The following is a 72,089-nucleotide window of genomic DNA, read 5'->3' as shown; positions in this document are numbered from 1 at the left end:
AAATAAGATTTTTGAAAAGAAAATAAAAGACTCAAATTTAGTGACTCTAAACCAAAAAGATAAATTTTTCCTAATCTAAGCAACAAAATAAACCGTCAGTTGTCCAAACTCGAACAATTCCCGGCAACGGCGCCAAAATCTTGGTGCACGAAATTGTGATTACACTTTTCACAACTCTGCACAACTAACCAGCAAGTGTACTGGGTCGTCCAAGTAATACCTTACGTGAGTAAGGGTCGATCCCACGGAGATTGTCGGCTTGAAGCAAGCTATGGTTATCTTGTAAATCTTAGTCAGGAGATTAGTGATCAATATGATTTTATTTATGAAAAGTAAATAGCATGAATTGAATGTTACTTGTGATTCAGTAATGAGGAACAGGTTGAGGTTCCGGAGATGCTCTGTCGTGTGAATCTCTGCTTTCCTACTGTCTTCTTCTCCAAACACACATGGCTCCCTTCAATGGTAAGCTGTATGTTGGCGGATCACCGTTGTCAATGGCTACCATCCGTCCTCTTGGATGAAAAATACCAGGTACGGTTTCTGCACGGCTAATCAACTGTCGGATCTCTCGTCTCGGATGAAAAATACCAGGTACAGCTACCGCATGACTAATCATTTGTCAGTTCTCACTAGTGTCGGAATAGGATCTCTCTATCCTTTTGCACACTGTCACTGCGCCCAACATTCGTGAGTTTGAAGCTCATCACAGTCATCCCCTCCCAGATCCTACTCCGAATACCACAGACAAGGTTTAGACTTTTCGGATCCCAGAAATTCTGCCAATTGGTTCTAGCCTCTACCACGAAGGTTCTAATATCACAGACTCAGTCTGTGGATCAGAGACCCAAGAGATACGCACTGAAGCTGTCGCCCAATGACTACGTTGAGCTCAGATAGAATGGGAGTGGTTGTCAGGCACGCGTTCATAGATTTAAGAATAATGATGAGTGTCATGGATCATCATATTCTCTATATTGAAGTATGAGTGAGTATCTTAGAATAGAATCAAGTGTGATTGAAAGAAAACAGTAGTAATTGCATTAATCCATTGAAACACAGCAGAGCTCCTCACTCCCACCTATGGGGTTTAGAGACTCATGCTGTAGAAGATACAATATGAAATGTAAAATGTCATGAGTTACTAAATGAATCTCTAAAAGTAGTTTTTATACTAAACTAGTAACTTAGGTTTACAGAAAATGAGTAACTAAGTGCAGATAGTGCAGAAATCCACTTCCAGGGCCCACTTGGTATGTGCTTGGGCTGAGCATTGAAGCTTTCACGTGCATAGGCCATTCTTGGTGTTAAACGCCAGCTTGGGTGCCAGTTTGGGCGTTTAACTCCAGTTCTTGTGCCAGTTCTGGCGTTTTACGCCAGAAAAAGGTCTCTGGCTGGCGTTTAATGCCAGTTTGGGCCATCAAATCTTAAGCAAAGTATGGACTATTATATATTTCTGGAAAGCCCAAGATGTCTACTTTCCAACGCAATCAAAAGCGCGCCAATTGGGCTTCTGTAGCTCTAGAAAATCAACTTGGAGTGCAGGAGAGTCAGAATCCAACAGCATCTGCAGTCCTTTCTCAGCCTCTGAATCAGATTTTTGCTCAGGTCCCTCAATTTCAGCCAGAAAATATCTGAAATTACAGAAAAACACTCAAACTCACAGTAAAGTCCAGAAATGTGATTTTTGCATAAAACTAATAAAAATATAATAAAAAGTAGCTAAAATATACTAAAAACTATGTAAAAATACTGCCAAAAAGGGTATAAATTATCCGCTCATCAAAGGTCAAGTGGATGAATCAATTCGATTTCTCAGGTCCTAGTCAACTCCTATGGAAATACTAGATTAATTGGAATTCAAATCAACAGCAACTTACAATTATCAATCAACAAAGGAGTTTGATAACTCAAGAGTCTCCAATTAATCAATTCAAGCGAAGAATGTAAGAAGCTAAATTAAAATCATAAATATGAAATACCTCAAATTATATTAAATAGGAAATCAAATCAAACATGAGAATTCATAAACCAATTAGCAACATAAAGTAATCAATAAGGGAAATAACTAAACTAGAAAGCTAGAACAAATAAAAGTAGAAGAGAAACTAAATTAAAGGAACATTGAATCTGGAATTGAGGAGAAATAAACCTAAAACTAAGAGAAATCCTAATACCTAGAGAGAGGCACCTAAAATTATGAATAATGAGAAGTGTGTCTATGAATGAATGGATTACCCTACTCTATATCTTCTAATCTGTGCTTTCTGGGCCAAAAACCGGGTCAAAAATAGCCCAGAAATCGCCCCTAGCGATTTCTGATACGTTCAGCACGTGGCTCTATCACGCGTATGTGTGGTCCACGCGTACGCGTGGATTGAACTTTCGTTAGGTCATACGTACGCGTAACCCACGCGTGCGAGTCGCCTAACAGCATGGCAACTATGGCAAATTATATATCATTTCGAAGCCCCGGATGTTAGCTTTCCAATGCAACTAAAACCGCCTCATTTGGACCCATGTAGCTCAAGTTATGATTGATTGAGTGCGAAGAGGTCAGGGTTGACAGAATTAGCAATTCCTTTAGTTTCTTGTATTCCTTCCACTTTTGCATGCTTCCTTTCCATCCTTTAAGCCATTCCTGCCCTATAAACCCTAAAATCACTTAACACACTGATGAGCGGATAATTTATACGCTTTTTGGCATTGTTTTTAGTATATTTTTAGTAGAATCTGGCTACTTTTAGGGATGTTTTCATTAGTTTTTATGTTAAATTCACATTTCTAGACTTTACTATGAGTTTGTGTGTTTTTCTGTGATTTCAGGTATTTTCTGGCTGAAATTGAGGGACTTGAGCAAAAATCAGATTCAGAGGTTGAAGAAGGACTGCTGATGCTGTTGGATTCTGACCTCCCTGCACTCAAAATGGATTTTCTGGAGCTACAGAATTCAAAATGGTGCACTTCCAATTGCGTTGGAAAGTAGACATCCAGGGATTTCCAGTAATATATAATAGTCCATACTTTGCCCAAGTTTAGACGATGCAAACTGGCATTCAACGCCAGCTTTCTGCCCAATTCTGGCGTCCAGCGCCAGAAACAAGTTGCAAAGTGGAGTTCAATGCCCAAATTGGCACAAAAGCTGGCGTTCAACTCCAAGAATGACCTCTACACGTGTAACATTCAAGCTCAGCCTAAGAACACACCAAGTGGGCCCCGGAAGTGGATTTATGCATCAATTACTTACTTCTGTAAACCCTAGTAGCTAGTTTATTATAAATAGGACTTTTTATTATTGTATTAGACATCTTTTGATAAGATCCTGGATTGTATTTTTGATCCTGTGTTCACGTTTTGGGGGCTGGCCATTCGGCCATGCCTGGACCTTTCAATTATGTATTTTCAAACGGTAGAGTTTCTACACTCCATAGATTAAGGTGTGGAGCTCTACTGTTCCTCAAAGATTAATGCAAAGTACTACTGTTTTTCTATTCAATTCATCTTATTTCGCTTCTAAGATATTTGTTCGCACTTCAACCTAAATATGATAAACGTAACAATCATCACCATTCCCTATGAACGCGTGCCTGACAACCACTTCCGTTCTACCTTAGATTGAATGAGTATCTCTTGGATCTCTTAATCAGAATCTTCGTGGTATAAGCTAGATTGATGGCGGCATTCATGAGAGTTCGGAAAGTCTAAACCTTGTCCGTGGTATTCCGAGTAGGACTCTGGGATTGAATGACTGTGACGAGCTTCAAACTCGCAAGTGCTGGGCGTAGTGACAGACGCAAAAGGATAGTAAATTCTATTCCAGTATGATCGAGAACCTCAAAGATGATTAGCCATGCAGTGACAGCGCATCGGACCATTTTCACAGAGAGGAATAGGATGCAACAATCGACAAGGATGATGCCTCCAGACGATTAGCCGTGTTGTGACAGAGCATTTGGACCATTTTCCCGAGAGGATTGAAAGTAGCCATTGGCACCGGTGACATCCTTACAAAATGCCAGCCATAGAAAGGAGTAATACTGATTGGATGAAGACAGCAGGAAAGCAGAGGTTCAGAGGAACGGAAGCATATCTATGCGCTTATCTGAAATTCTCACCAATGATTTACATAAGTATTTCTATCCTTATTTTATTATATTATTTTCAAAAACTTTATAACTATTTTATATCCGCCTGACTGAGATTTACAAGGTGACCATAGCTTGCTTCATACCAACAATCTCCGTGGGATCGACCCTTACTCACGTAAGGTTTATTACTTGGACGACCCAGTGCACTTGCTGGTTAGTTATATCGAAGTTGGGACAAATTATGAATTAAGATTAGAGCACCAAGCCTTTGGAGCCATTACCAGAGATCACAATTTTGTGCACCAAGTTTTTGGCACCGTTGCCGGGGATTGTTCGAGTTTGGACAACTGACGGTTCATCTTGTTGCTCAGATTAGGTAATTTTCTTTTCGTTTTGTTTTCAAAACTTTTTCAAAAATCTTTCAAAAATTTCTCCTTTGTTTTCGAAAAAAAAATGTTTTCAAAAATATATTTTTCTTCAGAATTTTTAAGAATGAATTCTAGTATTTCATGAAACATGTTGAATCCTATCTGGCTGTAAAGCCATACCCAAACTGCTTTGGGACTGGTCTTCAACTAATCACCTCAATGGATGTAATTTACATGCTAGAGCTTGGCTGGCTATTAAGCCGTGTCTAACCCTTTGATTGGAGCTTTAGACTAAAGAGCATAAGATTCCTGGAATTCATATTAAAAATTTTGGAATCCTTATTTTTCTTTTTCAAAATGATTTTCAAAAAAACTAAAAGAAAATATAAAAAATTCATAAAATCGTAAAAATCAAAAATATTTTTGTGTTTCTTGTTTGAGTCTTGAGTCATGATATAAGTTTGGTGTCAATTGCATACTCATCTTGCATTTTTCGAAAATTTTTATGCATTCATAGTGTTCTTCATGATCTTCAAGTTGTTCTTGGTAAGTCTTCTTGTTTGATCTTTGCATTTGCATGTTTTGTGTCTTTTCTTGTTTTTCATATGCATTCTTGAATTCTTATTGCATGAGCATTAAAGATTTCTAAGTTTGGTGTCTTGCATGTTTTCTTTGCATTAAAAATTTTTCAAAAATATGTTCTTGATGTTCATCATGATATTCATAGTGTTCTTGGTGTTCATCTTGACATTCAAAGCATTCTTGCATGCATTCATTGTTTTGATCTAAAAATTTTCATGCATTGCATCTTTTTCATGTTTCCCTCTCTCATCATAAAAATTCAAAAATCAAAAAAATATCTTTCCCTTTTTCTCTCTTAAAATTTCGAAAATTAGATTTGACTTTTTCAAAAATTTTTAAAAATCTAGTTGTTTTTATGAGTCAAATCAAATTTTCAATTTAAAAATCTTTTTCAAAATCTTTTTCAAAAATCAAATCTTTTTCATTTTTCTTAGTTATTTTCGAAAATTTTAAAAATATTTTTCAAAAATCTTTTTCTTATCTTTATATCATAATTTTCGAAAATAACATCATCAATTAATGTTTTGAATAAAATATTTCAAGTTTGTTACTTGCTTGTTAAGAAAGATTCAAACTTTAAGTTCTAGAATCATATCTTGTGATTTCTTGTGAATCAAGTCATTAATTGTGATTTTAAAAATCAAATATTTTTCAAAACTAATTTCAATCATATCTTTTCAAAAATATCTTCTTATCTCATCTTTTTCAAAATTTGATTTCAAAATATCTTTTCTAACTTCTTATCTTCTTATCTTTTCAAAATTGATTTTCAAAATTTGTTTCAACTAACTAACTAACTTTTTGTTTGTTTCTTACCTTTTTCAAAACTACCTAACTAACTCTCTCTCTCTAATTTTCGAAAATATCTTCCCTCTTTTTCAAAATTTCTTTTTAATTAACTAATTATTTTAATTTTTGATTTTAATTTTTGAAAACTACTAACCTTTTTCAAAAACTATTTTTGAAAATCACTAACTCTTTTTCAAAAATTATTTTTGAAAATTCACTTCCCTCTCTCATCTCCTTCTATTTATTTATTCATCTACTAACACTTCTCTTCATCTCACATCGCTGCTCCTACCATCACCTTTGTGTTTGGATTCTTCATTCCTCTTCACCCCTATTCCTTTTCTTCTTCTACTAACAATAAGGAACCTCTTTACTGTGACATAGAGGATTCCTCTTCTTTTCTTGTTCCCTTCTCTTTCTTATGAGCAGGAACAAAGACAAAGGCATTCTTGTTGAAGCTGATCCAGAACCCGAAAGGACTCTGAAGAGGAAACTAAGAGAAGCTAAATTACAACAATCCAGAGACAACCTTATTGAAAATTTCGAACAAGTAAAGGAGATGGCAGCCGAACCCAACAACAATAATGCAAGGAGAATGCTTGGTGACTTTACTGCACCTAATTCCAATTTACATGGAAGAAGCATCTCCATCCCTACCATTGGAGCAAACAATTTTGAGCTGAGACCTCAGCTAGTTTCTCTGATGCAACAAAACTGCAAGTTCCATGGACTTCCATCTGAAGATCCTTTTCAGTTCTTAACTAAATTCTTGCAGATCTGTGATACTGTTGAGACTAATGGAGTAGATCCTGAAGTCTATAGGCTCATGCTTTTCCCTTTTGCTGTAAGAGACAGAACTAGAATATGGTTGGACTCTCAACCCAAAGACAGCCTGAACTCTTGGGATAAGCTGGTCACGGCTTTCTTAGCCAAGTTATTTCCTCCTCAAAAGCTGAGCAAGCTTAGAGCGGATGTTCAAACCTTCAGACAGAAAGAAGGTGAATCCCTCTATGAAGCTTGGGAAAGATACAAGCAGCTGACCAAAAAGTGTCCTTTTGACATGCTTTCAGAATGGACCATCCTGGATATATTCTATGATGGTTTATCTGAGTTATCAAAGATGTCATTGGATACTTCTGCAGGTGGATCCATTCACCTAAAGAAAACACCTGCAGAAGCTTAAGAACTCATTGACATGGTTGCTAATAACCAGTTCATGTACACTTCTGAGAGGAATCCTGTGAGTAATGGGACGCCTATGAAGAAGGGAGTTCTTGAAATTGATGCTCTGAATGCCATACTGGCTCAGAATAAAATATTGACTCAGCAAGTCAATATGATTTCTCAGAGTCTGACTGGAATGCAAGCTACATCCAACAGTACTCAAGAGGCTTCTTATGAAGAAGAAGCTTATGATCCTGAGAACCCTGCAATAGCAGAGGTAAATTACATGGGTGAACCATATGGAAACACCTATAATCCCTCCTGGAGAAATCATCCAAATCTCTCATGGAAGGATCAAAAGCCTCAACAAGGCTTTAATAATGGTGGAAGAAACAGGTTTAACAATAATAAACCTTTTCCATCATCCACTCAGCAACAGACAGAGAACTCTGAACAAAATACCTCTAATTTAGCAAACTTAGTCTCTGATCTATCCAAGGCCACTGTAAGTTTCATGAATGAAACAAGGTCTTACATTAGAAATTTGGAAGCACAAGTGGGCTAGCTGAGTAAAAGGATCATTGAAATCCCTCCTAGTACTCTCCCAAGCAATACAGAAGAAAATCCAAAAGGAGAGTGCAAGGCCATTGAATTAATCACCATGGCCGAACCTGTAAGGGAAGGAGAGGACGTGAATCCCAAGGAGGAAGACCTCCTGGGATGTCCAGTGATCAATAAGGAGCTTCCTTCTGAGGAACCAAAGGACTCTGAGGTTCAATTAGAGACCATAGAGATTCCATTGAACCTCCTGATGCCATTCATGAGCTCTGATGAGTATTCCTCTTTTGAAGAGAATGAGGATGTCACTAAAGAGCAAGCTGCCAAGTTCCTTGGTGCAATCATGAAGCTGAATGCCAAATTATTTGGCATTGAAACTTGGGAAGATGAACCTCTCTTGTTCACCAATGAACTAAGTGATCTGGATCAACTGACATTGCCTCAGAAGAAACAGGATCCTGGAAAGTTCTTAATACCTTGTACCATAGGCACCATGATCTTTAAGGCTCTGTGTGACCTTGGTTCAGGGATAAACCTCATGCCTCTCTCTATAATAGAGAAACTGGGAATCTATGGGGTGCAAGCTGCTAAAATCTCATTAGAGATGGCAGACAACTCAAGAAAATAGGCTTATGGACAAGTAGAGGATGTGTTAGTAAAGGTAGAAGGCCTTTACATCCCTGCTGATTTCATAGTCCTAGATACTGGAAAGAAAGAGGATGAATCCATCATCCTAGGAAGACCTTTCCTAGCCACAGCAAGAGCTGTGATTGATGTGGACAGAGGAGAATTGATCCTTCAAATAAATGAGGACAACCTTGTGTTTACAACTCAAGGATCTCTCTCTGCATCCATGGAGAGGAAGCATAAAAAGCTTCTCTCAAAGCAGAGGCAAACAAAGCCCCCTCAGTCAAACTCTAAGTTTGGTGTTGGGAGGCCACAACCAAACTCTAAGTTTGGTGTCAAACCCCCATATCCAAACTCTAAGTTTGGTGTTGGGAGGTCTCAACAAAGCTCTGCACATCTGTGAGGCTCCATGAGAGCCCACTGTCAAGCTATTGACATTAAAGAAGCGCTTGTTGGGAGGCAACCCAATGTTTATTTATCTAATTTTCATTGTTTTTCATGTTTTATTAGGTTCATGATCATGTGAAGTCACAAAATAAATACAAAAATTTAGAAACAGAATCAAAAACAGCGGAAGAAAAATCACACCCTGGAGGAAGCAACTGTCTGGTGTTCAACCCCAGAACAGAGCATGGTTTTGGCGCTGAATGCCCAAAATGGGCAGTATCTGGGCACTGAACGCCCAAAATGGGCAGCATCTGGGCGCTGAACGCCAGAATTGCACCCTGGAGAAGAGCTGGCGCTGAACGCCCAGAACAAGCATGGTTCTGGCGCTCAACGCCAGAAATGGGCAACAAATGGGCGTTGAACGCCCAAAATGGGCACCAACCTGGCGCTAAACACCCAGAGTTGTGTGCAAGGGCATTTTACATGCCTAATTTGGTGCAAGGTTGTAAATCCTTAAACACCTCAGGATCTGTGGACCCCACAGGATCATCTCAGGATCTGTGGACCCCACAAGATCATCTCAGGATCTGTGGATCCCACAGGATCCCCACCTACCTCCACTCACTCTCTTCTCTCTTCTCAATCATCCTCTATTCCCAATAAACACTCTTCCCCAAAACCCTTCACCTGTCACCTCCATCCCTCTTCCCTATTAACCCTTCACCACTCACGTCCACCCACTCTTCCCCATAAACCTACCCAATAAACTCCACCTACCTTCAAAATTCAAAATCAATTTCCCACCCAAACCCACCCATATGGCCGAACCTTAACCCCCCTCCCTTCCCTATATAAAGCCTTCCATTCTTCTTCATTTTCACACAACACAACCCTCTCTTTCCCTTCTTGGCCGAAAAACACCTCCCCCCTCTTCTCCATATTTTCTTCTTCTTCTTCATCTAATTCTTTCTTTTCTTGCTCGAAGGCGAGCAATATTCTAAGTTTGGTGTGGTAAAAGCATAAGCTTTTTGTTTTTCCATTACCATTGATGGCATCTAAGACCGGAGAATTCTCTAGAAAAGGAAAAGGGAAGACAAAAGCTTCCACCTCGGAGTCATGGGAGATGGAAAGATTCATCTCCAAAGCTCATCAAGACCACTTCTATGATGTTGTGGCCAAGAAGAAGGTGATCCCTGAGGTCCCTTTCAAACTCAAGAGAAATGAGTATCCGGAGATCCGACATGAAATCCAAAGAAGAGGTTGGGAAGTTCTAACAAACCCCATCCAACAAGTCGGCATCCTAATGGTTCAAGAGTTTTATGCCAATGCATGGATCACTAGGAACCATGATCAAAGTAAGAACCCGAATCCAAAGAATTATGTTACAATGGTTCGGGGGAAATACTTAGATTTTAGCCCGGAGAATGTGAGGTTGGCGTTTAACTTGCCTATGATGCAAGGAGATGAACGCCCCTACACTAGAAGGGTCAACTTTAATCAAAGGTTGGACCAAGTCCTCATGGACATATGTGTGGAAGGAGCTCAATGGAAGATTGACTCCAAAGGCAAGCCGGTTCAACTAAGAAGACTGGACCTCAAACCTGTGGCTAGAGGATGGTTGGAGTTCATCCAACGCTCCATCATCCCCACCAGCAACCGATCTGAAGTTACTGTGGATCGGGCCATCATGATCCATAGCATCATGATTGGAGAGGAAGTAGAAGTTCATGAAGTCATCTCCCTTGAACTCTACAAAATAGCCGAAAAGCCCTCCCCTGGGGCAAGGCTAGCTTTTCCTCATCTTATTTGCCATCTATGTTACTCAGCTGGAGCTTTCATAGAAGGAGACATTCACATTGAGGAAGAGAAGCCCATCACTAAGAAAAAGATGGAGCAAGCAAGAGAGCCCATTCATGGAGCTCAAGAGGCGTACGAAGCTCATGACCATGAGATCCCGGAGATGCCTCAAATGCATCTTCCTCCACAAAACTATTGGGAGCAAATCAACACTTCCCTAGGAGAATTAAGTTCCAACATGGGACAATTAAGGGTGGAACATCAAGAGCACTCCATCATCTTTCATGAAATTAGAGAAGATCAAAAAGCAATGAGGGAGGAGCAACAAAGACAAGGAAGAGACATAGAAGAGCCCAAGGACATCATTGGTTCCTCAAGAAGGAAACGCCACCATCACTAAGGTGGATTCATTCCTTGTTCTTATTTCCTCTGTTTTTCATTTTCTATGTTAAGTGCTTATCTATGTTTGTGTCTTCATTACATGATCATTAGTAGTTAGTAACTTTGTCTTAAAGTTATGAATGTCCTATGAATCCATCACCTCTCTTAAAATGAAAAATGTTTTAATTCAAAAGAACAAGAAGTACATGAGTTTTGAATTTATCCTTGAACTTAGTTTAATTATATTGATGTGGAGACAATGCTTCTTGTTTTCTGAATGAATGCTTGAACAGTGCATATATGTTTTGAAGTTGTTGTTCATGAATGTTAAATATGTTGGCTCTTGAAAGAATTATGACAAGGAGACATGTTATTTGATAATCTGAAAAATCATAAAAATGATTCTTAAAGCAAGAAAAAGCAGCAAAGAACAAAGCTTGTAGAAAAAAATATAGGCGAAAAAAAAATAGAAAGAAAAAGCAAGCAGAAAAAGCCAAAAGCTCTTAAAACCAAGAGGCAAGAGCAAGAAAGCCAATAACCCTTAAAACCAAAAGGCAAGGGCAAATAAAAAGGATCCCAAGGCTTTGAGCATCAGTGGATAGGAGGGCCTAAAGGAATAAAATCCTGGCCTAAGCGGCTAAACCAAGCTGTCCCTAACCATGTGCTTGTGGCGTGTAGGTGTCAAGTGAAAACTTGAGACTGAGCGGTTAAAGTCAAGGTCCAAAGCGAAAAAAAAGAGTGTGCTTAAGAACCCTGGACACCTCTAATTGGTGACTCTAGCAAAGCTGAGTCACAATCTGAAAAGGTTCACCTAGTTATGTGTCTGTGGCATTTATGTATCCGGTGGTAATACTGGAAAACAAAGTTCTTAGGGCCACGGCCAAGACACATAAAATAGCTGTGTTCAAGAATCATCATACTAAACTAGGAGAATCAATAACACGATCTGAACTCTGAGTTCCTATAGATGCCAATCATTCTGAACCTCAATGGATAAAGTGAGATGCCAAAACTATTCAAGAGGAAAAAAGCTACAAGTCCCGCTCATCTGATTGGAGCTATGTTTCATTGATAGTTTGGAATTTGTAGTATATTCTCTTCTTTTTATCCTACTTGATTTTCAGTTGCTTGGGGACAAGCAACAATTTAAGTTTGGTGTTGTGATGAGCGGATAATTTATACGCTTTTTGGCATTGTTTTTAGTATGTTTTTAGTAGAATCTGGCTACTTTTAGGGATGTTTTCATTAGTTTTTATGTTAAATTCACATTTCTGGACTTTACTATGAGTTTGTGTGTTTTTCTATGATTTCAGGTATTTTCTGGCTGAAATTGAGGGACTTGAGCAAAAATCAGATTCAGAGGTTGAAGAAGGACTACTGATGCTGTTGGATTCTGACCTCCCTGCACTCAAAATGGATTTTCTGGAGCTACAGAACTCAAATTGGCACGCTTCTAATTGCGTTGGAAAGTGGACATCCAGGGCTTTCCAGCAATATATAATAGTCCATACTTTGCTCAATTTTAGATGACGCAAACTGGCGTTCAACGCCAGCTCTCTGCTCAATTCTGGCGTCCAGCGCCAGAAACAAGTTGCAAAGTGGAGTTCAACGCCCAAACTGGCACAAAAGCTGGCGTTCAACTCCAAGAATGACCTCTACACGTGTAAAATTCAAGCTCAGCCCAAGCACACACCAAGTGGGCCCCAGAAGTGGATTTATGCATCAATTACTTACTTCTGTAAACCCTAGTAGCTAGTTTATTATAAATAGGTCTTTTTACTATTGTATTAGACATCTTTTGATCAGATCCTGGATTGTATTTTTGATCCTGTGATCACGTTTTGGGGGCTGGCCATTCGGCCATGCCTGGACCTTTCAATTATGTATTTTCAAACGGTAGAGTTTTTACACTCCATAGATTAAGGTGTGGAGCTCTGCTGTTCCTCAAAGATTAATGCAAAGTACTACTGTTTTTCTATTCAATTCATTTTATTTCGCTTCTAAGATATTCATTCGCACTTCAACCTGAATATGATGAACGTGACAATCATCACCATTCCCTATGAACGCGTGCCTGACAACCACTTCCGTTCTACCTTAGATTGAATGAGTATCTCTTGGATCTCTTAATCAGAATCTTCGTGGTATAAGCTAGATTGATGGCGGCATTCATGAGAGTCCAGAAAGTCTAAACCTTGTCCGTGGTATTCTGAGTAGGACTCTGGGATTGAATGACTGTGACGAGCTTCAAACTCGCAAGTGCTGGGCGTAGTGACAGACGCAAAAGGATAGTAAATTCTATTCCAGTATGATCGAGAACCTCAAAGATGATTAGCCATGCAGTGACAGCGCATCGGACCATTTTCACAGAGAGGAATAGGATGCAACCATCGACAAGGGTGATGCCTCCAGACGATTAGCCGTGATGTGACAGAGCATTTGGACCATTTTTCCGAGAGGATTGAAAGTAGCCATTGGCACCGGTGACATCCTTACAAAAAGCTAGCCATAGAAAGGAGTAAGACTGATTGGATGAAGACAGCAGGAAAGCAGAGGTTCAGAGGAACGGAAGCATCTCTATGCGCTTATCTAAAATTCTCACCAATGATTTACATAAGTATTTCTATCCTTATTTTATTATATTATTTTCGAAAACTTCATAACTATTTTATATCCGCCTGACTGAGATTTACAAGGTGACCATAGCTTGCTTCATACCAACAATCTCTGTGGGATCGACCCTTACTCACGTAAGGTTTATTACTTGGACGACCCAGTGCACTTGCTGGTTAGTTGTATCGAAGTTGTGACAAATTATGAATTAAGATTAGAGCAGCAAGCCTTTGGAGCCATTACCAGAGATCACAATTTCGTGCACCACACACATATCGCAACATCGAATGGTAATAAGAGAGGATTAATAATTAGTAAATTTAAGGCCAAAGAATCATGTTTTCAATCATAAAACAAAACTAGGAAGGAATTTTAAAACCATACAATTTGTATGAATAAGTGTAAGTTTAGTGGATAAATTTCACTTAATTAAGTACAAAATGTACCAGGAAATAGTGGTGCATCATCCTCCGTGCCATCAGTAAGGAGCAAGGTAGGGCTGGAAGCATTGCCTCCGCTGGTTGGTTCGCCATGGCTCCCTGTGCTACTAGATGAAGGAGAATCCGGGGTGTCCTTCGGTTTCGGAGGTGGGTGAGTACCAACGATAAGTTCCTTTAGATAGTTGTATTGGTGCTTGTTACGCGCTCCATCTGCTCCATTCGCCGGTCTTGCCGGGTGAACCTCTCAAGGATCTGAAGGAAGATCTGACGGATGGATGGTGCTTGTGGTGTGGATGATGGTGGAGTAGAAGAAGGAGGAGTATCCAAAGATGGGCCTGCAGGCTGGCTTGTAGAAGGAACTGGTGGCCTGATGTACTTCCCATTCGGGACATACTGATCGGCCCTTGGGATCATGACCTTCGTGTCTCCTGCCCGATAGGATACACCTGCTGCAGAGACTAAATCTAAAACCAATGCGGGGAAAGGCAGGTTACCCACTATCTGCACGTGTCCCATGGCTTACCGAATGTGTCAGGGCAGGTTGAGAGGTTGCTCTGTCAGGATGCACCAGATGAGGATGGCCATGTCCGCTGTGAAGGTGGACTCGTGAGTGCTCAGAAAGAGATAGTGGGACATAATCTGTGCCCACACGCGAGCCTCCAAGGTAAGTGACTGGGCTGAGATGCTCTTGGATTTTGACCGATGCTGCCCATAGATCCAGGTGCTGCCAGGTTGGGCTATGACTCTAAGGACACTGGCCCAGTGGAACTGATATATCTGGCACTTAAGAGAGGGTTCTTGATATGCATCCAATCCCTCTGGACTAGGTGGAAGATCCAGTGCTCTCTGTATAGTACTCTCGGAGATAGGGACTTGCTACTGACGAACATAGACAGTCTGCAGAGTAGGCGAGTAGAAGTTGGAGTAGAATTCAACCACCCATGATAAGTTGGCCACCCGCGACTACCTCCTCAAAAATCCCCACTGTCTCCTCTCAATTCGGAGCTCCACAAAATCAACAAAGTGTGTTGGAACAATGAGTTGATGCTCATTGTTGTAGTTCCTCTCGGCTAGGATGGGGAACATCTGTGCGCAATAACGGTTAGTGAACCGTGTAGAATTCCGTGCGGAAAAGACTTTTTCTGCTTCATAAACTTTAATGATCCTCTTCACCTGCTTTGTTGGCGGCTTGACGGTGGTAGATGGTGGCGCCTTAGCTGGTGTTCTCTTGGTTTCTCTCCTTGTTGGTGTATTGTCAATGGCCTTCTCTTTTCCTTTCTTGGTACCCATGCCTAAAGAAGAAAGAAAGAGGAAGATTGTTAAATATATATAACTAAAGAACCAAAAGGAAGAAATTCCAAGTGATAATGAATGCCAAAGAGAAGATAATAGCTTAAATACATGGTAGCTACAATATTAGGTAAGACATCAGTTAAGAGAAACAAGGCAATTCATATTAAGTAGATGCAAGAGGGTAAAAGCATGCAAGTAATAGGCATGAGAAGCATAACTCAAGCATCAATAATTAAATGTACTAAATTAAGGAGCATTTATAGGATGACAATTGTGAATAATAATCTCAAATACATGTGGAGTACAAGTGTTGTGAAAAAGAGGTATTAAAGTGTAATAGTAAAATAGGATTCCATATGCCATAAGAGCTTTTTCACAAACACTTAGTGGGCAAGTTAAAATAAGAATGAAAATAATGAATCCAAATGTATAGGAGAGCCAAATTTAAATGTCAATTGTCAAATCACTCCTGATAAGATCCCCAAGCTCAATGATAATAAAGTATGACCCAAATAAAATTCCAACACCAACATAAAAATGCATGAGAAAAGAAAGAAAAAGAAACCATAAATAACTAAGCTAAAAGAAAAATTGAGAAGAAAGAAAAATTATTAATATGCAATAATGAAAGAAGAATGAAAGAGTAGAGGAGAGGAAGAAAAGAACCTGAGGTAGAAGATGATAAAGGGAGGAAGAAAGTAGTAGAGAGTAAGAAGGAAAAATGAAGAAAGAAGAAAGAAGGAAAAAGAAATAGGATTGAAAAAGGATTAGGATTGGGGGAGGGGATAAGTGAAATCTAGCGGTGAACTTGTTTAATTTTGCATCACATGCGACGCGTACGTGATAAACCATTACTTTATGGTTTATATTGTGTTTAATTGTGTGGTTTTATCGAATCTTTACCCTCTTATTCATTAATTTAGCATGTATTTACAATTCCTTCCCAAAATTACTCCATGATTAAAAACTTGCTTCTTAGGGACTTCTACTTTATGTATTTTAATTCTCCTTTATTCCGTTCGATGCTGTGATCTGTGTGTTAAGTGTTTCAGGCTTTATAGGGCATGAATGACTTGGAGATTGGAAAGGAGGCTTGAAAAAATGGAAGGAACACAAGAAATGGAGGAGATGACCAGCGAGAAGTGACGCGGATGCATAACTCACACGACCGCGCGAAATAGAGGAAATTGCAGTGATGCGCTCGCGTGCTTGATGCGAACGCATGGATTGGAAACTGCACAAGTGACGCGAATGCATGGACGACGCGCACGCATGGCAATGCAAAACGATGGATGACGCGAACGCCTGGGTGACGCGATCGCGTGACATGCGTGATCTGCAGAATCTGTAGAATTCGCGGGGGACAATTTTGGGCCCTGTTTTGACCCAGTTCTCGGCCCAGAAAAACAGATTAGAGCCAGGGAACATGCAGAGACCAAAAAACAACATTCATTCCGCATAATTTTAGTTTTAGATCTAATTTTTACTCCTCCTCTAGGTTTTCTCTCTACACATTCATAGTTCTTAGGATTTCATTTTTATTGCTTTTTGGATTGGGATATTGAGAAGAGTTATTACCTCCGTCAAGACTTCGTCATTCTAGTTTGTTTCCTTACTTGTCACTTACTCTTCCATATCCTTAATTTCTTCAGAGTTACTATTTTATTATTTTTAGATTTTATTAATATAAGAATTATTTTTATCTTTAATTGGTCTCTTTGATTATTATTATTTATCATGTTTCTCTTTATTTCTCTTCCTTATTTCGTGAAATTTACATTCATAATGAGCGAGTAGTTCCATAACTTGATTGGAAGATGATCAAAAAGGAGAACCTTGAGTTGGAACACTCAAGAGAAAAATTGTAATTGGGTTTAATGTTGGATCGCCATCTAGTCACTGACACTAGTCCTTCCCAAGGGAGAGGATTAGGACTTGTGAATAGAAATTGCCTTCCAACTTACTTGACTTTCCTCTACCTAGTAAAGGATAACTAAGCAAAACAACCTTCAATTATCACTTTTATCATGAGAGGACTCCATCAAGGATAAGGCTTCCAACTAATCTACTCCCGGTCAAGGTTTTTATTTAAATTACATAAATTCTCTGATTTAATTTCCTGTTTATCAATTCAAACCATTTTAGAAAATATCTGATTAATAAAATAGCACACCTTTCTGCAACTCGTTGGGATACGACCTGGGATTCATACCCCCAGTATTTTAATTCTAATTTTGTGACAACCCATTCTAAATTGATAAGCGGATTTTCGATTGGTTAAGAACTGTACTTGGAACATATCTCTTATAATAATTTCTTAACTTGCCAATTTCCGCCACGTCAATTTTTGGCGCCGTTGCTGGGGAGTTGCAATAGTGTGCTAAGTTATTGATTGGAATTTATTTATTTGCATTTTATTTTATTTTGCTATTATGTGCTGCATGTTTCTTTCCTTAAATGACGCGTTCACTTCCTGATCCAAGCTTGCCAGTATTTGATCCTGAGATCGAAAGAACTATTTCACGTATAAGGCAAGCTCGGCATCGGTTAGTCCTCTCCGAGGGCGAATCTGAAACGTCACGTAGGGAAGAAACAAGCTCCCTTTCAAGCGCATCACCCAGCAGTGGCTACAGACTTTGAAATAAAGACTACACTACTCAACTTGATGCCCAAGTTTCATGGCTTACCTGCTCAAGAGCCTATCAAGCACCTTAGGGATTTCTAGGCAGCCTGTTCTACTGTCAGGTGTGATGGTGCAGATGAAACTTCTATTTTATTAAAAGCCTTCCCATTCTCTCTTGAGGGAAAGGCGAGAGAGTGGTACTACACTCAACTTGTAACAATTGTTTCTGACTGGGACATGCTTAGAAGAGAATTTTTGGAAAAATTCTTTCCAGCTGAAGTTACTGATAAACTAAGGAATGACATTTCCATGATTATTCAGGACGAGTCTGAGACTCTCTACGAATACTGGGAGAACTTCAACAACCTTCTGGAAGCATGTCCCCACTATATGATTGACAAGATAGTGTTGCTCGGCTACGTCACACAGGGCATGAGGCCCCAAGATAAGACCACATTGGAGAGTGCTAGCAATGGGTCTATGAAAAAGTACAAGACCACTGATGAGGCATGGCAATTGATCAGCGACTTGGCTGAATCTACTAGAAATCACAAGTAAAAACAAGGCCGGTCAAAAGCTGTTGCAGAGGTATCTTCTAGCAAGGAAACTACTGCTCTGACTCAGAGTATATGTGAGATAACCAACTTACTAAAGCAGATGCAGTTGAATCAACAACAAGTGCAGCAAAGCCAACAGCTAGTCCCACAGAGAGTGTGCAGGATCTGTGCTGATTATAGCCATTATACTGATGAATGTCCGCAGATCCAGCAGGAAAACAACACTGTGGCAGCCACTCATAATTTCTATGACCGCCCCAACCAAGGATACAATCATGGATTGCAAGACAATTCCAACCAAGGTTGGAGAGATAATTCTAACCAGGGCTGGAGGGACAACAATAACAGAGGAGGCAGAGACAATCAGGGAAATCAGAGGTGGAATAATAACAACAACAGGCAGCAGAACCAAAACCAACCTTACAGAGCACCTCACCTGAGGCAATCCTAAGGACCACAGCACAATCAACAGCAGACCTCTCAGATCACTTATCCCTCTTCATCTTCTAATGATGAGTTACTACAATCTATCGATCGGAGACAGCAGGCCATGGAAAACAACCTTACTTCTACTCTAAATGGTCTGAACTCTACCCTGCAAGCTCTTATCTCACAGATTGGATCACTAAATAACTCCAACAACCAGCCTTTGAGCTCCAGTGGAATCCCCTCTTAACCATTGCCCAATCCAAAGGGTGGCATCAATGCCATCACCCTAAGGTCCGAAACCACACTGCAAGAGAGGAATCAGGAGGAGCCAATCCCATCAGAACACGCCTCAGCTGAAGAGGTAGTGGAAGTAGAGGATGCTGAAGAAGAAGAGGACATACAAGACATGATTAAAGAAGAAAAAGCTCAACCATAGAAGGAAGCACCCAAGGATGCAGACACTGCAAAAAACGTCCTTCCTATTCCATTTCCACAAATTGCAAGGAAGCCCAGGAAGTAGATGGAGCTTGATCCCAAAATTGTAGAAATATTCAAAAAGGTTAAGGTAACTGTTCCCCTTTTTGATGTTATTCAACAAGTACCTAAATATGCAAAGTTTCTAAAAGATTTATGCATACATAAGGACAAAATTAATGAATTAGAAACTATTCCTTTAGGTAGTTCTATATATGCTTTAATGGGAGGTATACCTGAGAAGTGTAGTGATCCAGGTCCATGTATGGTTAATTGTACTATTGGTGGTGTGATATTTTCTGACTGCATGTGTGATTTAGGAGCATGTGTTAGTATAATGCCTTTGTCTATATATGATACTTTGAGGCTCCCTCCCTTAAAAAGGTCGGCAGCTCATTTTGTGTTAGCAGATAAAAGCATTATTACAGTAGTTGGAGTTGCTGAAGATGTATTAATGAGCATTAAGGGACTCACATTTCCCATTGACTTCTATATCCTGGAAATGCCCCCTAATGACTCAGGAAGGCCATCATCAATCCTGCTTGGAAGACCATTCCTGAAGACTTCAAAGTTCAAGCTGGATGCATTCTCAGGAACTTATTCCTTTGAAATAGATGGCAGAACAGTGAAGTTCAGCTTAAATGAAGCAATGAGACATCCTCCGGAAGATCATTCTATCTTCTAGTGCGATATTATTGATAAAACTGTAGCCGAAGTTCACCAGGAGGAATTAGAAGAGAGGTACATAGGACAAGGTCCAAGTACGGGGACATTTTCAGAGGACAATGAGGGCACTTTGCTATTATCACCAGCTCCGGATGATCCAGAGCCTGGCCATGAGCATAAATTGGAATTAAAGCCCCTCCCTCCACACCTCAAGTATGCTTACCTTGAGGACAAGAAAAAGTTTCCAGTCATCATTGCAAGGGAACTCACTTCCCAACAAGAAGAACAGCTACTCAGTGTGCTGAGGAGACACAAGAAAGCAATTAGATGGAGCTTGGCAGACATAGAAGGCATCAACCCTCAAGTTTGTGAGCACAGAATATTTTTAGAAGAGGGAGCAAGACCTGTTCGTCAACCCCAGAGAAGACTGAACCCCACTATCTTAGAGGTTGTCAAAAAGGAAGTGACCAAACTACTTGAGGCAGATATTATCTACCCCATCTCAGACAGTGAATGGGTAAGCCCAGTACAAGTAGTGCCCAACAAGTCTGGAGTCACTACAGTGAAGAATGAGCATGGAGAGCTCATGGAAACCAGAGTACAGAATACCTGGAGGATCTGCATTGATTACAGACGTCTCAACCAAGCCACTCGTAAGGATCACTACCCCTTTCCATTCATTGATCAAATGCTAGATCATCTGTCAGGTAAATCACATTATTGCTTTTTAGATGGTTACACAGGCTATTTCCAGATTCATATAGCTCCTGAGGATCAGAAAAAGACTACTTTTACATGTCCTTTTGGGACTTATGCTTATAAGAGAATACCCTTTGGCTTGTGTAATGCACCAGCGACTTTCCAAAGGTGCATGATGAGTCTTTTCTCTGACCTTATTGAGGACTGTATGGAGGTTTTTATGGATGATTTTAGCATTTATGGTGATTCCTTTAGCCTTTGCTTAGATAGTTTATCTAGAGTATTAGATAGATGTGTCAGTACAAACCTTGTATTGAATTTTGAAAAATGTCACTTTATGGTAAAACAAGGGATTGTTATTTCTGTAGATCCAGCAAAGGTGGATGTTATTTCTAGTTTACCTTACCCCTCCTATGTGAGGGAAGTCCGTTCGTTCCTTGGCCATGCAGGTTTTTACCGGAGATTCATTAAGGACTTTAGTAAGGTAGCACTACCCTTATCCAGACTACTACAGAAAGATATTGAGTTCGAGTTCAGTGAGGATTGCAAACAAGCGTTTGATAAGCTGAAGACCGCCCTGACTCAAGCTCCAATTGTGAGAGGACCAGACTGGAGCCAGCCATTTGAAATCATGTGCGATGCTTCCAACCATGCAGTAGGAGCAGCGCTGACTCAGCGTGAAGGTAAGGACCCTTTTATAATTGCTTATGCGTCTAAGACTTTAGACGCTGCTCAGTCTAATTACACAACTACTGAGAAAGAGCTTCTTGCTATTGTTTTTGCTCTGGATAAATTCTGAGCCTATTTACTTGGTACTAAAGTAATAGTGTACTCAGACCATGCAGCTCTAAAGTATTTATTAGCTAAAAAGGAGTCCAAACCAAGGCTTATACGTTGGATACTGCTACTACAAGAATTTGATTTAGAAATTAAAGATAGGAGTGGTAACCAAAATCTAGTGGCAGACCACTTGAGTCGCCTTGAGCACATTAAGGATACCTCCACTCCTATAAATGATAATTTCCCATTTGATAACCTGCAAGCAGTATCTGAAGTAGTCCCTTGGTATGCACCCGTAGCTAATTATCTAGTTAGCCGCACCTTTCCTCCAAACTTTTCTAAGCATCAAAGAGACAAGCTGAAAGGCGAGTCTAAATATTATATATGGGATGACCCATATTTATGGAGATGTGGCACTGACCAGATAATTAGATGGTGCATGCCTCAATCAGAATTCCGGTCCATTTTAGAGGCCTGCCACTCATCTGAGAGTGGAGAACATTTTAGCCCTCAAAGAACAGCTAGAAAAATTTTAGACTGTGGATTCTGGTGGCCTACTCTTTTTAAAGACGCTGCTGAATTTTGTAAATCCTGTTCCCCATGCCAAAGGTTTGGCAATATATCCAAGAGGGATGAGATGCCTCAACAGATTATGCTTTTCTGTGAAATTTTTGATGTTTAGGGAATTGACTTCATGGGTCCATTTCCAAATTCTAATGGTTATTTTTATATATTGTTAGCTGTAGATTACGTTTCTAAATGGGTGAAAGCAATTTCTACCTGCACTGATGATGCTAACACTGTTGTTTCCTTTGTTAGAAACCATATTATTTGTCGCTTTGGATCACCACGAACAATCGTGAGCGATCAAGGCACCCATTTTTGTAACAGGAGACTCACAGGATTACTGAAGAAGCATGGGATAATTCATAAAGTAGTAGCAGCTTACCACCCTCAGACTAATGGGCAAGCAGAGGTGTCAAACAGAGAGATAAAGTGTATATTACAGAAGATAGTCAAACCTCATAGAAGAGATTGGAGCACCAGGCTACAAGATGCACTCTGGGCATACAGAACTACATACAAGACACCCATTGGGATGAGTCCCTTCTACTTAGTCTATGGAAAAGCCTGTCACCTCCCAGTTGAAGTAGAGCACAAAGCCTTTTGGGCAGTGAAGGAGTGCAACATGGAATTTGAGAAAGCCAGAGCTGAAAGGAAGTTGCAACTGCAAGAATTGGAAAGCCTTCACCTAGAAGCTTATGAGAACTCAAGGTTGTACAAGGAAAAGATGAAGGCTGTACATGATAAGCACATCAAGAGGAGAGAGTTCCAACCTGGGGACTTAGTCCTCCTTTGCAACTCTAGACTGAGACTCATGCCAGACAAGTTGAGATCCAAATGGGAAGGTCCATATAGAGTAGAGAAGGCTGAGCCATACGGAGTTTTCCACCTGAGTCATCCTTCAAGATCTGAATTCATCAAGGTTAATGGACATTGCTTAAAGCTATATCATGGTGAGAAGGTGACGAAAAACAAGGAGTTAGAAATCTTCCTCTTGGAGGATCCACCCACAGCAGAAGACTGAGCTAGTGGAGCGTCCAACTTAAAGACATTAAAGCAAAGTGCTAGGTGAGAGACAACCCACCATGGTATGATCGTTCCTTTCCTTATCTTAGTTTTAGTTTTCAATAACTCTTCTCATTATTAGCACATTTAGTTTACATCTTCATCTGCATATTGCATAAAAAAAAGGGGGAGCACGCGACGCGACAGTGTCGCCGACGTGTCTGCGTCGCAGGTGGCTCAGAAAGAAAAAAAAATCGAACAGAAAGTCATGCTGGAGCGTGGCTGGAGGCATGCCTTTGGCACAAATCACCCCACACGACCGCGTCGCTGACGCGTCCGCATCATATGGGAAAAATGCCTTCCACGCGTCTGCGTCACCCACGCGGTCGCGTGACCTGGAAATCAACGTAAGACAGGTTGCATGACCGAATGTTATGCTAGAGTGGTGCTGGACTGGTGCTAGGCACACAAGCTTTACCATGCGAATGCGTGCCCCACGCGTCCGCGTCATATCCCAATATTGTCCACCCACGTGACCGTGTCAACCACGCGACCGCGTCACCCTGGAATTTGGAAATAATGTGTTTTGAACAGAAAGTTGTGCGACCGCGAGGCGGCCCTCACGCCAGTAGCACAAAACGAGTCACGCATCTACGTGACCGATGCGACCGCGTCGATTCTTATGAGCGCAAGTCGCGTGAACGCGTACCCCACGCGTCCGCGTCACTAGCGCCTCACAGCTTATCCTAATTTGCCAAAATATCTTATCTTTCTCTTCCCCAAATCTTACTTTTTCTTTTCCCTCCCTATTTCTTTCTTCCCGTTTCTTCCTTCTTCCTTCTTTCTCACTTTCTACTTTATCTCTCTCTTACCACCATTATCAAGGTTTTTCTTTTCTTCATCCCTCCTTACTTTTCTATTCTTCTTTTTATTTTTATGTTTTCTTCTCCTTTTCTTTTTCTTTTTACTTGCATTATCCATGTTTTCCTTTTCTTTCTTTTTCTTTTCATTGGTGTTGGATATTTATTAGGGTCATTATTATTCCTTATGATATGCTTGTGGATTGTTAAGGACTTGTTTGGCAATTATATATTAATTTTTAAGGGTTGCTTGTATGTTCAATTTATTATTTTCTTTAGCTTATTTACCATGCATGCTATGTGTTTGTGAAAACGCCCGTATGGCATTGTGCACTATTTTTAGATTTCTTCTAATCTACTACTCTATATGCTTGCTTTTCACAAACCCTTTTTTATATTTTATTAGTTAAAAATAATTGTTAATACAAACAGATTGTTAGTATGACAGACTTGGTAATCTAACTTAGACATTGAATGCTTGATCTATGCTACTCATGCCTTTGCCTGCATGCCAATAAACAACTTGCATTTATTTGTCTTCATATGCACTTGCTATATTCCCATTGTTGTTTCTCACATGTAGTCATGACCATGTGTTAACATCATTCATCTTTTAATGTGCATTGATTACCACCTTTCCCGCCCTCTTCCTTGCTCCAACCCTTGACATTTTAACATACTTTTTCTTTTCTTTCTTTTAGGATGGCCACCAAGAAAGGCAAGGAGAAAGCTACTCCCAAACCTCCCGCAAGAAGAGAAACAAAAAGAGCATTAGTGGCAGAACCATCTTCAACTGCAGTTAAGCCCTCAACAAAAAGGATTAAGAGGATTATAAAGGTTGATGAAAAAGAGAGAGCCTTCCCAGCGAAGGACACTGCGCGATTTACCAATCACTACTGTGAGCAGATGTTCCCCATCCTGGCAGAAAGGAGTTACAACAATGAATACCTTCTTATCCTCCCGACCTATATTGCTGAGTTTGTTGAGCCGCAAATTGCACGAAGAAAATGGGGTTTCCTACAGAGACAGCCATGGCAGGTTAATCTTTCCTGGGTAGTCGAGTTCTACTCCAACTTCCACCTGCCGACCCTGCAGTCTGTCTATGTCCGTCAGAAGCAAATCCCCATACAGAAGAGGCCATTCAACGAACTTTAGATCTTTCCCCTACTTCAGAAGGACTGGATGCATTTCAAGAAGCCTCACTCAAGCGCCAGACGTACCAATTTGACTGGGACGCTGTTCTCAGAGTTATCGCACTACCTGGCAGCAGATGGATCTACGGATACCATCGTTCCCGTCCTAAGGGAATATCAGCTTCCGCACTTACCTTAGAGGCTCGCGTATGGGCACAGATTATGTCCCATTACGTCTTTTCAAACACCCACGAGTCCTCCTTCACTGCAGACATGGCCGTTCTACTATGGTGCATCCTTACAGACCAGCCTCTGAGCCTACCAAGACACATCTGGAATGCAATGGGACACGTACATATTACGGGTAACTTACCTTTTTCCGCCTTGGTTTCAGATCTCGTCTCAGCAGTCGGAGTATCCTACAGAGCTGGAGACACCAAAGCCATGCTCGCACGGGATGATCAGTACGTCCCTAATGGGAAATATATTAGACTTCCAGCAGCCACTACAAGCCAGCCTACTGAACCGGCTGTAGACATTCCTCCTTCAACACCACAAGCACCTACAACAAATCAACTGCTCCATCAGATACTTCAAAGGTTGGATCGGTGACAAACCCCAATTTGACGGTTTGTTTTGCATTGAATTTAGAGTATTTTGATAACCTTTTGTCACATTTAGCCTAGGAATTAGCATGATTTTGTTATCTCTCCCATATTTGTGCTTAAGTGTAAAAAACATGCTTTTTAAGCCTTATCTTGATGAATTCTAATTCTTCTTTGATTCCATAAAGATGCCTTGATGTGTTTGCTAGTAATTCCAGGATTGAAATAGGCTAGGCATGGATCAAAGGAAGCAAGGAAGGAAGCATACAAGTGGAGAGAAGCATAAAAAGTCAAAGAAGAAAAGTCAGCCATGCACGCGCACGCGCATAAGGCGCTCGCGCGCACATCGAAGAATTAGCCAGGGACGCGCACGCGTACCGTGCGCGCACGCGTCGATGAGGGCACATGACCTCACTAATGCAACATGTGCCTGGCGATTTGAGAGGGTTTCTGAACCCATTTTTGGCGCCAAATTGCTAAGGGAAAGGAATAAAAGGATGAAGGATTAAGGGGAAGGATCATCATCATTATCACCACCTTTTGACCAATAACCATTTTTAGTTTTAGAGTTTTAGAGAGAGAAGCTCTCTCTTCTCTCTAGAATTAGGATTAGGAATTAGGGTTAGATTAGGATCTCATAGTTCTAGGTTTAATTCAAGTCTCCTTCTACTTCTACCTTCAATTGATGATAGCTACACTTTGGTTCTTCTCTCTATCCCTATTCTCTTGTTGTAATTTCTCTTATCTTGTTTCTAGGTTTTGTAATTGAGATATTCTTGCTCCTTCTATTTTCTTTCAATAATGCAATTTGAGGTAATTCATGATAATTGTGATTTCCTTGGTTGTTGTTGTTGATCCTTTGTATTCAATTGTAGTTAGAATTCATTCTTGTTGTGATTGACTATACTTTTCTTTTGTGCCTTCCAAGTGTTTGATGAAATGCTAGGATGGATTTTCGTATAGATTTTGTCCCTCTTGGCCTAGGTAGAGTGATTAGTGACTTTTCAGTTATCTAATTCCTTTGTTGATTGATAATTAGAGATTGCTAATTGATTTGAATGCCTCTAAAGCTAGTCTCTCCTTTAGGAGTTAATTAGGACTTGAGGAATCAAATTGATTCATCCACTTGACTTTCCTCCATGGGTAGGGGTTAACTAAGTGGGAGCAATGAACAATTCTCATCACAATTGAGAAGGGTAACTAGGATAGGATTTCTAGTTCTCATATCTTGCCAAGAGCTTTTATAGTAGTTAGTTTATTTCCATTGCCATTTACTTTTCATGCTTCTTATCCAAAACCCCAAAATAACTCATAACCAATAACAAGACACTTTATTGTAATTCCTAGGGAGAACGACCCGAGGTCCAATACTTCGGTTTATAAATTTTAGGGGTTTGTACTAGTGACAAACAACTTTTTGTATGAAAGGATTAGTGATTGGTTTAGAAACTATACTTGCAACGAGAATTCATTTGTGAAATTCTAAACCGTCAATAATCCATTCGTCAAAATGGCGCCGTTGCCGGGGAATCGCAATGGTGTTATGTTATTGGTTATTGTATATATGTGAATAGTGTGAATATGTTTGCTTTTGTTAGCTCTTGCTAGTTTTAGGATTTAATTTTCTTGCTTCTTATTTGATTTTGTTTTCATTTTCTTCTTGCCATCATGAATTCTCACCTTGGCTATGAGTTTGGTTATCAACATGTTGTAGGAAATGAGGACTATAATGAAGATGTGTATCAAGAATGGGATGACCAAAGGTGGGAGGAGCCATATGCATATGATCAATCTTCATGGCAACAACCTCCACCAACGCACTATGAAGAAGAACCATTCTATGATGCATACCAATCCAATGGCTATGGTGAATCACCTTGTGACTTCCAAGCACCGCCACCATATGCCTATGACTCTCACCCTCAACATGAACCTCAACCAATCTCACAAGCCTTTCATCACCAAGCACCACCCTATGATCCATATCCATCATATAACCAATCATCCATACCATATTTTTATGGCCATTATGAGCAAGAACCTCTAGAATCACCACAACCATATCAAGATTGCTCCCAAGAACCACCTCAATACTCATCATCTCCATACCTTTACCAAGAAGAACCACCTTCCTACCATGAACCCTCCCTCCAAAATAATGAACCTTCCTATTCACCCCAAGCCCCAATAGACGATCCTCTCACTTTGTTACTCCAAGGACAAGAAGCCATGAAGCAGGATACACTTGAGTTTGTGACCAATTTGACCAAGGTGGTGCACACTTTAGCCCACCAATGCTTGAACACTCAAGGTACTTCCGTGACCACATGTGGAAAGTCAAAAGAAGAGCAAAGAATGAGGGTGAAATTGGAAAATTCGGTGGAGAAAGAGGAGTCAAATTTTGTGTTGGAACAATTGGAGAAGCCTATGACCATTGAAGAAAGGGGAGAAGTGGTTGAAGATCTCGGAGATGTTGAAAGTCCATGGGAATGTAGCATCATGGAGAACTCTTCCAAGAAGCTTGATATTGATGTTAAGGAGGGTACGCAATCTCCAGGACATATCATCATTGGAGACTTGGAAGAGGTTTATCAAGAAATGGATTCAATCATGGATGAATTTCTCTCTACAATGGAATCCTCTCCCATTGGACATAGAATTGAAAGTATAAAAGAGTGTGCACAACCTCCCATACCCTTGGTGAGCAATGAGAAAGAGAGCTACCAAGAGGAAAACGTTGGCATGGTGTATATTGAAATTGAAGAATATGAAGAGGTTGATCAAGAGATGACCTCGTTCATCAATGAATTTCTATCCAAAATTGAATGGCCTCTCATTAAACAAGATGAAGTTCTTGAAGATAACACCAAGCCACGTAACAAAGAGGATGAGGTTGAAAGTGAAGAGAATTGTGAAGAGGTGGAAACAACTAAAGAAGAGCACAAGGAAGTAGACCTTGCATTGTCTAAGTGTGGGGAGGTCTCCCTTCCCGAGTCACCATCCAACACAACATTCAAGTGGGTAAAATTCTTATCCGTAAGCTCCACTTTCTCTCTTGAATATGGTTTGATTGAAACGGATGGACAACTTAGAGCTCTTTGTGGACTTAAAGGAAAAAGAGAATTGTGTAGTGGTTGCAAGTTAGGAATTAGGCTCATTAAGGTCAAGGTTTCAAGGCATAGGAACGATGATTGGAAGAATATCACACTGCATGGGTCTCAACAGAAGGTTTGGTATGTTAAAGGGAATTCTATATGTCAACCACCCGGAAAGAAAAAGTATGAAGACCAAATCGAAGACGGGTGCGAAAACAAGATATGGGATCCCGGTTCGCTATGTAAAGACCAACTATGGGGGCTCATATCTTGGGTAGAACTTTGCCCAAGCTTGATGAATATGGTTGGAAATTCTGTCAACCAATTGAGAAGCAAGGATCCTTGGAGATTCAAGGATGAGTACAAACATAAGCCACCATGACAATAAGCTTCTCAAAATGTCCAACTTAAGGACTTGAACTAAAAGTGCTAGGTGGGAGACACCCCACCATGGTAAACTCTTTCCACTCTTTCAAATTTACTTAATAAGTGATTTGAGTTACCATTGTAGGTAGATGTTTCATACAAATTTGTTTGTACAACTTAATTGTTAGCTTAGTCACATGCATGTTATGTTTAGTAGTAGATGCATAATACCAAAAAAATTGCATTTTTGTGAATTGTATGATGGTTGAGTGAATAAGAGTTGTGAACACTAAAGGGGAGCAACCAGCAAGTTTTTTTTCAAAAAAAAAAAAAAAAAAAGGGGAGAGGGCGTGGACGCGCGCGCACAACGTACGCGTACGCGTCCTGGTGCGCATGCACCACGAGCCACACTCCCAAGAGTTGGGCCTCTTTTGGGCAAACAACGCGCCTTGAGCCCAACCTGACCCACGCGGACGCGCACTACGTGCGAGCGCGCCGACTATTAGAACGTGGAAGTTCGCACGGACGCGCACCTGCCGCGTCCGCGCCGATTTGCTGCTGCAACCGATTGAGCCAAACCCCAGAGAGTTAAGCCATTTCTGGGCTAGCTTTCAGCCCCAGGCCCAACCCGATCTGCGCGAGCGCATACATTGCGCCAGCGCGCCATTTCACAATTCGCCAATGTACGCGGACGCGTATTTACCGCGCGCGCGTCTTTGCGTCTGGCCACCAATCTAGGCCACGAACCCGAGAGTCGGGCGTGCCTCAAGCCCATTCTAAGCCTCAGGCCCAATCTCACGTACGCGTGCGCGCACCGTACGCGCACGCGCCCCTGCCTAATATGCCACCCCACGTTAGCGCGCACTGCACGCTCACGCATGAATCTCCCTTTTCCCCAATGTGCGCGGATGCGTACATGCCGCGTGCGCGCAGGTCTGGTGCGCGACTCCCAGGCCAGTCTCCAGAGAGTTAGACCTAAGTTGGGCCACCTCTAAGCCCCTAGCCCAACTCCATGCACGCGTGCGCGCACGGTACGTGCACGCGTCCTTTCCTATTTCTGCTCATCCCCGCTTAAGCGCGTTGTACGCGCACGCGTAGGACCCACGTTCTCTCAATGGACGCGAACGCGCGTGGCGCGCGCACGCGCAGATTCGAATTTTCACTTACCCTAGAGACGCGAGCCCTAGCGCATTCGCGCACCCCCAACTCTCTCTTCCTCTAACGTTCCATTTTCCCCACCATTCTTCACCTTCTTCTTCTCCCGACCGGCCATCCTCCGGCGAGCACTCCGTCTCCGTTGCCGCTGCTGCCATAGCCTCACCCTTCCCCTCTTCTTTCCCCCCTTCTCTCTTACTTCTCTTACTCCTCTCTGTCTCCGTTCCTCTCTGCCTCTGTGCTCACCGCTGATACCGCCCTTCACCGCCGGCGACAGTCACCGGCAACCCCTCTCTCTTTCTCCATTAACAGTTTCCTCTTCACTCTCTCCATCTCTCAGCCCCCTGCTCTACCCTCCCTCCTCCCCTCAGTTTCTCATCCCTCCGGCCAAACCACCGCGCCAGCCGTCCTCACCGCCACCGTTCACGGCGGTGCCAGGCTCTGTCTCTGCGGCCCCTGCCTTATCGTCGTCCCCCTTTCCATTCTCAGTTTTTTCTGGCTCCCAGGTTCCTGCTCCATTTCTGTTATTTCTTTTTCTATTTTTTCTTTTCCTTTGTTCATTTCTGCTGGTTCCTGGAATTGCATGTTAGATTAGCTAAATTCAAATTTTGTACGTTAGGTTAGATAGATATAATTGCTGTTAGGTAGCTAGGGCTGGATAGAGGATTCTAGGCCTGATAATTGCTCTGTATGTGCATATATGCTGCTTGCTTCCTTGGGTTCGGTATGTTGGTTTTGGGTTGATATTCCATGCAATATGTGTTGCCAAATAATATCTGTTTGCTGCTGTGCGTGATTGATGTTATTTTTTGTGCTAATTGTGCTATTTTGCTATCCGGGAACGTCCAATTTTAAGCCGGAATGCTGCCCGATTTTCAAGGAAATTAGTTTCATTTTGATCTTTATTTCAGTTTTGGGCAAATTTCTGCTTCCCTTTTTGACTTCCCGGATTTGCACAATCATTGTGAACATGAACCGCAACTTCTCGTTCGATTGAGCCTATATATCATCATATCACTGATCCACTTTTCTAACTTACTAATTTCTTTAACTGTTTTACTTCCACTCACCTTTAACCCTCTTTAACAATTCTTTCAAAAATATGATGATATTATTGCCGTTTGAATATGAGATGTTGCCTTTAATGAAGATTACAGTCTTGGTTCATTCACTTAAGTTCACTTGTTCACTTTTACATATTCAGTGCAACATCATGATTGCTCTTTGATAATTGTATCCTGAACATGCCTCCTAAATGTTACATGCTAAATGTTTTATATATTCTATCATATTTTTCAGGATGTCGGATAGAGGAAAAGCTATAGCCTCGGCTTCCAAAAAAAGGAAGCGCTCCAAGACCCCTACACCCCCACCGTCTGCTAACTATGCGAGGAACCCGCTGAATGAGGAGGAGAAAGAAAATCAGTTACTCCCGTCCACTGATCCAACCAAATTTCCGAATCTCTACTGCGAGCTATGCCTTTCCCATTATGCAAAGAAGAATCTGAATATTGAGAAGAAGCTGAATCTTCCCAATGATGTGAGGCGTGCCATAAACACCCGTATTTCTGAGCTGGGCTTGGATTTCGTCGATCGGGACTTGGGACGGATTAACATCTCGTGGGTCAAGGAATTTTACTGCAATTTCTTTCGACCGGGCTTGGATTCAGTATTCTTGAGGGGCAGAGAGATTATGATCACTGAGGATGCCTTGAGGGATGCACTGCTCTGCAGAGTTGGCACTCCTGAGACTTGTGCCTACCAGCAGGCAGAGGTAGCTCTCCTCTCCATGAATTTCGACTATGAGGCACTTAGGCGCGTGATTGCTACACCAGATGCTTCGTGGGTAATGGATTCGAGCACCGGCAGCATTATTTGGGAACCGGTGAACTTTTCGGCCTAGTTATCTCATTTTGCACATCCTTGTATATATTTTGATGCATTTCTAGTTTGCTTTGGATACTTTTATTGCTTATTTTGGATTTTAGATATTTTGATGCTTTTGGATATTTTTAGATGTTTTGGATGATAGATTCCGTACTTTTAGTTGGATTCTTCTTTATACATTTTGTTTATCTCTGTTTTTAGTTTGTAGTTGTGATTAGAAATCATACTTTGGATTGCAAATATTTAGTCACCCTTTTTGCATAATATATTGGTTTTAAGTGAAAAAGGAAAGGGTGAACTAAGAAAATTTTTGAACTTTTCAATCACAACAATGCTTAGTCAAACATTGAGATTTTTTTTCAAGAAGTTTAAATATAGGGCATTAACCCAATTGATTGAAAGAAAATTTTTGAAACTTGCTTGAATTTCATACCTTGTGAAGCATGTATTGAATTGAGAACACAAGCTTGTGAGATTTGAGCCTATTGATGTGGTTACATTTTATAACCATTTATTTTCCATTCTTGTGTGAAATTGTTCTCTTTCCATGATTGTGATCCTTGATTTGCTTGATTCTATATATCCGTTTATTTCTTGTGTTTGTGCATTTATATGATTGAGGCCATTCTTTCATTAGCCACTTACCCAAATAGCCAACCTTTTACTCCCCATTGTTAGCCAATTTTGAGCCTATGCTCAACCCACTTATTCTTATTTTAGCACATTATAAGCCTAAGGCGGAAAACCAATGAAAAGTCCTTGTTTGGATCTTTGATTGACCTAGGCTAGTGAGAGTGTTTTATTATTCAAAGTTGGTGAGGCTTGGGAACATTGGATGGGATAAAAAGGGGCAGTACACTTTTATGTTTAAGAATTGGGCACATATTCATGTATTGATTAAATGTAGAGACCTTATGCATTGATGTTCTCGTATTTAGTTTGAAAGAAGAAAAAGAAAAAAAATATATATATAAAAAAAAATATGATGATGAAAAGAAAAGAAAAATGTATATAGAAAAAGAAAAAAAAAAGAAAAAAAGAAAGAAAAAAGAAAAGCAATAAAGGGGACAAAATGCCCCAAAGTGAAGCTCAATAAGAATCAATGCATAAGTGTTGTGAAATGAAAAGAAAATGCATGAGTATGTAAGAAAAAAAAGTGAAAAATGGGTAGTTAGAATAGCTCGCATTTGTATAGGTCATTAAATAGGTTAGGTGGGAAAGTCTATGCTAATCGAAGATTCAATTCCTAGTCCACTTGACCATAAATGATCCTACCTTGACCCTAACCCCATTACAACCTAAATAAAAGACCTCATGATGAATGTATGCATGCCTTGAATAAGTGTTGATTGTTAGAAGAAAATCAAATTTTGGAAAACATGATTAGAAGAGAATTGAGTGAATTAACCCTTAAACACTTGAGTGAATAGAGCGGATACACATCCGGTGAGGGTTCAAAAGTTCAATCACATGTGTTCACCCATATTATCTATATTCTTGCAAGTTTGAACTCCTTTTTGACAATTCAATACAATTGTGGTTTGGACTTAGTCCTTATTGCCTAGCTCTTGTGCTTACACATGCTCTCTTGGGAATTGATCTGTTTGAACTAAGCATTCCCAATTGCTTTAGACAATTGCATTTAGATAGGACTCATATAGTTTAGTTGCATTCAATAAATGTCATAACCCTTAGTTCCTTCTTATTTTAGCATGAGGACATGCTAAGGCTTAAGTGTGGGGAGGTTGACAAACCCCAATTTGACGGTTTGTTTTGCATTGAATTTAGAGTATTTTGATAACCTTTTGTCACATTTAGCCTAGGAATTAGCATGATTTTGTTATCTCTCCCATATTTGTGCTTAAGTGTAAAAAACATGCTTTTTAAGCCTTATCTTGATGAATTCTAATTCTTCTTTGATTCCATAAAGATGCCTTGATGTGTTTGCTAGTAATTCCAGGATTGAAATATGCTAGGCATGGATCAAAGGAAGCAAGGAAGGAAGCATACAAGTGGAGAGAAGCATAAAAAGTCAAAGAAGCAAAGTCAGCCATGCACGCGCACGCGCATAAGGCGCTCGCGCGCACATCGAAGAATTAGCCACGGACGCGCACGTGTACCGTGCGCGCACGCGTCGATGAGGGCACATGACCTCACTAATGCAACACGTGCCTGGCGATTTGAGAGGGTTTCTGAACCCATTTTTGGCGCCAAATTGCTAAGGGAAAGGAATAAAAGGATGAAGGATTAAGGGGAAGGATCATCATCATTATCACCACTTTTTGACCAATAACCATTTTTAGTTTTAGAGTTTTAGAGAGAGAAGCTCTCTCTTCTCTCTAGAATTAGGATTAGGAATTAGGGTTAGATTAGGATCTCATAGTTCTAGGTTTAATTCAAGTCTCCTTCTACTTCTACCTTCAATTGATGATAGCTACACTTTGGTTCTTCTCTCTATCCCTATTCTCTTGTTGTAATTTCTCTTATCTTGTTTCTAGGTTTTGTAATTGAGATATTCTTGCTCCTTCTATTTTCTTTCAATAATGCAATTTGAGGTAATTCATGATAATTGTGATTTCCTTGGTTGTTGTTGTTGATCCTTTGTATTCAATTGTAGTTAGAATTCATTCTTGTTGTGATTGACTATACTTTTCTTTTGTGCCTTCCAAGTGTTTGATGAAATGCTAGGATGGATTTTCGTATAGATTTTGTCCCTCTTGGCCTAGGTAGAGTGATTAGTGACTTTTCAGTTATCTAATTCCTTTGTTGATTGATAATTAGAGATTGCTAATTGATTTGAATGCCTCTAAAGCTAGTCTCTCCTTTAGGAGTTAATTAGGACTTGAGGAATCAAATTGATTCATCCACTTGACTTTCCTCCATGGGTAGGGGTTAACTAAGTGGGAGCAATGAACAATTCTCATCACAATTGAGAAGGGTAACTAGGATAGGATTTCTAGTTCTCATATCTTGCCAAGAGCTTTTATAGTAGTTAGTTTATTTCCATTGCCATTTACTTTTCATGCTTCTTATCCAAAACCCCAAAATAACTCATAACCAATAACAAGACACTTTATTGTAATTCCTAGGGAGAACGACCCGAGGTCCAATACTTCGGTTTATAAATTTTAGGGGTTTGTACTAGTGACAAACAACTTTTTGTATGAAAGGATTAGTGATTGGTTTAGAAACTATACTTGCAACGAGAATTCATTTGTGAAATTCTAAACCGTCAATAATCCATTCGTCAATCGGCAGGAACACAAAGCAAAGCTAAGAGAGCGCCGTAACAAGTGCCGATTCACATACCTCAAGGAGATACTTACAGGAAATTACAGAGACTCAGACACCCCGGACTCTACTTCCTTTACCAGCACAGGGAGCCATGACGGTCTCGACTGTGGAGATACTGCTACCAGCCCACCTTTGTTCCTGACAGATGGCACTGAGGACGATGCAAAGCCTTAAGTGTGGGGAGGTCGGTCAGTACCTGACTTCTGGAGGTAATTTCTCTTCCTTAACACCAATAAAATAGGATATTTAGTTAGTTTTTCTTTTATAAAATAGGATAAATTGCATAGTAATAGGTTAGTTACATGCATGTTCTACCTGATTGAAAAGACAGTAAGTTTCTTCTAAGACCCTATTTTTAGAACAAAATTTCACTAATTTTAATTAAAACTTTTATGTTAAATTTACTTGGAGTTGTATTTGGAACATGATTTTTGAGCTAAAGAACACACAACCTGTGAGACTTTGAGCCTTTATACATGGTTACATTATTTAACCATAATTATTTTGTTCTTGTGTGTTTACTTCTCTATGATTGTAATCTGTATTTTATTTCATCCTATATGTCCAATGTTTAATATATTTATATGCTTGCATATGATTGAGGCCATTATCTGTTTAGCTCACTTATCCAAATTAAGCCTACCCCTTAAGTTACCTTTGTTAGCCACTTTGAGCTTTTAAATCCCATTTGTTCTTTAATTTACCATATTACTAGCCTTAAGCGGAAAAACAATTATATATCCCAATTGAATCTTTGGTTAACTTGAGGTTGAATTGTGTGTTAATTGAGTATGGGAAGATTGTGGGAACAAAAGATAATAAGGGAATGTGTCATGATAATATAATGGGAATTTGGGTACCTACTCATGTGAAACTGTAAAAGAAAAATTAAAAATCTATGTGCATTGATAAGCTGTGTTTATTTTAAAAAAAAAACCAAAAATTTTCAATAATTAAATAAGGGGACAAGATTACCCCAAAGCTAAATTAAAATTCAAAGATCAATGCATATATGATAAAATTAAAATAAAAGTTGATACATTTGTAAGGAATGTGAAAGGGAAATTTTGGGTAGCTAGGTGTGAAATTTAAGTTATAAAGAAAATATATGTGTGTTAGGTGAAAGCTTGGGTTAATTAAAGATTCAATTTATAAGCTTGAGTGATTACCCTATACACTAGAGAGACTAGAGTGCACATACATCATCATTGAAGGTTCAATGCTTAAATTCTATGTTCCCTGCTTTCATGAGCTACCTTCTTGAATTTTTATCTGTTGCTACTGTATAAGAATTAAATTAGTGGAATTTGATTTGTGATTGTCTTGAAGAGCTTATTTACTTTTGATCAAGTGGACAAGAATCATATAGTTGCATTCACATATATAGGTTGCATTGTATTACATGAGTTTTACATGTTCCTACTCATTTATTTTATCTCCTTCAACTAAGCATGAGGACATGCTAATGTCTAAGTGTGGGGAGGTTGATAAACCATTATTTTATGGTTTATATTGTGTTTAATTGTGAGGTTTTATCGAATCTTTACCCTCTTATTCATTAATTTAGCATGTATTTACAATTCCTTCCCAAAATTACTCCATGATTAAAAACTTGCTTCCTAGGGACTTCTAATTATGTATTTTAATTCTCCTTTATTCCATTCGATGCCGTGATCTGTGTGTTAAGTGTTTCAAGCTTTATAGGGCATGAATGACTTGGAGATTGGAAAGGAGGCTTGCAAAAATGGAAGGAACACAAGAAATGGAGGAGATGACCAGCGAGAAGTGACGCGGACGCATGGCTCACGCGACCGCACGAAATAGAGGAAATTGCAGTGACGCGCTCACGTGCCTGATGCGAACGCATGGATTGGAAACTGCACAAGTGACACGAATGCGTGGATGACGCGCACGCGTGGCAAGGCAAAACGCTGGATGACGCGAACGGCTGGATGATGCGATCGCGTGACATACGCGATCTGCAGAATCTACAGAATTTGCTGGGGGCAATTTTGGGCCCTGTTTTGACCCAGTTCTCGGCCCAGAAAAACAGATTAGAGCCAGGGAACATGCAGAGACCAAAAAACAACATTCATTCCGCATAATTTTAGTTTTAGATCTAATTTTTACTCCTCCTCTAGGTTTTCTCTCTACATATTCATAGTTCTTAGAATTTCATTTTTATTGCTTTTTGGATTGGGATATTGAGAAGAGTTATTACCTCCGTCAAGACTTCGTCATTCTAGTTTATTTCCTTACTTGTCACTTACTCTTCCATATCCTTAATTTCTTCAGAGTTACTATTTGATCATTTTTAGAATTTATTAATATAAGAATTATTTTTATCTTTAATTGGTCTCTTTGATTATTATTATTTATCATGTTTCTCTTTATTTCTCTTCCTTATTTTGTGAAATTTACATTCATAATGAGCGAGTAGTTCCATAACTTGATTGGGAGATGATTAAAAGGAGAACCTTGAGTTGGAACGCTCAAGAGAAAAATTGTAATTGGGTTTAATGTTGGATCGCCCTCTAGCCACTGACACTAGTCCTTCCCAAGGGAGAGGATTAGGACTTGTGAATAGAAATTGCCTTCCAACTTACTTGACTTTCCTCTACCTAGTAAAGGATAACTAAGCAGAACAACCTTCAATTATCAATTTTATCTTGAGAGGACTCCATCAAGGATAGGGCTTCCAACTAATCTACTCCCGGTCAAGGTTTTTATTTAAATTACATAAATTCTCTGATTTAATTTCCTGTTTATCAATTCAAACCATTTTAGAAAACATCTGATTAATAAAATAGCACACCTTTCTGCAACTCGTTGGGAGACGACTTGGGATTCATACCCCCAGTATTTTAATTCTAATTTTGTGACAACCCCTTCTAAATTGATAAGCGGATTTTCGGTTGGTTAAGAACTGTACTTGCAACGTATCTCTTATAATAATTTCTTAACTTGCCAATTTCCACCACGTCAATATGCATACCGCACGCGTACGCGTGGGTCGCGTAAATTGACGGTGACGCGTCCGCATCAGGAACGCGTATGCATGACATGGGTTGTGTCATTCGTGCGAAGGCCGCCCCATGCACGCATAACTCTCGGGTTGAAACGCATGAGGGCCAAAAAGACATACGACGCATACGCGTTAGGCACGCGCACGTGTGGATAGCCAAATATTGAAACTGACGCGCATGCGTCAGGGACCCGTACGCGTGGCCAATTTTATGCCTCTAGCACAGTTCCAGCGCGAGGGCAGCACAACTCTCGGTTTAGCACGCTTATTACGCCGATTTCCCTATCCACGCATGCGCGTCAGGGATGCTTACGTGTGGGTTGCTGAAAATGCAAGCTACGCACACGCGTGAGGTACACGTAAGCGTGGACTTGCTTGTGTGCAAGGCACGCTTCTTGCGCCACTCCCGCATAAGTCTCGGGTTACTTCCTTGGTGTTGCGAAGTCACACATGACGCGCACGCGTTAGGGACGCTTGCGCGTCGAACACCCAAATTCTTTTTTTTATTATTATACAGAATGCAGAATGCAGATGATTATGCAAAGATTATGAATGAATACTGATAAAAACAAAATAAAATAAAGCTAAGAATAAAAATGAAAGATCATACCATGGTGGGTTGTCTCCCACCTAGCACTTTTCTTTTACGTCCTTAAGTTGGACGGTCCATAAGTTTAGTCTTCTTCTATTGATGGATCCTCCAAGAGGAAGATCTCTAGCTCCTTGTTGTTCTTCATCTTCTCACTATGATACAGCTTCAGGTGGTGGCCATTGACCTTGATGAATTTGGAACTTGAGGGATGACTCAGGTGGAAGACTCTATATGGCTCTGCCTTCTCTACTCTATAGGGTCCTTCCCACCTTGACCTCAGCTTACCTAGCATGAGTCTCAACCTTGAGTTGTAAAGGAGAATCAGCTCCCCAGGTCTGAACTTTCTTCTCTTGATATGCTTGTCATGCACCGCCTTCACCTTCTCTTTGTATAGCCTGGAGTTGTCATATGCTTCGAGTCGAAGGTCCTCCAGTTCTGCTAGTTGCAGCTTCCTTTCAGCATCGGCCTTCTCAAATCCCATGTTGCATTCCCTTACCGCTCAGAAAGCCTTGTGTTCCACCTCCACTGGGAGGTGACAAGCCTTTCCGTAGACTAGGCAGAAGGGACTCATCCCGATGGGTGTCTTGTATGCTGTCCGATAAGCCCAAAGCGCATCAACAAGTCTGGTTCTCCAGTCCTTCCTATGAGGCTTGACTATCTTCTCCAATATGTGCTTAATCTCTCTGTTAGACACTTCGGCTTGCCTATTGGTCTGGGGATGGTAAGCTGTGGCTACCTTGTAGATAATGCCATGTTTCTTTAGTAGGCCTGTCAATCTTCTGTTACACAAATGAGTGCCTTGATCACTCACGATTGCTCGTGGTGATCCAAAGTGACAGATAATATGATTTCTAACAAAAGAGACAACAGTGTTAGTATCATCAGTATGGGCAGGAATTGCTTCCACCCATTTAGAAACATAATCTACAGCTAACAATATATATAAGAAACCACTAGAGTTTGGAAACGGACCCATGAAGTCAATACCCCAAACATAAAAATTTCACAGAATAACATAAGTTGTTGGGGCATCTCATCCCTCTTGGATATATTCCCAAACCTTTGGCATGGGGAGCAGGATTTATAGAAGGTAGTAGCATCCTTAAAAAGAGTGGGCCACCAGAATCCACAGTCTAAAATTTTTCTAGCTGTTCTTTGAGGACCAAAATGTCCACCACTCTCAGATGAGTGGCAGGCCTCTAAAATTGACTAGAATTCTGATTGTGGCACACACCTTCTAATTATCTGGTCTGCACCATACCTCCATAAATATGGGTCATCCCATATATAATATGTGGACTCGCTTTTCAGCTTGTCCCTTTGATGCTTAGTAAAATTGGGAGGGAAGGTATGACTAACTAAATAATTAGCTATAGGTAATACCAAGGAACTACTTCAGATATTTTGTGCAAGCTATCAAATAGAAAAGCATCATTGATAGGAGTGAAGTCATTCTTAATGTGCTCTAGGTGACTCAAGTGGTCCACCACTGAATTCTGGTTACCATTCCTATCTTTGATTTCTAAATCAAATTCTTGCAGCAACAATATCCAACGTATTAACCTTGGTTTTGACTCTTTTTTAGCTAATAAATATTTTAGAGCTGCATGGTCTGAGTATACTACCACCTTAGTACCAAGTAAGTAGGTTTGGAATTTATCCAGAGCAAAAACAATAGCCAGAAGCTCTTTTTCAGTGGAAGTATAATTAGAATGAGCAGCGTCTAAGGTATTAGAAGCATAAGCAATTACAAAAGGGTCCTTACCTTCTTGCTGAGCCAGCACCGCTCCTACTGCATGGTTGGAGGCATCACACATTGGTGCGTGGCGGAAGTGAGGCCAATTAAGAGATTGTAATATAAGAACAGCATTGCGAGTATAGCCCTTAACTAGCTAAAATCCGCCTCACCAATTTAGAAAGGTGTCACAAAAATTTAGAATAAAAATAATGGGAGTATGAGTCCCAGGTCGTCTCCCAACGAGTTGTAAGGAAGGATGCTAATTTATTAATTAGGAGTTTCCAAGAGAGTTTAAGAGTTGAATAATGAGCAATTAAATAATTATAAATTAAAGCAATAAAAACTAAGAATGATTATTAATATCCTAAATAAAAGGCCTTGACTGGGGGAATGCTTAATTGGAAGTTCTATCCTTTTTGGGATCTCTTAAGTGTAGTGATGAGCGGATAATTTATACGCTTTTTGGCATTGTTTTTACATAGTTTTTAGTGTGATTTAGTTAGTTTTTAGTATATTTTTATTAGTTTTTAAATAAAAATCACATTTTTGGACTTTAGTATGAGTTTGTGTGTTTTTCTGTGATTTCAGGTAATTTCTGGCTGAAATTGAGGGACTTGAGCAAAAATCAGATTCAGAGGCTGAAGAAGGACTGTAGATGCTGTTGGATTCTGACCTCCCTGCACTCAAAATGGAATTTCTGGAGCTAGAGAAACCCAAATGGCGCACTCTCAATTGCGTTGGAAAGTAGACATCCAGGGCGTTCCAGCAATATATAATAGTCCATACTTTGTCCGGGTTTAGATGATGCAAACTGGCGTTCAACGCCAGCTTTCTTCCCTATTTTGGAGTTAAACGCCAGAAACAGGTTGCAAAGCAGAGTTAAACGCCAGAAATAGGTTACAAACTGGCGTTTAACTCCAAGGAAGACCTCTACACGTGAAAGCTTCAACGCTCAGCCCAAGCACACACCAAGTGGGCTCGGAAGTGGATTTCTGCATCATTTACTTATTTCTATAACCCTAGTAACTAGTTTAGTATAAATAGAACTTTTTACTATTGTATTTACATCTTTGAATCATTTCGATCTTGGGATTATCTTTTGATCCTTTGATCACGTTTAAGGGGCTGGCCATTCGGCCATGCCTGGACCTTCATCACTTATGTATTTTCAACGGTAGAGTTTCTACACACCATATATTAAGGTGTGGAACTCTGCTGTTCCTCATGAATTAATGCAAAGTACTATTGTTTTTCTATTCAACTCAAGCCTATTTCTTCTCTAAGATATTCGTTCACACACAAGAACATGATGAATGTGATGATTATGTGACGCTCATCACCATTCTCACTTATGAACGCGTGCCTGACAAACACTTCCGTTCTACATGAAAACAAGCTTGAATGCATATCTCTTAGCCTCCTGATTCACGATCAGAGTCTTCGTGGTATAGGCTAGAATTATTGGCGGCCATTCTTGAGATCCGGAAAGTCTAAACCTTGTCTGTGGTATTCCGAGTAGGATCTGGGAAGGGATGGCTGTGACGAGCTTCAAACTCGCGAGTGCTGGGCGTAGTGACAGACGCAAAAGGATTACTGGATCCTATTCCAGCATGATCGAGAACCGACAGATGATTAGCCGTGCGGTGACAGCACATTTTGGACCATTTTCACTGAGAGGACGGGATGTAGCCATTGACAATGGTGATGCCCAACATACAGCTTGCCATGAAAAGGAGTATGAAGGGTTGGATGAAAGCAGTAGGAAAGCGGAGATTCAGAAGGAACTAAGCATCTCTATACGCTTATCTGAAATTCTCACCAATGAATTACATAAGTATCTCTATTTTTATTTTACGTTTTATTTATCTTTTAGTTATTAAAACTCTATAACCATTTGTATCTGCCTGACTGAGATTTACAAGGTGACCATAGCTTGCTTCAAGCCGACAATCTCCGTGGGATCGACCCTTACTCACGTAAGGTTTATTACTTGGACGACCCAGTGCACTTGCTGGTTAGTTGTGCGAAGTTGTGACAAAGAATTAAGATTATGAACGTGCGTATAAAGTTTTTGACGCTGTTACCAAGGAAAGAACGATCATGATTTCGTGCACCAAGTTTTTGGCGCCGTTGCCAGGGATTGTTCGAGTTTGGACAACTGACGGTTCATCTTGTTGCTCAGATTAGGTAATTTTATTTTATTTTTAAGCTTTTTATTTTTTATTTTCGAAAATAATACAAAAAATTTTTTTTTCTTTTTCGTTTTTCCCAAAATAATTTTCGAAAAAAAAAACCAAAAAAATTCTTATAAAATCATAAAAACCAAAAATTTTATGTTTCTTGTTTGAGTCTAGTGTCAATTGCATCTTTTTAATTTTTCTTAAAATTTTCGAAAATTCATGCATGTGTTCTTCATGATCTTCAAGTTGTTCTTGATGATTTTCTATGTTTTATCTTTAATTTTTCTTGTTTTGTGTCTTTTCTTGTTTCTCATATGCATTTTGAATTTGTTAGTATCTAAAGTTTGAAAATTTCTAAGTTTGGTGTCTTGCATGTTTTTCTTTTCTTAAAAATTTTCAAAAATAAGTTCTTGGTGTTCATCATGACATTCAAAGTGTTCTTGGTGTTCATCTTGACATTTAAAGTGTTCTTGCATGCATCATGTGTTTTGATCTTGAATTCTCATGTTTTGAGTCTTTTCATTGTTTTTCTCTTTCTTCATTAAAAATTCAAAAATAAAAAAAATATCTTTCCCTTTTTCTCTCATAAATTTTCGAAAATTTGAGTTGCCTTTTTCATAACTTTTTAAAATTTAGTTGTTTCTTATGAGTCAAGTCAAATTTTCAATTTAAAAATCCTATCTTTTTCAATTCCTTTTCAAAAATCAAATCTTTTTCATTTTTTCTTTTATAATTTCGAAATTTTCAAAATGTTTTTTCAAAATCTTTTCTTATTTCTATTTCATATTTAAATTAATGTGATTGATTCAAAAATTTTAAGTTTGTTACTTGCCTAGTAAGAAAAGTTCAATCTTTAAATTTTAAAATCATATCTTTTTGTTTCTTGTTAGTCAAGTAATCAACTTTAATTTTCAAAATCAAATCTTTTTAAATTTCTTTTTCAAATCTTTTTCAAAATAAATTTCAATCACATCTTTTTCAAAATCAATTTCAAAATCTTTTCTAACTTCTTATCTTTTCAAAATCGATTTTCAAATCTTTTTCAAGTAATCTTATCTTTTTGTTTGATTTTTATCCTTTTCAAAACTACCTAACTAATTCTCTCTCTCTAATTTTCGAAAATCACTAACCTCTTTTTCAAAATTCCTTTTTAATTACTAATTGTTTTAAATTTTAATTTAATTTAATTTAATTTTTTTATTTTCAAATTTTAACTTTAATTTTAAATTAAAAACAAAAATATTTTTATTTTATTTTGTTTAATTTTCGAATTCTTCCCCTTCTCATCTCCTTCTAATTATTTATTTATCTACTAACACTTCTCTTTCACTCAAAAATTCGAACCCACTCTTCTCCTCTGTGTTCGAATTCTTATCTTTTCCTTCTTCTATTCCTCTCTTCTTATAGTTACATAAGGAATCTCTATACTGTGACATAGAGGATTTCATATTTTCTTTTGTGTTCTCTTCTTTTTCATATGAGCAGGAACAAAGATAAGAACATTTTTGTTGAAGCTGATCCTGAACCTGAAAGGACTCTGAAGAGGAAGCTATGGGAAGCTAAAGCACAACTCTCTGGAGAAAATCTTACAGAAATTTTTGAAAAAGAAGGAGACATGGCCGAACCCAACAACAATGCAAGGAAGATGCTTGGTGACTTTACTGCACCAAATTCCAATTTACATGGAAGAAGCATCTCAATCCCTGCCATTGGAGCAAATAATTTTGAGCTAAAGCCTCAATTAGTTTCTCTGATGCAACAGAATTGCAAGTTTCATGGACTTCCATCAGAAGATCATTTTCAGTTCTTAACTGAATTCTTGCAGATCTGTCATACTGTTAAGACCAATGGGGTTGATCCCGAGGTCTACAGGCTTATGCTTTTTCCGTTTGCTGTAAGAGACAGAGCTAGAATATGGTTGGACTCTCAACCTAAAGACAGCCTGAACTCTTGGGATAAGCTGGTCACGGCTTTCTTAGCCAAGTTCTTTCCTCCTCAAAAGCTTAGTAACCTTAGAGTGGATGTTCAAACCTTCAAACAGAAAGAAGGTGAATCCCTCTATGAAGCTTGGGAGAGATATAAGCAAATGACCAAAAAGTGTCCTTCTGATATGCTTTCAGAATGGACCATCCTGGATATATTCTATGATGGTTTGTCTGAATTATCAAAGATGTCAATGGACCATTCTGCAGGTGGATCCATTCACCTAAAGAAAACACCTGCAGAAGCTCAGGAACTCATTGACATAGTTACAAACAACCAGTTCATGTACACTTCTAAAAGGAATTCTGTGAGTAATGGGACGCCTCAGAGGAAGGGAGTTCTTGAAATTGATGCTCTGAATGCCATATTGGCTCAGAACAAAATATTGACTCAGAAAGTCAATATGATTTCTTAGAGTCTGAATAGATTGCAAGCTGCATCCAACAGTACTAAAGAAGCATCTTCTGAAGAAGAAGCTTATGATCCTGAGAACCCTGTAATAGCAGAGGTGAATTACATGGGTGAACCCTATGAAAACACCTATAATCCGTCATGGAGAAATCATCCAAATTTCTCATGGAAGGATCAACAAAAGCCTCAACAAGGCTTTAATAATGGTGGAAGAAACAGGTTTAGCAATAGCAAGCCATTTCCATCATCCACTCAGCAACAGACAGAGAATTCTGAGCAGAATTCATCTAGCTTAGCAAATATAGTCTCTGATCTATCTAAGTCCACTTTAAGTTTCATGAATGAAATAAGGTCCTCCATTAGAAATTTGGAGGCACAAGTAGGCCAGCTGAGTAAAAGAGTCACTGAAACCCCTCCTAGTACTCTCCCAAGCAATACAGAAGAGAATCCAAAAAGAGAGTGCAAGGCCATTACCTTACTTGGTGTGGCCGAACCCAAAGAGGAGGAGGAGGACATGAATCCTAGTGAGGAAGACCTCATGGGACGTTCACTGAGCAATAAGGAGTTTCCCTTTGAGGAACCAAAGGAATCTGAGGCTCATCTAGAGACCATAGAGATTCCATTGAACCTTCTTTTACCATTCATGAGCTCTGATGACTATTTATCTTCTGAAGAAGATGAAGACATTGCTGAAGAGCAAGTTGCTCAATATTTAGGAGCAATCATGAATCTGAATGCCAAATTATTTGGTAATGAGACTTGGGAGGATGAACCTCCATTGCTCATCAAGGAACTAAATGCCTTGGTTCAGCAAACTCTACCTCAAATGAAACAAGATCCTGGTAAATTTCTAATTCCCTGTAACATAGGCACCATGACCTTTGAGAAGGCTCTGTGTGACCTGGGGTCAGGCATAAACTTAATGCCACTCTCTATAATGGAGAAACTAGGAATCTTTGAGGTACAGGCTGCCAAATTCTCATTATAGATGGCAGACAAATCCATGAAACAGGCTTATGGACTAGTAGAGGATATGTTAGTAAAGGTTGAAGGCCTTTACATCCCTGTTGATTTCATAATCCTAGACACTGGAAAGGATGAGGATGAATCCATCATCCTTGGAAGACCCTTCCTAGCCACAGCAAAAGCTGTGATTGATGTGGACAGAGGAGAGTTGGTCCTTCAACTGAATTAGGACAACCTGGTGTTTAAAACTCAAGGATCTTCTTCTGTAACCATGGAGAGAAAGCATGAAAAGCTTCTCTCACTGCAGAGTCAACCAAAGCCCCCACAGTCAAGCTATTGACTTTAAAGAAGCACTTGTTGGGAGGCAACCCAATGTTATTTAATTATATTTATTTATTTTCTATTGTTATTTTATTTTTTTTAGGTTGATGATCATGTGGAGTCACAAAAACTACTGAAAAATCAAAAACAGAATGAAAAACAGCATAAAAAAAAAAGCACACCCTAGAGGAAGAGCATTATGGCGTTTAAACGCCAGAAACAAGCACCAAGCTGGCATTTAATGCCAGAAACAAGCATCAACCTGGCGTTAAACGCTAGAAACAGGCTACATTTGAGTGTTTAACGCTAAAAACAGGTAGCAGTCTGGCGTTAAACGCCAGGATTGCACTGCAAGGGCGTTTACACGCCTAATAGGAGCAGGGATGATACATCCTTGACCACTCTGGATCTTTGAATCCCACAGGATACCTACCTACCCCACCTCTTCTTCTCTCCTCTTCACACCTTTTCATAACACTCTTCCCCAAATACCCTTCACCAATCACCTGCAAGCCTCTTCCCCAAATGCCCTTAACCACTCACATCCATCCACTCTTTCCCATAAACCCTACCTACCTCCAAAATTCAAATTCTTTTCCCTCCCGAACCCAACCCTAATGGCCGAAACCTACCCTTCACCCCACCCCTATATAAACCCCTCAGCACTACTCTATTTTCACACATTACAACCATCACTTCTCCCCCTTGGCCGACTACACCTTCTCCCTCTATCACCTATATTTTCTTCTTCTTCTACTACTTTCTTTCTTCTTTTGCTCGGGAACGAGCAAACCTTTTAAGTTTGGTGTGGTAAAAGCATTGCTTTTTGTTTTTTCATAACACTTAATGGCACCTAAGGCCAGAGAAACCTCAAGAAAGAGGAAAGAGAAGGCAATTGCTTCCACCTCTGAGTCATGGGAGATGGAGAGATTCATCTCTAAGGTCCATCAAGACCACTTCTATGAAGTTGTGGCCAAGAAAAAGGTGATCCCTGAGGTCCCTTTTAAGCTCAAAAACAGCGAATATCCGGTGATCTGACAAGAGATTAGAAGAAGAGGATGGAAAGTTCTCTCTAATCCTATTCAACAAGTCGGGATCTTAATGGTTTAAGAGTTCTATGCAAACGCATGGATCATTAGGAACCATGATCAAAGTGTGAACCCGAATTCAAAGAATTGGCTTACCATGGTTCGGGGGAAATACTTAGATTTCAGTCCGAAAAATATAAGGTTGGCGTTCAACTTGCCAATGATGCAAGAAAATGCACACCCCTACACTAGAAGGGTCAACTTTGATCAAAGGTTGGACCAAGTCCTCATGGACATATGTGTGGAAGGAGCTCAATGGAAAGTTGACTCAAGAGGCAAGCCGGTTCAATTGAGAAGACCAAACCTTAAGCCTGTAGCTAAAGGAAGGTTGGAGTTCATCCAACGCTCAATTATTCCTACTAGCAACCGGTCTGAAGTTACTATAGACCGAGCCATCATGATCCATAGTATCATGATTAGGGAGGAAGTGAAAGTTCATGAGATTATACCTCAAGAACTCTACAAGATGGCTGACAAGTCCTCCACTTTGGCAAGGTTAGCCTTTCCTCACCTCATTTGCCACCTCTGCAATTCGGCTGGGATTGACATAGAGAGAGATATCCTCATTGATGAGGATAAGCCCATCACTAAGAAAAAGATGGAGCAAATAAGAGATCATGGACCTCAACAAGAGTATGAGAAAATTCCTCACCATGAAATCCCTGAGATGTCTTAGGGGATGCACTTCCCTCCACAAAACTATTGGGAGCAAATCAACACTTTCCTAGGAGAATTAAGTTCCAACATGGGACAACTAAGGATGGAGTACCAAGAGCACTCCATCATCCTCCATGAGATTAGAGAAGATCAAAGAGCTATGAGAGAGGAGCAACAAAGACAAGGAAGAGACATAGAGGAGCTCAAAAGCACCATTGGTTCTTCAAGAAGAGGAAGACGCCACCCTCACTAAGGTGGACCTGTTCCTTAATCTCCTTATTCTTATTTTCCTGTTTTTCGGTTTTTGAGCCTTATGTTTTATTTATATTTGTGTCTTTACTATATGATCATTAGTGTTTAAGTGTCTATGTCTTAAAGCTATGAATGTCCTATGAATCCATCACCTCTCTTAAATGAAAAATATTTTTAATCACAAAAGAACAAGAAGTACATGATTTCGAATTCATCATTGAAACTAGTTTAATTATTTTGATGTGGTGACAATACTTTTTGTTTTCTGAATGAATGCTTGAACATTGCATATGTCTTTTGAATTTGTTGTTTATGAATGTTAAAATTGTTGGCTCTTGAAAGAATGATGAAAAAAGAGGAATGTTATTTGATGATCTGAAAAATCATAAAAAAATTTGATTCTTGAAGCAAGAAAAAGCAGTGAATAGAGAAAACCTTGCGAAAAAAATGGCGAAAAAAAAGAGAGAAAGAAAAAGAAAAAGCAAGCAGAAAAAGCCAAAAGCTCTTTAAACCAAAAGGCAAGAGCAAAAAGTCAATAGCCCTTAAAACCAAAAGGCAAGGTAAAAAGGATCCAAGGCTTTGAGCATCAGTGGATAGGAGGGCCAAAGGGAATAAAATCCTGGCCTAAGCGGCTAAACCAAGCTGTCACTAACCATGTGCTTGTGGCGTGAAGGTGTCAAGCCAAAAGCTTGAGACTGAGCGGTTAAAGTCGAGGTCCAAAGCAAAAGAAGAGTGTGCTTAAGAACCCTGGACACCTCTAATTGGGGACTCTAGCAAAGCTGAGTCACAATCTGAAAAGGTTCACCCAATTATGTGTCTGTGGCATTTATGTATCCAGTGGTAATACTGGAAAACAAAGTGCTTAGGGCCACGGCCAAGAATCATAAAGTAGTTGTGTTCAAGAATCAACATACTGAACTAGGAGAATCAATAACACTATCTGAATTCTGAGTTCCTATAGATGCCAATCATTCTGAACATTAAAGGATAAAGTGAGATGCCAAAACTGTTCAGAGGCAAAAAGCTACTAGTTCCGCTCATCTAATTGGAGCTAACTTTCATTGATATTTGGAATTTATAGTATATTTTCTTCTTTTTATCCTATTTGATTTTTAGTTGCCTGGGGACAAGCAACAATATAAGTTTGGTGTTGTGATGAGCGGATAATTTATACGCTTTTTGGCATTGTTTTTACATAGTTTTTAGTGTGATTTAGTTAGTTTTTAGTATATTTTTATTAGTTTTTAAATAAAAATCACATTTCTGAACTTTACTATGAGTTTGTGTGTTTTTTTGTGATTTCAGGTAATTTCTGGCTGAAATTGAGGGACTTGAGCAAAAATCAGATTCAGAGGCTAAAGAAGGACTGCAGATGCTGTTTGATTCTGACCTCCCTACACTCAAAATGAAATTTCTGTCGCTACAGAAACCCAAATAGCGCGCTCTCAATTGCGTTGGAAGGTAGACATCCAGGGCTTTCTAGCAATATATAATAGTCCATACTTTGCTCGCGTTTAGATGACGCAAACTGGCATTCAAAGCCAGCTTTCTGCCCTATTCTGGAGTTAAACGCCAGAAACAGGTTGCAAAGCACAGTTAAACGCTAGAAACAGGTTACAAACTGGTGTTTAACTCCAAGGAAGACCTCTACACGTGAAAGCTTCAACGCTCAGCCCAAGCACACATCAAGTGGGCCCGAAAGTGGATTTTTGCATTATTTACTTATTTCTGTAACCCTAGTAACTAGTTTAGTATAAATAGAACTTTTTACTATTGTATTTACATCTTTGGATCATTTTGATCTTGGGATCATCTTTTGATCCTTTGATCACGTTTAGGGGGCTGGCCATTCGGCCATGCCTGGACCTTCATCACTTATGTATTTTCAACGGTAGAGTTTCTACACACCATAGATTAAGGTGTGGAGCTCTGTTGTTCCTCATGAATTAATGCTAAGTACTATTGTTTTTCTATTCAACTCAAGCCTATTTCTTCTCTAAGATATTCATTCGCACACAAGAACATGATGAATGTGATGATTATGTGACGCTCATCACCATTCTCACTTATGAACGCGTGCCTGACAAATACTTCCGTTCTACATGAAAACAAGCTTGAATGCATATCTCTTAGCCTCCTGATTCACGATCAGAGTTTTCGTGGTATAGGCTAGAATTATTGGTGGCCATTCTTGAGATCCGGAAAGTATAAACCTTGTCTGTGGTATTCCGAGTAGGATCTGGGAAGGGATGGCTGTGACGAGCTTCAAACTCGCGAGTACTGGACGTAGTGACAGATGCAAAAGGATTACTGGATCCTATTCCAGCATGATCGAGAACCGACAGATGATTAGCCGTGCGGTGACAGCGCATTTTGGACAATTTTCACTGAGAGGACGGGATGTAGCCATTGACAACGGTGATGCCCAACATACAGCTTGCCATGGAAAGGAGTATGAAGGGTTGGATGAAAGCAGTAGGAAAGCGGAGATTCAGAAGGAACTAAGCATCTCTATATGCTTATCTGAAATTCTCACCAATGAATTACATAAGTATCTCTATCTTTAGTTTACGTTTCATTTATCTTTTAATTATTAAAACTCTATAACCATTTGAATCCACCTGACTGAGATTTACAAGGTGACCATAGCTTGCTTCAAGCCGACAATCTCCATCGGATCGACCCTTACTCACGTAAGGTTTATTACTTGGACGACCCAGTGCACTTGCTGGTTAGTTGTGTGAAGTTGTGACAAAGAATTAAGATTATGAACGTGCATATAAAGTTTTTGACGCCATTACCAAGGAAAGAACGATCACGATTTCGTGCACCATATAGTATCAAAAAGGTTGTTGTTTTCACTTAGTTAACCGTTACTAAATAAAGGAAAGTCAAGTGATTGAGCTAACTCTTATTCACAAATCCTAGTCCTCTCCCTTGGGATGGTCTAGCGTTAGTAAATACAGAATTAGCCAACAACTTCCAGTTTAATCAGCACTTAAGCCTTCCAACTCAAGTGTCTCCTTTTAATCAACCCCCATGTCAAGTATGAAGTCTACTCCATTGACATGAATATAACGCTCATAAAAATATAAGAAGAAGACATGATAAATTAAATAAAATAGGGATTCAAAATTAATTAAAAAAAGTAATCCTTTGCATTAACAATTCATGAAAATAATCCAATTACCATTCTAAACAAGAATTAAGAATATGGAATAAATAAAAGAGCAAGTAAGGAAACAAACTTGAATAGTATCTTCAACGGAGGTAATGACTCTTCAATATCCAAAAGCATAAAACTAATAAACTATGAATGTAAAAGAGAGCCTAGAGGAATAGTAATTTCTCTCTAGATTCAGATCTAAAAACCAAAAAACTATCCTAATGAGAATATGTCAATGTGTCTCTATTGTGTCTTGAGTCTCTGCATGTTCCCTGGCTTTATTCTGTGTTTCTGGGCCGAAAACTGGGTCAAAACGCGGCCCGAAATCGCCCCCAGCATTTTCTGTTATTTCTGCAGATCGCGCAGGTCACGCGTACGCGTTAGTGACGCGTGCGCGTCATTCAGCGATTTTCCTTGTCATGCATATGCGTCGTCCACGCGTACGCGTCATTCGTGCAGACTCCAATCCGTGCGTACGCGTCAGGCACGCACACGTGTCGCTGTAATTTTCTCCATGTCGCGCGCTCGCGTGAGCCATGTGTGCACGTCAGTGTTTGCTGCTCATCTCCTTAGTTTCTTGTGTTCCTTCCATTTTTGCAAGCTTCATCTCCATTCTCTAAGCTATTCCTACCCTATAAAAGCTGAAACACTTAACACACGGATCACGGCATCGAATGGTATAAAGGAGATTTAAAATATACTAATTAAAGATCTCTAGGAAGCATGTTTTTAACCATAGAACAAAACTAGGAAGAAAAATATAAAATCATGCAATTAGTATGAATAAGTGGGTGAAGACATGATGAAACCACTCAATTAAACACAAGATAAACCATAAAAAAGTGGTTTATCAACCTCCCCACACTTAAACATTAGCATGTCCTCATGCTTAGCTTAAGGATATAAAACAAATGAGTAGGGAAAAGTAAGACTCATGCAATGCAATGCAACCTATGTATATGAATGCAACTATATGATAAAATGATTTTGCCTAATTGGTTAAAATAAATAAGTTCTTCAAGACAAAAATCAAATTCCACTAATTCAAATTATACAGTAAAAACAAGTAAACTTGTAGGAAGATAGCTCATGAAAGCAGGGAGCATAGAATTAAGCATTGAACCCTCACTGATGGTTTATATGCACTATAGTCACTCTAACGTATAGGGTAATCACTCTATTCTTCTCTAATCATGCTTTCTAAATCTTGTTCTTCACCTAACCAATCAACAAGTATTTAATGCACCAATGCAAACATCATGAGGTCTTTTCAAGGTTGTAAAGGGGCCAAGGTAAAGGTGAGGGTATATATATGGCTAAGTGAGCTATAAATTGAATCCTTGATTAACCCAAGCTATCACCTAACATACATACTCTATTTTCTTCTTAAATCATCCTTAGCTACCCAAAATTTTCCCACTTTTGTATTACATACTCATGCATCAACTTTTCTCTTAACTTGTATCACATATGCATTGATTTTTTTCATTAAACTTAACTTAGTATTGGGGTAATTTTGTCCCCTTATTCATTTATCTAATTATTTATTTATTTGAATATTTTTGGGATTTTTTTTTGAAAAATAAACATAGCTTATCAATGCACATGGATTTATAATTTTTCTAGTTTCTCATGAGTAGGTATCCAATTTCCCAATTAATTTATTAATGTAAAAACATAACACATTCCCTTGTTAATCCATGTTCCCACAGTTTCCCACACTTAATTGACACACAATCTCTATCTTAAGCTAACTAAAGATTCAATTTGGGGTATTACTTGTTTTTCTTCTTAAGGCTAGTGATGTGGTAAAATATAGAACAAATGGGATTAAAAGGCTCAAATTGGCTAACAAAGGTGATTGAAAGGGTAGGCTCTTTGGGATAAGTGAGTTAATAAAATAATGGCCTCAATCATACGCATGCATATAACACATTAAATATTGGACATATAGGATGGAACAAAATATATATTACAATCATAGAGAGACAAACACAAAAGAATAAAATTTTATGGTTAAATAGTGTAACCATGTCATTAAGCTCAAATCTCACAGGTTGTGTGTTCTTAGCTTTAAACTATGTTCCAAATACAACTTCCAAACAAGTTTAACACAAGAGTTTTGATTTAAATTAGTGAAAATTTTCAAAAATAATGTCTTAAAAAGAAACTTATTAATTTTCAACCAATTAGAACATGCATGCAAATAACCTATTACTATGCAATTTATCCTATCCTAAACAAAAGAAAAATTAAATAAATATCATATTCTATTGGTGTTAAGAAAGAGAAATTACCTCCGGAAGTCAGGTACTGACCGACCTCCCCACACTTAAAGCTTGGCACCGTCCTCGGTGCCATCAGTTAGGAACAAAGGAGGACTGATAGTAGCATCTCTATAATCGGGACCGTCATGCCTCCCTGTGCTGGTAAATGAAGTGGAGTCCGGGGTGTCTAGTTCTTCTTCAGGTGGTGGTTACCAACAAGCAGCTCCTTGAGGTATGTAAATCGGCGCTTGTTACAGTGCTCCCTTTGCTTTCCTTTCCGGTCAAGCCGGTCCAATCTCTCAAGTATCTGATGGAGTAGTTGGTTTGTTGAAGGTGCTTGTGATGTGGAAGGAGAAGGAATATCTTCGGCTGGTTCTACAGGCCAGCTAGTGGTGGCTGCTGGAGGTCTGATATACTTCCCATTAGGGACGACTTGATCATCTCGTGGAATCATGGCCTTGGTGTCCCCAGCTCTGTAGGAGACTCCGGCTGCTGAGACTAGATCTGAAACCAAGGCAGGAAAAGGTAGGTTGCCTGCAATCTATACGTGTCCCATAGCATGCTGAATGTGTCTTGGTAAATTGAGGTGCTGGTCTGTAAGGATACACCGGAGTAGAACAGCCATGTCTATAGTGAAGGAAGACTCATGAGTGCTCGGAAAGACGTAATAGGACATAATCTGTGCCCATACTCAAGCCTTCAAGGTGAGTGTTGAAGCCAATATGCTCTTAGGTCGAGATCGATGGTATCCATAGATCCATCTACTGCCAGGTTGTGCTATAACTCTGAAAACAGCGTCCCAGTCAAATTGATATGTCTGGCACTTGAATGAGGCTTTTTGGAATGCGTCCAATCCTTTTGGTGCATGAGGAAGATCTAAAGCTTGCTGAATGGCCTCTTTTGTTATGGGAACTTGCTTCTGACGGACATAGACAGACTGCATGGTTGGCATGTGAAAATTGGAGTAGAATTCAACTACCCATGAAAGGTTAACCTGTCGTGGCTGTCTCTGTAGGAATCCCCATTGTCTTTGCTCAATGCGGGGCTCAACAAATTCAACAATGTTGGTCGGGAGGATGAGTAGATACTCATTGTTATAGTTTCTCTCAGCCAGGATGGGGAACATCTGCTCACAATAGCGGTTAGTGAATCGCGCAGTGTCCTTTACTGGAAAAGCTTTCTCTTTTTCATTGACCTTGATGTTCCTCTTGATTCGCTTTGTTGAGGGCTTTACTGCTGTTGAAGATGGCTCTGCCACTAGTGCTCTTTTTGTTCCTTTCCTCGTTGGTTGTTTGGGAGTAGCTTTCTCTTTACCCTTCTTGGTGGCCATCCTGAAAAGGGAAAAAGTAAGTACATGTAAAGCTAAGGGTTCGAGCAAGGAAGAGGATAGTATAGGTGATAATCAATTCACGGTAAAGAAGGATGTCGTTAACACATGGTCATGACTACATGTGAAAAGTTAATCAATGGAAATATAGCAAGTGCATGTGATAGCAAGTAGATGCAAGATGTTTATTGGCATGCCGGCAAAGGCATGAGTAGCATAGATCAAGCATTAAATGTCCACGTTTGATTATCAACTCTATCAAACTAACAATCTATTTGCATTGATAATTATATTTAATCAATAAAATATAAAAGGGGTTTTGTGTAAAACAGGCATTAGAGTAGTAGAATAATATAAAAATAATCCAAAAACTGGTGCGTGGCGGAAGTTAGGCCAATTAAGAGATTATAATGGAAGAACAGCGTTGTGAGTATAGCCCTTAACTAGCTAAAATTTGCCTCACCAATTTAGAAAGGTGTCACAAAAATTTAGAATAAAAATACTGGGAGTATGAGTCCCAGGTCGTCTCCCAACGAGTTGCAAGGAAGGATGCTAATTTATTAATTAGGAGTTTCCAAGAGAGTTTGAGAGTTGAATAATGAGCAATTAAATAATTGTAAATTAAAGCAATAAAAACTAAGAATGATTATTAATATCCTAAATAAAAGGCCTTGACTGGGGAATGATTAATTGGAAGTTCTATCCTTTTTGGAATTTCTTAAGTGTAGTATCAAGAAAGTTGTTGTTTTCACTTAGTTAACCCTTACTAAATAAAGGAAAGTCAAGTGATTGAGCTAACTCTTATTCGCAAATCCTAGTCCTCTCCCTTGGGAAGGTCTAGCGTTAGTAAATACAGAACTAGCCAACAACTTCCAGTTTAATCAGCACTTAAGCCTTCCAACTCAAGTGTCTCCTTTTAATCAACCCCCATGTCAAGTATGGAGTCTACTCCATTGACATGAATATAACACTCATAAAAATATAAGAAGAAGACCTGATAAATTAAATAAAATAGGGATTCAAAATTAATTAAAAATAAAAGTAATCCTTTGCATTAACAATTCATGAAAATAATCTAATTACCATTCTAAACAAGAATTAAGAATATGGAACAAATAAAAGAGCAAGTAAGGAAACAAACTTGAATAGTATCTTCAACGGAGGTAATGACTCTTCAATATCCAAAAGCATAAAACTAATAAACTATGAATGTAAAAGAGAGCCTAGAGGAAGAGTAATTTCTCTCTAGATTTAGATCTAAAAACCTAAAAACTATCCTAATGAGAATATGTCAATGTGTCTCTATTGTGTCTTGAGTCTCTGCATGTTCCCTGGCTTTATTCTGTGTTTCTGGGCCGAAAACTGGGTCAAAACGCGGCCCAAAATCGCCCCCAGTATTTTCTGTTATTTCTGCAGATCGCGCAGGTCACGCGTACGCGTCAGTCATGTGTGCGCGTCATTCAGCGATTTTCCTTGTCACGCATACGTGTTGTCCACGCGTACGCGTCATTTGTGCAGACTCCAATCCGCGCCTACGCGTCAGGCACGCGCACGCGTCGCTGCAATTTTCTCCATGTCGCGCACTCGCGTGACCCATGCGCGCGCGTCAGTGTTCGCTGGTCATCTCCTTAGTTTCTTGTGTTCCTTCCATTTTTGCAAGCTTCCTCTCCATTCTCTAAGCCATTCCTGCTCTATAAAGCCTGAAACACTTAACACATGGATCACGGCATCGAATGATATAAAGGAGAATTAAAATATACTAATTAAAGATCTCTAGGAAGCAAGTTTTCAACCATAGAACAAAACTAAGAAGAAAAATGTAAAATCATGCAATTAGTATGAATAAGTGGGTGAAGACTTGATGAAACCACTCAATTAAACACAAGATAAACCATAAAATAGTGGTTTATCACACATAATCTCAAATGGCTGGCTCCAGTCTGGCCCTCTCACAATCGGAGCTTGAGTCAAGGCAATCTTCAGCTTATCAAATGCTTCCATTCAGTCCTCACTCAGCTCGAACTCAACATCCTTCTACAGCAGTCTGGACAAAGGCAATGCTACCTTACTGAAGTCTTTGATAAATCTCCAGTAGAAACCTACATGACCAAGGAACGAACGGACTTCCCTCACAGAGGAGGGGTAAGGTAAACTAGAAATGACATCTACCTTTGCTGGATCTACAGAAATACCAGTATTAGAAACAAAATGTCCTAGAACAATTCCTTGTTTTACCATAAAATGACATTTTTCAAAATTTATTACAAGGTTTGTACTAACACACCTGTCCAATACTCTAGCTAAACTATCCAAGCAAAGATCGAATGAATCACCATACACACTAAAGTCATCCATAAAAACTTTCATACAACTCTTAAGAAGATCTAAGAAAATGCTCATCATGCATCTTTGGAACGTAGCCGGTGCATTACATAAGCCAAATGGCATCCTCTTGTATGCATACGTTCCAAAGGGACATGTAAAAGTAGTTTTCTCCTAATCTTCAGGAGCTATATGAATTTGAAAATAGCCAGTGTAACCATCTAGAACACAGTAGTGTGATTTACCTGACAGACAATCAAGCATCTGATCGATAAAGGGCAGGGGGTAGTGATCCTTGCGGGTAGCCTGGTTAAGGCGCCTATAATCAATGCACACCCTCCAGGAATTCTGCACTCTAGTTGCTATGAGTTCTCCATGCTCATTCTTCACTGTTGTGACTCTAGACTTTTTGGGCACCACTTGTACTGGGCTAACCCATTCACTATCCGAGATTGGATAGATGATATCAGCTTTTAGCAGGCTGGTTACTTCCTTCTTGATAACTTCTAAGATGGTGGGGTTCAGCCACCTTTGAGGTTGACGAACAGGCCTTGCTCCCTCTTCCAAAAATATCTGGTGCTCACAGACTTGAGGGCTGATGCCTACTATATCCACTAAGCTCCACCTAATAGCCTTCTTGTGTCTTCTCAGCACACTAAGCAACTACTCCTCCTGTTGGGATGTGAGATCCCTTGCAATGATAACTGGGAGCTACTGATTATCCTCAAGGTAAGCATACTTGAGGTGGGGTGGAAGGGGCTTTAACTCTATTTTCTGCTCATGGCTAGGCACTGGATCATATAGAGCCATTGGTGGGGGCAAGTTATCTTCAGTAGGCTCAGAGGGTTTTCCCATACTTGGACCTTGCTCCATGTGCATCTCTTCTACTTCTTCTTGGTGAACTGCAGCTACAGTCTCATCAATGATGTCGCACTAGAAGATGGAGTGATCTTCCGGGGGGTGCTTCATAGCTTCATCCAGGTTGAAGCTCACTGCTCTTCCATCTATCTCAAAAGAGTAAGTTCCTGAGAAGGCATCCAATTTGAACTTTGAAGTCTTCAGGAATGGCCTTCCAAGCAGGATGGATGATGGTCTTCCTGAGTCGTTAGGGGGAATCTCTAAAATATAGAAGTCAATAGGAAATTTGAGCCCCTTAATGCTCACCAGCACGTCCTTAGCAATTCCAACCACTGAGATTATGCTTTTATCTGCCAAAACAAAACGTGCTGCCGACCTTTTTAAGGGATGGAGCCTCAAAGCATCATATACAGATAATGGCATAATGCTAACACATACGCCTAAATCACACATGCAGTCAAAAAATTGTTCACCCCCAATGGTACACGTAACCATACATGGCCTCGGATCCCCACATTTTTCTGGTATGGCACCCATTAAAGCAGATATTGAGCTACCTAAGGGAATAGTTTCTAAATCCTGTATTCTATCCTTCTGCATGCATAAATCCTTTAGAAACTTTGCATATTTAGGTACCTGGCGAATGGCATAAAAAAGGAGAATGGTTACCTCAACCTTTTTGAAGATCTCCACCATCTTGGGGTCGAGCTCCATCTGCTTTCTGGACTTCCTAGCAAGGTGTAGAAAGGGGATCGGGATGGCGTCTCTTATAGCTTTAGCTTCCTTTGGTTTGCTATTCTCTGGTTGAGTTACTTCTTCATCAACCATGTCTTGTACTTTATCTTCCTCTTCAACATCCTCTACATCAACAATGTCTTCAACTTGAATATCTTCCTTGGAGCTTGGCTCCTCATGACTCCTCTCTTGCAGCGTGGTTCCGGACCTCAAAGTGATGGCATTGATTCCACCCTTGGGGTTGGATAAAGGTTGAGAAGAAATTGCACTGGAGCTTGAAGGTTGATTGTTGGGGGTAGATAATGAATCCATCCGGGAAATGAGAGCTTGTAAAGTAGCATTCAGACCGTTTATGGTAGAGTTAAGTGTATTCTAAATGTCTTGATGTCCTTGCACAAGAGAGCAAAGTATCTCATCATTAGAAGAGGAAGGGGGGTAAGTGATTTGAGGGGTCTGTTGTTGGTTGTTCTGAGGCGCTTGGGATTGCCTTAGGTGAGGTGCTCGGTAAGGCTGGCCTTGGTTCTACTGTTGGTAGGGAGGATTCTGTTGGTATTGGTTCTGCTGGTTGTTATTGTTGTTCCACCTCTGATTCCCACCGTTGTCTCTGCCTCCTCTGTTATAGTTATCCCTCCATCCTTGGTTGGAATTATCTCTCCACTCCTGGTTGGAATTATCTTGCCAACCTTGATTGTAGTTTCCACCTTGGTTATAATTACCGCCTTGTTGATAGTATCCTTGATTCGGGCGGTCATAGAAATTATGGGTAGCTACCAAGGTGTTGTCTTCTTGTTGGAGCTGCGAACACTCATCATTGTAATGAGTATAGCAGGCACATATTCTGCACACTCTCTGAGGAACCAACTGTTGACACTATTGTTGTGGGGGAGGCTGAGGTTATTGTTGATTCAGCTGTAGCTGCTTCAGTATGTTTATTATCTCTCCCAGAGTCTGTGTGAGAGCAGCAGTCTCACTACCAGAGGAAACCTCCGCAATAGCCTTGAGATGGTTGTTCCTGTACTTGGCATTCCGGGTAGACTCAGCTAGATCGGCGATCAGCTGCCACGCCTCTGTCGTCATCTTGTACTTCTTCAGAGAGCCATTACTCGCGGCGTCTAATGTAGTCTTATCCTGAGGCTTCATGCCTTGTGTGAAGTAGCTAATCAACACCAACTGGTCAATCTTGTGGTGAGGACATGAGTCCAGGAGATTCTTGAAGTGTTCCCAATATTCGTAGAGAGTCTCTGACTCGCCTTGGATAATGCAGGAAATTTCTTTCCTCAGTCTATCTGTAACTTCAGCTAGAAAGTATTTCTCCAGGAACTCCCTTCTGAGCAGATCCCAATTGGTAACGACTGCTTCAGGTTGAGTGTAGAACCACTCCCTAGCCTTTCCCTCAAGAGAAAACGGGAAGGCATATAGCCAAATAGTAGTCTCATATGTACCATGACGCTTAGTAGTTGAGCAAGCTGTCTGAAAATCCCTGAGGTGCTTGATAGGCTCTTGAGTAGGTAAGCCATAAAACTTGGGTAGTAGGTTGATTAGCGCAGTTTTCAGTTCAAAATATGCAGCCAGATTTGGGTGACGTGCTTGATACGGTTGCAGTGTAAAGTCTAAAGCTCCTGCTTCCTGGAGAGTAATCCTTCTGGGCTTTGCCATATTACCTGCACGTAAATCAACCGAATTAGTAGAAGAGGAGCTTATTTCTTCCTCAAATGGCGCTTCAGATTCGCCCTTAGATGAGACTGGTAAATTGGTAGTGACCACTTCACCACCCTCAGAGGCTAACCGATGCCGAGCTCGCCTAATACGTGAAATAGTTCTTTCAATTTCAGGATCAAACGTGGCTAAGCTCGGATCAGGCAGTGAACGCATCATTCAATGAAAGAAACATACAGCTCATGGTAATAAAGTAAAATAAAATATGCAAATATGTAAAATTTAAAATATTTACACCAACCAATAATTTAGCACACTATTACAACTCCCCGGCAACGGTGCCAAAAATTGACGGGGGAAAAGTGCCGATTAAGAATTTATAGTGAGAATAGCATTGTAAGTACAGTTCTTAACCGACAAAAAAATCCGTTTATCAATTTAGAAAGAATTGTCACAATTTGAGAATAAAATACTGGGAGTAGAAATCCCAGGTCGTCTCCCAACGAGTTGACAAAAGAGTGCTATTTTATTGATCAGGAATTTTCCGAGAAATTTTAAGAGTTGGAGAACAGAAAAATAAATGACTATAAATTAAAGCAATGAAAATTAGCAAGAGAATTTATATAATCAAAATAAAAAGCCTTGACCGGGAGAAGATTAATTGGAATTTCTATCCTTGTTGGATTTCCCAAAGTGTAATAGTAAGAGGTTGTTGTTCTACTTAGTTATCCCTTACTTGATAATGGAAAGTCAAGTAGCTAACTAACCAACTCTGGATCCCAAGTCCTAATCCTCTCCTAAGGAAGGATTAGAGTCAGAGACTAGAGAGCCAGCCAACAACTTCCAATCAAAATTAACACTTGAGTATTCCAACTCAAGGGTCTCCTCTTAATCAACTCCCAAGTCAAGTTGGGAGTCTACTCCATTGATATGAATGCCATTTTCATAAACATATAAAAGGAATAAAAAGAAGACATGAAAATTCAAAAAAAGTAATAACAGAAAATTAATTAAAGGTAAAAATAATTCTTTGCGTTAATAAATCCCGAAACCATAAACATCCATATCTGAATAGGGTAAATGGGTGATTAAAAGAGTAAGAGAATAAGAAAACAAACTAGAATGATAGAAACTTCAACGGAGGTAGTAACTCTTCTCAATATCCAAATTAAAAGCATAAAATTAGAAATCTATGAATGTGAAGAAACCTAGAGGAAGTGGTAGTTTTCTTTCTAAGATTCGAAGCTAAAAACTAAAAACTGTGTAAAAGTGAATGTGTCAATGTGTGTTGAGTCTCTGCTTGTCCCCTGGCTCTAGTCTATGTTTCTGGGCCGAAAATTGGGTCCAAATTCAGCCTAAAATCGCCCCCAGGGTCTTCTGAGATTTCTGCACGTGGCATACGTCACGTGTACGGGTCAGGTACGCGCACGCGTCGCCATACAGTTTCGCTTTTCATGTGTACGCATCAAGTACGTGCACGCGTTGCCATGGAAAGCTCCAAATCACGCGCATGCGTCAGGTACGCGCGCGCGTCGTTCCTCGCTGGTCAGGTCCTTAGTTTCTTGTGTTCCTTCCATTTTTGCAAGCTTCTTTTCTATCCTATAAGCCATTCCTGCCCTATAAATCCTGAAAACACTTAACACACAGATCACGGCATCGAATGGTATAAAAGGACACTAAAAAGTACACAATTTAAAGGCTTAGGAATCAAGTTTTCAACTATAGAACAAAATTGGGAAGGAATTGTAAAATCATACAAATTGCATGAATAAGTGTACAAAGACTTGATATAAACCATTCAATTCAGCACAAGATAAACCATCTAATAGTGGTTTATCAATATGTTCATGGCATATCCAATTTTGGTCTTTGGTATCCTAAGATTGATGATTTTTCTATAGTTGGTTATTGTGATGCAGATTTTGCCAGTGATAGAGTTGATAGAAGAAGCACTTCAGGCTCATGTTGCTTCCTTGGAAGGTCCTTAAATATTTGGTCAAGTAAGAAGTAGCCAACAGTGGCTTTATCCACTGCAGAGGCTGAGTATATAGCTACTTCTTCTTGTTGTTCTCAGCTTATGTGGTTAAAAACGCAGTTTGCTGATTACAAGTTAAATGCTGAAAATATTCCATTGTTGTGTGATAATATGAGTGCCATTAATATTTCTAAAAACCCAATTTTGCACTTTAGCACTAAACATATTGAAGTGAAATTTCACTCAATAAGAGAACATGTCCAAAAGGGGATATTAGCATTCAATTTGTTAAATCGAAGGAGCAATTAGCAGATATTTTCACAAAACCACTTGTTGAGGACAGATTCTGCATGCTTAGGACTAGCCTAGGAATTTTAAGCCATGATTCCTTGTTTAAAAGTTGCTAATGTGTTTGTTAGAATTTTTTTCTCATAAACAGGTATGAGACAATTCTGGGAAAGTGAAGAATAGTTCCCTTCAATCAGCATGTTCTGGAAGCGTTGCAAGGGTAGATTTATCTGGGCCAACCTCAAAATTCAGATCATGGGTGGTCCTATGTGTTTCCTTAACTCAAACCACCTCTGGGCCCAATATGAATGTTACATGTTTATTTTTGTTGGCTTGTGTGTTTCAGTTTGTGTCCAAAAAGGGGTTTCTTTTAATTTTATTTTAACTTTAAGTCCAATAAAGATTTTTTTTTTAATTCTGAACTGATTTCCTTTTATTTTGAAATAAAATCAAATCTTTCTCTTTTGTGATGTCAAGTCTTTTCAAGTCATATCAAAAGGTGATGCAGTTGCATGGTTTGAGAAATTTTTTTTGGGGTACGGTTACCAACATTCCTTCTCTTCCCTCCATAACTCCTTCTCAAACCTTTCGGTTTCTTCCCACTCTCTTTACTGGTTCTCTTCCCTCAAAAATCTGAAACCAACCAAATGAGGATAAAAACCGTAGCACACAAGCCTCCTCGTGAAAAAGTCTACAAGCTTCCCACTAAACCCTCAACTCGCTCTCAAGACAGAACATTCACTCCATCTCCCTCTCCTCCTACCTCACCTCCTTGGTGTGTTCCAATGGTTCGCACTAAAAACTCCTCTAGGGTTCCATCTTCAGCCAAGCCAATGCCTCCTCCAAAGGAACCACCATACAAACCTGGGTCGTCGAAGCCAAGCACGTCGAAAGGGAAGCAATCAGCAGCGCCTGAACCTAACTCTGAGTGCACACAATCAAAGTCTAGGTATGTTCCATTACATTCTCAGCGAGGTAAAACTCGAGTTCCTCTTAAATCTGTTAAAGAACCTGACATTGATCTTTTTTCTCATAAATCCCACTTCATGAGATCTACAATTCTTATAGATTTAGGCCTGTGATGAGCGGATAATTTATACGCTTTTTGGCATTATTTTTAGGTAGTTTTTAGTATAATTTAGTTAGTTTTTACTATGTTTTTATTCGTTTCTATGCAAAAATCACATTTCTGGACTTTACTATGAGTTTTTATGTTTTTTTTGTGATTTCAGGCATTTTCTGGCTGAAATTGAGGGACCTGAGCAAAAATCTGATTCAGAGGCTGAAAAAGGACTGCAGATGCTGTTGGATTCTGACCTCCCTGCACTCTAAATAGATTTTCTGGAGCTACAGAAATCCAATTGGCGCGCTCTCAATTGCGTTGGAAAATAGACATCCAGGGCTTTCCAGCAATATATAATAGTCCATACTTTGCCCATGTTTTGACGACTTAAACTGGCGTTCAAACACCAACTTCCTATCCTATTCTGAAGTTAAACGCCAGAAACAGGTTACAAACCAGAGTCAAACGCAACAAACAGGCTGAAAGCTGGCGTTTAACTCCAAGAGGAGTCTCTACATGTGAAAGCTTCAATGCTCAGTCCAAGCACACACCAAGTGGGCCCCATAAGTGGATTTCTGCACTATCTGCACTTAGTTACTCAATTTCTATAAACCCTAGTGACTAGTTTAGTATAAAAACTACTTTTAGTGATTTATTTCACATCTTTTAATCATTTTTGAGACTATTCTTGTATCACTTTTGATCTCTTGATCATGTTTAAGGGGCTGGCCATTTGGCCATACCTGGACCTTCATTACTTATGTATTTTCAACGGTGGAGTTTCTACACCCCATAGATTAAGGTGTGGAGCTCTGCTGTTCCTCATGAATTAATGCAAAGTGCTATTGTTTTTCTATTCAATTCAAGCCTATTTCTTCTCTAAGATATTCATTCACACACAAGAACCTGATGAATGTGATGATTATGTGACGCTCATCACCATTCTCACCTATGAACACGTGCTTGACAACCACTTCCGTTCTACATGTAAAGAAGCTTGAATGTGTATCTATTTTGTTTCTAATCTAAGATTAAAACCTTTGTGGTATAGGCTAGAATTATTGGTGACCATTCCTGAGATCCGGAAAGTCTAAACTTTGTCTGTGGTATTCCGAGTAGGATCTGGGAAGGGATGACTGTGACGAGCTTCAAATTCGCGAGTGTTGGGCGTAGTGACAGACGCAAAAGGATCAATGGATCCTATTCCAACATGATCGAGAATCGACAGATGATTAGCCGTGCGGTGACAGCGCACTTGGAGCATTTTCACTAAGAGGACGGATGGTAGCCATTGACAACGGTGATCCCCCAACATACAGCTTGCCATGGAAAGGAGTATGAATGATTGAATGAAAGCAGTAGGAAAGCAGAGATTCAGAAGGAGCAACGCATCTCCATACGCTTATCTGAAATTCTCACCAATGAATCACATAAGTATTTCTATCTTATTTTATATTTTATTTATATTTTAATTATCAAAACCTCATAACCATTTGAATCTGCCTGACTGAGATTTACAAGATGACCATAGCTTGCTTCAAGCCGACAATCTCCGTGGGATCGACCCTTACTCATGTAAGGTTTATTACTTGGATGACCCAGTGCACTTGCTGGTTAGTTGTGCGGAGTTGTGAAAAAGAATTGAGATTATGATCGTGCGTACCAAGTTGTTGGCGCAATTGAGATCACAATTTCGTGCACCAAGTTTTTGGCGCTGTTGTTGGGGATTGTTCGAGTTTGGACAACTGACGGTTCATCTTGTTGCTCAGATTAGGTAATTTTATTTTAATTTTAAGCTTTTTGTTTTAATTATTTTTATTTTTATTTTCGAAAAATTTTCAAAAAAAATTAATAAATTATTCAATGTCTTCAAAATTTTAAGAATGAATTCTAGAGTTTCATGATGATCTGTTGAAGTCTGGCTGGCTGTGAAGTCATGTTTAATCTTTTGGACCGAGGTTTCAACTTATCATCACAAGAGCTTGTTGATTTCTATCAATCTTGTTGTTGTATGTAATGTTCTACTGAAGCTTGGTTGGCCATTGGCCATGTCTAAATTTTTGGACCGAAGCTTTAGACTAACATTGCATGATTCCTGGAATTCTTATTAAAAGTTTTGAAATCCTTATTTTTTCTTTTTCCAAACAATTTTCGAAAAATCCAAAAAAAATAAATAATAAAATCATAAAAAACAAAAAATTTTATGTTTCTTGTTTGAGGCTAGTGTCAATTGCATCTTTTTAATTTTTCTTTAAATTTTCGAAGAACACCTGCATGAAACTGTTCTTCATAATCTTCAAGTTGTTCTTGATGATTTTCTTTGGTTGATCTTTGCATTTTCATGTTTTGTGTCTTTTCTTGTTTTTCATATGCATTTTCAATTTGTTAGTGTCTAAACATTAAAAATTTATAAGTTTGGTATCTTGCATGTGTGTCTTTTCTTAAAAATTTTCAAAAATAAGTTCTTGGTGTTCATCTTGACATTCAAAGTGTTCTTGGTATTCATCTTAATATTCAAAGTGTTCTTGCATGCATTGTGTGTTTTGATTCATAATTTTCATGTTGAGTCTTTTTGTTGTTTTTCTCTTTCTTCATTAAAAATTCAAAAATAAAAAAATATCTTTTCCTTATTTTGCTCATAATTTTCGAAAATTTGAATTGATTTAGTCATAAATTTTTTTAAATTTAATTGTTTCTTATGAGTCAAGTCAAATTTTCAATTTAAAAATTCTATCTTTTTCAAATCTTTTTCAAAAATCAAATCTTTTTCATTTTTCTTTCATATTTTCGAAAATTTCAAATTGATTTTCAAAATCTTTTTCTTATTCTTACTTCATATTTTAGAAAATCTCACTAACATTTAATGTTTTAATTCAAAAATTTCAAGTTGTTACTTGCCTATTAAGAAAAATTTCAATCTTTAAATTTTAAAATCATATCTTTTAGCTTCTTGTTAGTCAAGTAATCAACTTTAATTTCAAAATCAAATCTTTTTAAATTTCTTTTTCAAATCTTTTTCAAACTAAATTCCAATCATATCTTTTTCAAAATCAATTTCAAAATCTTTTCTAACTTCTCATCTTTTCAAAATTGATTTTCAAATCTTTTTCAATTAACTACTTGACTTTTTTGTTTGTTTTACTATTTCTTATCTTTTTCAAAACCACTTTTTCAATCAAATCTTTTCTAATTTTTGAAAACTCCTCCCCACTTTTTCAAATTTCATTTTAATTAACTAATTGTTTTAAATTTTAATTTAATTTTATTTCTCTTTTTAATTTTCGAATTCTAACTAATAATTAATATAAAAACAAAAATATTTTCATTTTATTCTTTTTAAATTCGAAATTCTCTCTCTCATCTCTTTCTATTTATTTATTTATCTACTAACACTTTTCTTCTACTCATAATTCGAACCCCCTCTTCTTCTCTGTGTTCGAGTTTTTCTCTTATCCTTCTTATATTCTTCTCTTCTTCTACTCACATAAAGGAATCTCTATACTGTGACATAGAGGATTCATCTTCTTTTCTGTTCTCTTCTTTTTCATATGAGCAGGAACAGGGATAAAGACATTCTTATTGAAGCTGATCCTGAACCTGAAAGGACTCTTAAGAGGAAACTAAGAGAAGCTAAAGCACAACCCTCTAGAGAGGACTTGATAGAAATTTTCGAAAAAGAAGGAGACATGGCCGAACCAAATAACAATGCCAACAATGCAAGGAAGATGCTTGGTGACTTCATTGTAGCCTCTGCTGACTTCTATGGAAGAAGCATCTCAATTCCTGCAATTGGAGCAAACAACTTTGAGCTTAAGCCTCAATTAGTTTCTCTAATGCAGCAGAATTGCAAGTTTCATGGACTTCCAATGGAAGATCCTCATTAGTTTTTAGCTGAATTTTTGTAAATCTGTGACACTGTCAAGACTAATGGAGTTGATCCCGAGGTCTACAGGCTTATGCTTTTCCCTTTTGCTGTAAGAGACAAAGCTAGAACATGGTTAGATTCACAATCTAAGGAAAGCCTGAACTATTGGGAAAAGCTGGTCAGTGCTTTCCTGGCCAAATTCTTTCCACCTCAAAAGATGAGCAAGCTTATAGTGGAAATCCAAACCTTCAGACAGAAGGAAGGAGAGTCCCTCTATGAAGCTTGGAAAAGATATAAGCAACTGATCCAAAGGTATCCTACTGACATGCTTCCATAATGGAACATCATATGTATATTCTATGATGGTCTATCTCAGTTGTCAAAAATGTCATTGGACCATTCTGCAGGAGGATCTCTTCATCTGAAAACCCCTGCAGAAGCTCAGAAACTCATTAAAATGGTTGCAAATAAGCAGTTCATGTACACCTCTGAGAGGAGTCCTGTGAACAATGGGACGCCTCAGAAGAAGGGAGTTCTTGAAATTGATACTCTGAATGCCATATTGGCTCAGAACAAAATATTGACTCAGCAAGTCAATATGATTTCTCAGAGTCTGAATGGATTGCAAGCTGCATCCAACAGTACTAAAGAAGCATCTTCTGAAGAAGAAGCTTATGATCCTTAGAACCCTACAATGGAAGAAGTGAATTATATGGGAGAACCCCATGGAAACACCTATAATCCTTCATGGAGAAATCATCCAAATTTTTCATGGAATGACCAACAAAAATCTCAACAAGGCTTCAACATTAATGGTAGAAGAAATAGGTTTAGCAATAGCAAGCCTTTTCCATCATCTTCTCAGCAACAGACAGAGAATTCTGAACAGAGCCATTCTGGTCTGGCAACCATAGTCTCTGATCTATCCAAGACCACACTAAGTTTCATGAATGAAACAAGGTCCTCCATTAGAAATTTGGAGGCACAAGTGGGTCAGCTGAGTAAGAAGATTACTGAAACTCCTCCCAGTACTCTCCCAAGCAACACAGAAGAAAACCCCAAGAGAGAGTGCAAGGCCATAACCATGACCAACTTGGCCGAACCTGGAGAGAGTGAGGAAGACGTGAGTCCTAGTGAGTAAAGCCTCATGGGACGTCCTCTGGACAGAAAGGAGTTTTTCTTTGAGGAACAAAAGGAATCTGAGGCTCATATAGAGACCATAGAGATTCCATTAAACCTCCTTCTGCCATTCATGAGCTCTGATGAATACCCTTCCTCTGAAGAGGATGAAGACATCACTGAAGAGCAAGTTACTAAGTATCTAGGAGCAATCATGAAGCTGAATGCTAAGGTATTTGGTAATGAGACTTGGGAGGATGAACCCCCCCTTGCTCACCAATGAACTGAATGCATTAATGAGGCAGACATTACCTCAGAAGAAACCGGATCCCAAAAAATTCTCCATACCTTGTACCATAGGTACCATGACCTTTGAGAAGGCTTTGTGTGACCTGGGGTCAGGGATAAACCTCATGCCACTCTCTGTAATGGAGAAACTGGGAATCTTTGAGGTACAAGCTGCAAGAATCTCACTAGAGATGGCAAACAAATCAATGAAACAGGCTTATGGATTAGTAGAGGATGTGCTAGTGAAGGTTGAAGGCCTTTACATCCCTGCTGATTTCATAATCCTAGACACTGGGAAGGATGAGGATGAATCCATCATCCTTGGCAGACCCTTCCTAGCCACAGCAAAAGATGTGATTGATGTTGACAGAGGAGAGTTGGTCCTTCAGTTGAATGAGGACTACCTTGTATTCAAGACTCAAGGTTCTCCTTCTGTAACCATGGAGAGGAAGCATGAAAAGCTTCTCTCAATACAGAGTCAAACAAAACCCCCACATTCAAACTCTAAGTTTGGTGTTGGGAGGCTCCAACCCTGCTCTGATTATCTGTGAGGCTCTAAGAGAGCTCACTGTCAAGCTATTGACATTAAAGAAGCGCTTATTGGGAGGCAACCCAATGTTATTTAATTATATCTATTTATTTTCCATTGTTATTTTATGTTTTCTTTAGGTTGATAATCATGCGAAGTCACAAAAACAACTGAAAAATCAAAAACAGAATGAAAAACAGCATTAAAAACAGCTCACCTTGGAGGAAGAGCTTACTGGCGTTTAAACGCCAGTAAGAAGCATCAGACTGGCGTTTAACGCCAGAAAGAAGCATCAAGCTGGCGTTAAACGCCAGAAACAAGCTACAGTCTGGCGTTTAACGCCAGAACAGAGCACAAAGTTGGCGTTAAACACCAAGAAAGGGAGAAAAGCTGGCGTTTAATGCCAGAAACAAGCAGCAGTCTGGCGTTAAACACTAGGATTGCACTCTAAGGGCATTTTTGCACGCCTCAATGGAGCAGGGATGATAAGTCCTTGACCCCTCAGGATCTGTGGGCCCCACAGGATCCCCACCTAGCCCACCTCTCTCTCTCTCTCTCTCTCCCATCTTTTCGTAACACTCTTCCCCAAATACCCTTCACCAATCACCTCCATATCTCTTCCCGAAATACCCTTCACCAATCACCTCATTCACTCTTCCCCAAAAACCCCACACCACCTACCTCCAAATTCAAAATCCTTTCCCTCCCAAACCCAACCCTAATACACGAAACCTAACCCTCCCCCCACTCCTATATAAACCCCTCACCCCTCCTTCATTTTCACACATTATAACCACTACTTCTACCCCTTGGCCGAACCACATATCTCCCTCTATCTCCTCCATTTTCTTCTTCTTCTACTACTTTCTTTCTTCTTTTGCTCGAGGATGAGCAAACCTTTTAAGTTTGGTGTTGTAAAAGCATTGTTTTTTGTTTTTCCATAACCATTAATGGCACCTAAGGCCAGAGAAACCTCAAGAAAGAGGAAAGGGAAGGCAATTGCTTCCACTTCTGAGTCATGGGAGATGGAGAGATTCATCTCAAAGGTCTATCAAGACCACTTTTCTATGAAGTTATGGCCAAGAAAAAGGTGATCTCCGAAATCCCTTTTAAGCTCGAAAAGGGCGAATATCCGGAGATCCGACAATAGATTAGAAGAAGAGGATGGGAAGTTCTCTCTAATCCTATTCAACAAGTCGGAATCTTAATGGTTCAAGAGTTCTATGCAAACGCATGGATAACTAGGAACCATGATCAAAGTATGAACCCGAATCCAAAGAATTGGCTTACAATGGTTCGGGGGAAATACTTAGATTTTAGTCCGAAAAATGTAAGGTTGGCGTTCAACTTGCCAATGATGCAAGAAAACACACGCCCCTACACTAGAAGGGTCAACTTTGATCAAAGGTTGGACCAAGTTCTCATGAACATATGTGTGGAAGGAGCTCAATGGAAAGTTGACTCAAGAGGTAAGCCGGTTCAATTGAGAAGACCAGACCTTAAGCCTGTAGCTAGAGGATGGTTGGAGTTCATCCAACACTTTATCATTCCTACTAGCAACCTATCCAAAGTAACTGTGGATCGGGCCATCATGATCCATAGTATCATGATTGGGGAGGAAATGGAAGTTCATGAGATTATACCTCAAGAACTCTACAAGGTGGCTGACAAGTCCTCCACTTTGGCAAGGTTAGCCTTTCCTCACCTCATTTGTCACCTCTGCAATTCAGTTGGAATTGTCATATAGGGAGACATCCTCATTGAAGAGGACAAGCCCATCACTAAAAAGAGGATGGAGTAAACAAGAGAGCGCACTCATGGACCTCAACAAGAGCATGAGGAAGTACCTCATCATGAAATCCCTGAGATGCCTCAAGGGATGCACTATCCTCCACAAAATTATTGGGAGCAAATTAACACCTCCCTAGGAGAATTAAGTTCTAACATGAGACAACTAAGGGTGGAGCACCAAGAGAACTCCATCATTCTCCATGAAATTAGAGAAGATCAAAGAGCTATGAGGGAGGAGCAACAAAGGCAAGGAAGAGACATAGAGGAGCTCAAGAGCACCATTGGTTCTTCAAGAGGAAGAAGACGCCACCCTCACTAAGGTGGACCCGTTCCTTAATCTCCTTGTCT

At 39.5% G+C, this 72,089-nt stretch overlaps 2 non-coding genes across 2 annotated transcripts; both read right to left on the bottom strand.

Annotated features, from left to right (window-relative positions):
- Positions 1–6,785: 6,785 nt before the first annotated feature.
- On the bottom strand, positions 6,786–6,893 carry LOC148577045 (small nucleolar RNA R71). Its single transcript, XR_015903982.1, has one exon. It is a non-coding gene; the product is annotated as a small nucleolar RNA R71 (small nucleolar RNA).
- Positions 6,894–44,822: 37,929 nt separating this feature from the next.
- Positions 44,823–44,929, bottom strand: LOC148577044 (small nucleolar RNA R71). Its single transcript, XR_015904579.1, has one exon. It is a non-coding gene; the product is annotated as a small nucleolar RNA R71 (small nucleolar RNA).
- Between the last annotated feature and the right edge of the window lie 27,160 nt (positions 44,930–72,089).

The sequence above is a fragment of the Arachis ipaensis genome, chromosome B1 (genome assembly GCF_059453495.1).
Source record: "Arachis ipaensis isolate K30076 ecotype BB chromosome B1, ASM5945349v1, whole genome shotgun sequence".
In the NCBI taxonomy this organism is placed as follows: Eukaryota; Viridiplantae; Streptophyta; class Magnoliopsida; order Fabales; family Fabaceae; genus Arachis; species Arachis ipaensis.
This window is presented reverse-complemented; position numbering and strand designations above follow the sequence as displayed.